This window comes from Papaver somniferum, chromosome 10 (assembly GCF_003573695.1).
Source record: "Papaver somniferum cultivar HN1 chromosome 10, ASM357369v1, whole genome shotgun sequence".
Taxonomy (NCBI): domain Eukaryota; kingdom Viridiplantae; phylum Streptophyta; class Magnoliopsida; order Ranunculales; family Papaveraceae; genus Papaver; species Papaver somniferum.
Window position 1 is genome coordinate 64,262,426 of NC_039367.1, and position 71,548 is coordinate 64,333,973.

General features: G+C 36.6%; 5 protein-coding genes across 7 annotated transcripts; 3 read left to right on the top strand and 2 right to left on the bottom strand.

Moving 5' to 3' along the window:
• Nucleotides 1–8,753: 8,753 nt before the first annotated feature.
• Nucleotides 8,754–15,736, bottom strand: LOC113317211 (probable pre-mRNA-splicing factor ATP-dependent RNA helicase DEAH9). The gene is made up of 22 exons (XM_026565351.1): nt 15,601–15,736; nt 15,305–15,509; nt 15,108–15,197; nt 14,826–14,905; nt 14,631–14,700; nt 14,464–14,549; nt 14,279–14,348; nt 14,093–14,188; nt 13,538–13,634; nt 13,003–13,049; nt 12,822–12,905; nt 12,675–12,728; nt 12,485–12,585; nt 12,166–12,256; nt 11,847–12,011; nt 11,548–11,637; nt 10,871–10,942; nt 10,462–10,560; nt 10,262–10,348; nt 9,744–9,797; nt 9,402–9,469; nt 8,754–9,069 (listed from the first exon to the last, which is right to left on the bottom strand). The coding sequence occupies exons 1-22, from the start codon at nt 15,693–15,695 to the stop codon at nt 8,922–8,924; spliced, it is 2,049 nt and encodes a 682-aa protein (XP_026421136.1). The 5' UTR covers nt 15,696–15,736; the 3' UTR covers nt 8,754–8,921.
• Nucleotides 15,737–16,002: 266 nt separating this feature from the next.
• LOC113317212 lies at nt 16,003–21,154 on the top strand. Its single transcript, XM_026565352.1, has 9 exons — nt 16,003–16,594; nt 16,858–16,971; nt 17,563–17,711; nt 18,332–18,759; nt 18,852–19,027; nt 19,475–19,560; nt 20,182–20,315; nt 20,439–20,741; nt 20,965–21,154. Exons 1-9 carry the CDS (start codon nt 16,166–16,168, stop codon nt 21,138–21,140), a joined length of 1,995 nt encoding a protein of 664 aa, XP_026421137.1. The 5' UTR covers nt 16,003–16,165; the 3' UTR covers nt 21,141–21,154.
• Nucleotides 21,155–21,380: 226 nt separating this feature from the next.
• On the top strand, nt 21,381–23,008 carry LOC113317214 (D-aminoacyl-tRNA deacylase 1-like). Of its 3 annotated transcripts, none has more exons than XM_026565356.1 (7): nt 21,383–21,585; nt 21,668–21,904; nt 22,004–22,034; nt 22,178–22,318; nt 22,527–22,552; nt 22,633–22,691; nt 22,777–23,008. In XM_026565356.1, the coding sequence occupies exons 2-7, from the start codon at nt 21,857–21,859 to the stop codon at nt 22,802–22,804; spliced, it is 333 nt and encodes a 110-aa protein (XP_026421141.1). In that variant the 5' UTR covers nt 21,383–21,585; nt 21,668–21,856; the 3' UTR covers nt 22,805–23,008. The 3 variants fall into 3 exon arrangements, with proteins under 3 accessions (XP_026421140.1, XP_026421141.1, XP_026421142.1); XM_026565357.1 differs by having other exon boundaries at nt 21,838–21,904; XM_026565355.1 differs by lacking the exon at nt 21,668–21,904 and having other exon boundaries at nt 21,381–21,585.
• A 571-nt stretch (nt 23,009–23,579) lies between these two features.
• Nucleotides 23,580–28,031, bottom strand: LOC113317213 (negative regulator of systemic acquired resistance SNI1-like). The gene is made up of 15 exons (XM_026565354.1): nt 27,782–28,031; nt 27,611–27,677; nt 27,422–27,515; nt 27,223–27,273; nt 27,041–27,130; nt 26,814–26,882; nt 26,447–26,528; nt 26,298–26,347; nt 25,856–26,062; nt 25,699–25,769; nt 25,541–25,610; nt 24,686–24,751; nt 24,199–24,351; nt 24,007–24,098; nt 23,580–23,896 (listed from the first exon to the last, which is right to left on the bottom strand). The coding sequence occupies exons 1-15, from the start codon at nt 27,891–27,893 to the stop codon at nt 23,827–23,829; spliced, it is 1,344 nt and encodes a 447-aa protein (XP_026421139.1). The 5' UTR covers nt 27,894–28,031; the 3' UTR covers nt 23,580–23,826.
• A 17,289-nt stretch (nt 28,032–45,320) lies between these two features.
• On the top strand, nt 45,321–47,782 carry LOC113319313. Its single transcript, XM_026567574.1, has 2 exons — nt 45,321–45,891; nt 45,957–47,782. The coding sequence occupies exons 1-2, from the start codon at nt 45,818–45,820 to the stop codon at nt 46,555–46,557; spliced, it is 675 nt and encodes a 224-aa protein (XP_026423359.1). The 5' UTR covers nt 45,321–45,817; the 3' UTR covers nt 46,558–47,782.
• The last annotated feature ends 23,766 nt before the right edge of the window (nt 47,783–71,548 follow it).

Here is a 71,548-nt window from a genome sequence, read left to right on the forward strand (position 1 = left end):
CTGTCTTGTCTAATTCTATTAAAGATAAAGATTTTTCAATCTCGAATATAGACGAACCACGTGTTCCAACAAGACAGATAGACTCCGACATGTGTTATCACGATTACCCTTCAAAAAAGCGTTTTTCTCTAAATGAACGGGAAATAGCTAAAGAGAGTGAACTGATGATAAGTTTTGTTAAAGTTCAAGCTGATCAGTTGAAACAACATGTCGAAATTCTTCTTGGGGAAATAAGAGACTACAACTCCAAAAACTCTGAAGCTCTGCTTTTTCTTAAGGCTTGTCTTGAAAGAGATATATTGGAAATCAAACATCGCTTGAACAAGCTCTCAATTCAAGGATGTTTCAGAAAGTTCTCTAGACCTTCGTCATCAACTACTGCTGTGACTAAGGGTGATCCAGAAGAAAAATAAGTATCATCTTCTTGTGTAAAATACGTGCCTATACCCTCTTATCAAAAATGGTGCACATCACATGAAAACAGAAAATCCTCACAGAGTGTTAAAATAGTACTTTCTAACGTTCAGAAAGTATGTCCTTGTTGTATTTCAAGAGGACCGGTCAGACAAATGAGAAACTCTTGGTTGAGTAACAATTCCCTTGTTCTTCTTCAACCCACCTTTGACGTAATATTCAAAGGAATAACTGACTTTCATATGTCTAAACCAATTGGTTTCAGTACTCAACCTGTGTATCCTACCAGGAAAGTCAGTTCTATGAGTTCCCTAAATGCTCTAACTCAGAACAAATGTCTTAACAATCTAAGAGAAGATCAGAATCTTTCCATATTAAAAAGGGGAGTCAATGATACTTTTGATGTGAACAAGATATCAGGAAAATTCCAATATCCTTCAGGTAAGAATCAATTCTCTAAGTCATATTTCTGTAAGAATGAATTTTATGATTATCATTCACATCATAACGGTTTTCCTCCAACAGTTCGTAAGAAAAAGGATAACCAAGAGCAATGTTCTTTTAATGAGCTCAGATCTCATACTTGTGCTAATTAATCACAAAGGTCAAGAACTTGCTCATGAAAATCCTGTTTATCAAGTTGTGTGAAAATCAGGTATACTATGGCAATTTGGTGTTCTGCTTAGTTGAGCTATCCTCTTATCGTTTATAGCTAAACTAGTGTTTGCAGACAATATTGCCTAAGAAGTATTGTTTTGTCTTGTATCATTTCTCTCTTTTTGAGATTCTTTTGCAACTTTGTGGTCTGCTACACTTGTGCTCTAAATTCTCCTTTGGTAAGGAATTTATTGAGCCATTTATGAATTCTCATGTAGCAAAAGTTCTTTTGTTGTTTTATTTTTTATGGGACATGTTGTATTCGTATGTGTACACTTGTTACCATCACGAGTCAACCGTTTGGAAACCCTACAGGTCTTCTTCCCTAAGAAAACATATAAATACCAAACCTCTGAGTCATGTTTGCGTGCTCTAGGTTATTTTGGTTTATCAAGAATGTCGTCCTCTTCACAATCGTGTGGTTTTGCTAAAGGCTTTCTTGATAAAGGTATTGGTTTTGAATCCTAAGGGAGGAAGAAAAGAACCCTTGTAGATGAAAATCATCCCAATGCCTCGTGTTACTATGCGTATACTCATGAGAATGTTGAGAAGGATGATATGATTTATGCTGAAGTGGTCCATGACTTTCTTAAGTATTTTGAGGAAGCAAAACTGTAGCTCGTTGATACTCTGAAAAGTCTTGATGTGTTGAAAACTGAGTTGAAAAAGGTTTCATCTGACCTTGGTCTCATAAAATCTGACATCAATGATCTTCACAAAGAGAATCTCTTCTCTGAAGATGTAATGGATGTTGCTAATCACAAGCTCAAAGATACCAAGACTCGTGAGGATCCTGAACCGTCTATTTGACCTTAGTTCGTGTTCGGCCATGGCACTGGAGTCTGTTTTTGTTCCCTAGCTTGTGATTTGTTGTGTCTAGTAAATCTTCTATATTTCGGTTTTTGTTTAGAAGAAAAACTAGAGGTTGGAATAGCCATTATTGTGATTACACATAGCTATGACCAACGTTTTCATCTTCATGTTTTTAGATTTATTGGTTTAAATTCTAAATTGTTTGGAAGATGATTTTTGCAGTATTAATCTTTATGGTTTTATATATTGCAATATTTTTATGGGATGTGTGTGTTTACGTCCGTGAACTTGACCATCCCATATCTTGTCAAAAATAAAGTCTTTCGTATGTCGATGTGCATGTATTGATAAAAGAATGAATGGACTTTTGACAAATACAAAAATTAAGCCTATATTGTCAATTATTGATGGAAGATAGGTTAAAATCTTTTTTTTGCAAGGATTATGTCTATTGTATGTCATTGTGCAAATAGTGATCAAAAATAGAACCAATCCTTGAGTATTCCGTAGTAATTGATCTTCCCTGATCCATATTTTATGTATTACTGTGAGGCTCCGTAAAGTGTCTTATGTTGAGCATTAAACAACCAAGTTGATTATTTTTTATTATCTATGTTGTTGTTCCGTAAGGCACTTTATGTCGAGCATTTTTAACTAAGTTAATCATCTTGTTTGGTTATTTAGTTGTTGTTCCGTAAGTTTTCTTATGTCGAGCATGACCAATTAAATTGATTACTTTTGTGATTAATTTGGTTGTGTATTTCAATTTGATTAATTATGGATTCTCTTGTGATTAATCTAATTATATCTTTTAAGTCTCCATAAGTTCACTTATGTTTGAGAACTTGTCGATTAAATTAATCATGGGTTCTCTTGTGGTTAATTTAATTGAACTTTTTGGATTCAAATTCATACTTGTATGTGATTTGTTATGTCCAAAGAAATCCTTCTTTTCTTTCGAAATTAAGGTCGCTCTTGTTGTTCCCTTGGGGATGACATTTTATGGGGGAGAGTTCTTTTTGAACTTGCGCTTAATTGCCAAATCTTTGTGGGAGTGCAGTTGTGGAATATTATAGGGGTTATCTTGTATCTTTAAACTCCTTGATGAATGCATTTAGATTCGGCTTTATTATTGCATCTAAATAAGATGATGTGTGTTCTTTCTTTTGGTCATGAAATGTCTCTTTCGGAAATTTCATTAGGATCCCGTTCTTGTACCTTTGCCAATTTTATTGACAAAAAGGGGGAGAATTAATATGTAGTTCACACTATAAATACATATGGTTTTCGGATCATTATGTAAGGGGGAGTGGTTTCCATGTGAGATGGAGTATTGACTAAGGGGGAGTGATACATATCACCATAGTATTGTTGTTGAAGTTATGATGAAATTGAACTTTGACGCTGTGTAATGATACTATGACACTGTATAAGAATGATTGAGAACTATTGTTTTCTTGTTGTTATAGATACGGATTTTCAACAACGATGATGCTAAACTTACAACCTTTGGGATCATTGGAGTACTTGGAAGTGACGAAGGTTTCGAGTAATGTTGAAGATTAGGCATGTGGAATAGGAGCTACAAAATTTAATTTATTTATTTTTTGTATTCCATATGTATTAATAGTTTTGCCACTAAAATTGACAAAGGGGGAGATTGTTAGAGCATTGCTCGGTCGAACTCGCATGCGTTGCTATATCTCAAGTATGTTTGTCAATATTAGTGATCAAACCTATAAGTCTTGATTACTAGCCTATTAGAACTAAGGTCTTGGATTAGGATAGAAAGTGTACTTGAGCTCAAGACTCCATGGAAATTAGAGCTGGCAAACCAACCAAAACCCGCGGATAAACCCGGACCGGCCCGTGAAAACCCGCACCCGGCTTGGCTGGTTGTCCAAACAAGCCGGGTTAGGGTTGTAGAAATGTTAGCCCGTAGAAAAACGGGTAAACCCGGACCGGACCGTAAATCCGCGGGTTAAACCCGTATACCCGCAGTTCCACCTCTCCATTCGTCGCGTGTCCTCTCAGGCCCTCACATTTAGTCCAAGTGTCCAACTCCAACAAATAAAATCGAAAAAGAAAAAAAAAACTAGCCCTCACTTTCTTCTTATTCCTCTTTCTTTTTCTTCTTCTCCTCCTTCCATGATCTTCATCTGTTGCGATTCTGTGAACCATGCTATGAAGTGAAATCGTAGATTTGAGATCGAGAGAAACATGAAAAGATTAAGGAGTGGTTAATTATGAATCGAGGAATTAGAGGATGGGTTTAGCCAATTTATTAGTGGTGTTCATACTATTTTCAATTTCTTAAACCACTTCATATTTTTTCCTTGTTTTCTGAATTTTGCTGGTGTATTTTTTTTGTCATCATACTGAAATCAATCAAGTGATTGTTAATCGTGTTGTAGCTGGTGCTTTTGGGTGTACAATCAGCGGGGGAAGATTTACTGTGTTTGCCATGAAACGATGAATTTGATTCAGCAGTGGTCCTTAATTTTGATAGAGTTTCTCCAAGGTTTGTTAGTATTTATCGGTATATGACAAGTCTGAATGATTTTGTAATTGTGATTTGAGTTTCGAAAACTTTTTTTTAGCTAATTGGTATTTCAAAATTTTGATCCTAGGGTTTCATTTACATTCTTTTTGTAGTTCAGGCTTACTGATTTATGGAATTTTTACCTTTGGTATGTTTCTGTCATAAGAAAAGGCCTCTTCAATGGCAATTTACATTTCAACAGGGAGAAGAAGAATTTATGCAGAGATATTAAGGTTTCACTGGTGTTGAATCTGTTGACTGAATTGAATTGAATAAATTAGATGAATGTCAGGTTGCAGCCTTGCAGGGAGGGAGTTTTAGATGGCCTGAATGTGGCCGGAAATAACCCTGAAAACAGAGGAAACTCTGTCAAAATCGATTTCTGGCGAGTTGACTACCAGAAACCAGCTAACCCGTGAACCCACAAGATTTACCCGTTACGGGCGCGGGTTGAAAAAATGACCACCCGTGAAGAATATCAACCTGCATGTTTTGGCCCGTGTTAACCCGAACCCGTGTAAACCGTAATAAGCCAGCCCCGGCCCGCCCGTTTGCCAGCTCTAATGGCAATCATCATACAAGACGAAGGACTACTCAAGGAACTGGTGGATCTTCATCGACTAAAAGGTATGTGGAGACATGAACTTATCTGTCACTCAAAAGTCTATTTACTCTATCTCCTACTCTTGAGACAAAAGTTTTTTTGATATATAGACTTTCATTATACACATTTGCTATTTCGAGCCGAGTTAATCTCGCCTATCTATTTCTCGAAATGTGTGTTGGTAAGCTTTCGCTTTAGCCGAATTCATCTTTACCAAGTGACGAAAGTCATGTTATGTTTCAATCACTTTGAAAATTGCTCTGACGAAAAATGGTCTGTGAATAACGGTTATATAACGTTCTCTGAGAATGTTTCAATGATTGAAATGAGAGTTTAGATTACATAACCATTTGTAGGATATAAGCATTATTATGGAAACACATATATGCATAAGTCCTTATTCCTTGAACCAAAGTTTGAGAACTTTGTTGATCAAGAGAAATGGAAGTGGCGTGAGCCAAGTCCGCGAACTAAGTCCGCGAACTTGCGGAACTTCTCGGCCCGAGAATTTATGCTGGAGTTTGTGTACTCCTTCCATGAGCTTAAGTCCGCGAACCCAGTCCGCGAACTTGAGCAGGTTATATTTAAAGTCGGTTGTTCTTGAACTAATGTTTAAATAAACTAAGGAATGCTTTTGCAAACCGTGGCTATAAAGTTCATGAACCGATTCGAGTGAATCAAACCGATTTTGCTTCAATTGTGTCTTGTGTAGTTACATAAGATTTCCTTGCAATTGAACAACTCTCTAACTAGTTCATTTGAGTCATTTGAACTAGTTATGGTGAAGAATAATAAGGTTGATATGAAAGTGATCATATGGCTAACCTTTTGGTTGACTTGTTGAACCAACAAATGTTAATGTTTGGGTACGGTTCATAAACCCAAAATTGGACATTTCATTTGTGTGTGACAAGCTAAGTTTTCGATCTAACGGTTGAGAAATATTAGCTTGAATCTAATCAGGTTTTCATCTAACGGTGAATATTGAATGCTTTGTTACTAAGCTAACATTAATTGCAAACCATGATTTGAAAGTGTATATAAGGGAGAACTCTAGCAACTGGGAAACCTAATCCCCACACATTCTGTGTGATACTAGTTGTGCTAAGCTAGAGTCGATTCTCCTTTAACCTTTGGTTTCTTCTTCTAAACTAGGATAACGACTTAAAGACTTCATTGGGATTGTGAAGCCAAACCGATACTACTTATATCGTAGTTGTGTGATCTATCTTGTTGTTACTATCGTATGAGTATAATTGTAATAATTGGCTTGAGATTTATATCTCCGATAGGCAAGATAAAAAGTAATCACAACAAACTTTGTCTCATCGTTTGTGATTCCGCAATATCTTTTTCGCTGCGTCGATTAATATTATTGTGAGGTGATTGATAATACTAAGCTGTTCTTCGGGAATATAAGCCTGGTACTATTGATTGGTTCCTGTTCACCTTGATTTATCAAAAAACGGAACAAAACTCGTAGGTATATTCGTGGGAGACGGATTTATCTATTATCGTAAACTTTTCTGTGTGATACAGATTTTTTTATTAAATTCTTCGACTTTGGGTCGTAGCAACTCAGTTGTGGGTGAGATTAGCTAAGGGAATCAAGTGTGTAGTATCCTACTGGGACCAGAGGCGTAGGAGCATAATTGTACCTTGGATCAGTGTGAGATTGATTGGGGTTCAACTACAGTCCAGACCGAAGTTAGTTTGGAGTAGACTAGTGTCTGTAGCGGCTTAATACAGTGTGTGTTCAATCTGGACTAGGTCTCGGGGTTTTTCTGCATTTGCGGTTTCCTCGTTAACAAAATTCGGGTGTCTGTGTTATTTCTATTCCACATTATATTTGTTTATATAATTGAAATAATACAGGTTGTGCGTAGTTCGATCAATTAGAATATCCGACCTTTTGGTTGTTGATTTAAATTGATCGACACTTGGATATTGGTCTTTGGTACCATCCAAGTTATCTCTCTTTGATTAAGACTCGCAGATTTCTATTTGCTTGAGTAAAGATCAAATCGAGAGATTGAGATATAAACTCTTTGATATACTTTTATCTAGATTGAGTCTGACTGTCTAGTTGATTCTCTAGAAAGTATATTAGAGTTTGTCCATACAGATTGCTAAGCGAAATATTGGGTGTGGTTGTTAGACCCCCGCTTTTTCAATAGGGAAGTACCTAATCCCCCTGGTTTCTTTCCTCAGCAGCTTTCATTATGACGGCAATTTTCTCATCAACAGGAATAGGGTTTGAAGCAAAATCAACATATTCTCCTAGGAAAGACCCGTACTGGTTTAGAATACTCGATGCATAAGCCTTTTCAATAGCTAAAACAGGCGGCGAAGAAGGAGGACTTTTAAAAAAGATTGAAGAATGACCACAAGATTCCAAATCTGTAGCAGATTTTGAAGATTCATTAGAAAATTTACTTGAAGATGAAGAAAAGGTGATAATAAATGCTGGCCTGACAGGCTCAACCAAATCATTTTCTGGAGTGAAACTCATCGGATTGATGAGAAGATGAAAGATAGATGAAATTAGAAGGAGCAGAGGAGGATTCGCCTTTACAAAATTTAGTTTTCGAAACAATATCCCCTAAAAGTCCCTCACTCTGAGTCATGAAATCCCAATCTGAGATTTCCTTGTAATCGGGTAAGGGGGAGTCCAAGGATGAAACGGGTGAAAAATCCGAAAAGGGTCTTTTACCCAAAACAGTCAAATGCTCATCAAAGTCCAATATCGGCCCATCAGGTGATGCATTTAGACCGGCTGACTCTCTGTCTGACTCGCTACCTTTTGACTCAGATGAAAGCAAGTCTGGACCATAAATACTATCAAAGAAGGTATCAGAATCAATCAATTCCGTGTCGTGAAGAACAAAATTAGGAAACATGGTAGCAGATACTTTAGCTAAATTTGTAAGTAACTTAAATTCAACTTTAAATTGGGAGACTACCCCCATCCTGTATTCAACATCATCTCAGCTGATCTCCTCAAGGATCATATAAATGGTTCTACTTCTATTGTAATGCAGGCTCCTTTTGAATCTTAGTGGTTTAATCAAATACCTTACTAAAAAAAAAAAGAAAAAATATATATAATTTTATGGTAATGATAATCTCCTTCGGGATGACCTGGAATAGGCTAGAAAAAAATGGGTGCTTGACAGGGTTGATATCTCTATTGAGCAGGTACCAAGAGGATCTTGACTGCGAGCAAGTTTTATGGTGGAATCCATACATCTTCCATCTTCCACGCCACCTCAGCACTTGGAATTGTGGATGGAAGCGCAAGTGTAATGGTGGAATAGTAGAAACGCTATTCTTAATGGAGCTAAAAAAACGCAATTAAAAATGGAGCTAAAAAAACGCTATTAAAAATGGAGCTTTTTTCTCGGCCGTTAGATTTCAACAACTCATTTTAAATCTACAGATAAAAAAAAACGCAATTCTTAATGGCGTTTTTTTAGCGCTATTCTTATTAGCGTTTAGCGCTATTCTTATTGGCGTTTAGATGGATTCCATGAACTCTTCCACGACATCGTGGAACCTTGCTTGGATTTCCTGTGAAAGACCCCAACTTGAAAGCCACTGGACTTGACATTCCATGGTTTTTTCACATTTGGAATAGTTTGGATTCCACCATAAGACTTGCTCTAATATTGACAGCATAAATGATGGTCTTGGTTTTTGATATTCTTAGGAGGCATTGAAGAGTAAGATCAAAAAAATTCACACAAAAGTTTCATTTATAAAATGAATGAAACCCTAGCTTACAGAATTCGTCCACCATTTCAAATCTGTCTTTGCACTTGCATACAGATGTATTATCTACAGTTTTTCAGGATGGTAACAGCTCATTCCATCACCCCGCCAACAAAATGGTCAACGTGCATCAAAATTGGAGCTTTTTTGCTGATAAAGATTGGATGCAGCCTCTGTTAGCCAGGAAGGCTCAATTGTCATGACATTGCGCATGTAGTGCCGATCAGTCAAGACAAGAGAATGATAGACTACCCATTTCGGATTCACTCTGCCAAAGTAAAGAAGAAATTACTTCTCATATAAGTGTCTACGTAATAGAGAAGGATTAAATTACGTTGAACATGAATTAAATTACATGTCTTTAAAGATAAAACGAGATGCATTCCGAAGTGCAAAATTTACAACCAAAAGGATCAGCAGCAATTTTTTTGACACTGAAGTGTTTACCCCTTTTTTGATCTTATGTAGAGTCTTGCTTTACCAGTTGGCAGTGTTGAATTTAATAAATAAAACAGTGCATGATAGAAAAATTAACTTTCATTGAATGACACATGGGGCGTGATGAGACTAAGTGTTATGGGGGTAGCAGAATTTTCTCACCTGAATAGTACCGACGATGGATGGATATGTACTTCTTGTGAATTCCTAACAGTCTTATACACTCCACCCTGAGGACAAAATAGCCCATACATATCAGAAAATTACTAAATAATGTTTGCTTCAACATTCAAAAAGGAAACAACAACTGATAGAGCAATAAAAATTGATGATACTGTGTTTCTCCACCAACTAATTCAAAACACCAAAACGGGGATAGGAGGAAAGAGGCTATCTAGGCAAGAGGCAATCTAGTTAAGAGAGATGCCTTGATTGCATTTGCACATGATGCAAAATTTGTGAAGGTCCATGCAAAATTGTGAAGGCAATCTAATCAATACTTACTTCCAAACGACATGCATTGGTGAAAAACCCAGCAGTAACTGCCTTTCTGAATACCTGCAATAGGTGTAAAACATTTAGATCGCAAATTAAGCACAAAGCTGGAGAAGTTGTGAATCACTCAAGACATAGGGACTGATTCATAGTCAAAGAATATAAAGATAAGCAGATGCAAACTTTTTATCTCGTTGGACAAACGACTAAAACAGCCAGATTCTCTGAGCTTGACTAAGTGGTAGTGGAGTCATCCGTAACACTATCAATATCAATCACATGTAGCTGGACAATGACATTGGTAACGGGTAAATGAACAAAACCCATAAATTTGCAACCCCTTAGTAAATTATCAAAAGGAAATTAGATTTCTTTCATATTTGTTTCTCAGCTTGGTATTCGTAATATTGACACCCAGAATCATTTCTGTTTCTTTAGGGGGTTGTCTTAGTTTACTGATTACAGATCTGGTAGGGTATTGTATAGCAGGGATTCAATCCTTACATTAAAAAAGGTCAATGACAAACCTCTGTATCTCTTTCGCATGACTTTAAGGCTATGCCGAGCCGATGCGCAATTCTAGTCAGTTGTCCCCTAGTTTCAACAACCTTTTTCTGCACACAAGTTCCAGTTATTTGTTAGTACTGATAACACCTGAAAGAACTGAATCAGATTTAGATAATAACACACATACAGTTTTCTAATGCTGTGAAGAAAGGATACCCACCATCGCCTGATAATTAATGAAGTTCTTATGACACCATTGTGGAGATTTACCGGATTGCAGGTATGCTTTATACACGTTCAGGTATGTTACATGATCCCCCTGCATGCCGTGGTAAAAGCGGTGGATTGCATATAAGTAAACAAAAAGCTAAAAATAACCATCAGTTCAACACTAAAAAATTAGGTGGCGAACAGATCTACAGCCTTCCAGCTACGGACATATATGATTGTCTTTTGCGTAGCAAGTTTTTCAAGCGTTTTAATTTTTAATTGGTATCTTAGAAAATCATGTTTCAAAACAAGTGGTGCAGACGCAAGACAATCTGTCCATTACCCCCAACGAATAAATCTAGGTCTTTGTACTCCCACCTAAATCCTGTTACTCTGATAAAGTAGAAAGGATCACAAACCTCTGCCGCAGCGAATCGTAGTTTAGCTTCATCCAACTCTTTTTGTGATCCTCTAACAGAAACCCAAATAGACTGCAAAAAGGCACAAGATTGTTATCTAGACAAGAAGATAGATATACCAAAGGGCCAACTCAATATTGTGATGTGCAAAATGATGAAACTAGTTTGAGAGCACCTACTGAACAAGAATTAGCAAATTCTGGCCTTAATGTACCTAGTTACACTCTACCACTATGCGGTGATTCAGTGTACAGTTGAGCTACATGCCTGCAACTATAGCTACATCTCTATGAGACCGAGAAGATAAGTAGATAGTTCCATCAATGAAGTATATGAAATGCCTTTCTGTACTAACCGTACATATATATGAATGTATTTTGCTAAGTTTGCTGTCTTATATATATGTAATGTATTTTTTAAAGTTTACTATTTAATATATCTATATTAAACTGCCTAAAAATATTGTGCGCACAGTGTCCCCGTATTTTAGTTTTTCAAGTTGGCGTATCATAGAACCGTATTGGACACAAGACATGCAACACAGATATCAACACTACTGCAGTGCAAATAAAGATTTGAGCAGTTTTCTGTGCAATACCAACATCCAGGATTATGTAGTAATATGATTTACACCATTAGTATGACATAGAAAAAGGAAGGTCCAGTAATGAATTCACCTGGATGGAGAGAATTGCTGCTACTGTTATAACCTCCTCAGAACACCCTAAAAGGTGCCCAGATAAGATCATCGTCGATACCGTAGGGTCCTACAACAAATAGGTCACAATTATTCCTGGATAACTACAAACATGTGTGAAGGTATAGATGAACAATTAGATCTACTACAGATTAAGAAGACAACAGTAAACGGTAAGGATGTAACTGCAGGGGTATCATCTCTAACTGAATGTTGTAATATGTAACAGGGTGATAACCCAACAAGGCAACAAGAGACACTAGATGAGAACTGACATACCAGTGGAATCTCAGCAACTTGAAATCCAATCGGTGAAGTAAGTTTTGCATCATCATCGATAACCCCAAGTAAATAAAGAATTTCAAGTGCTCTAACCATTGCCTCTGGTGCTGGAGGTGCTGGCCAATCAAAACCTAAGATATTGTCTATACCCAAGGCCTTTAACTGTAAATTGACATTGCAATCAGCATTGATATTAAAACCGAGGAAGTCAGTTAGTACATGGAAAGCATAAAGAAAATTCCAAGAGTAAGACAGTATATCACAATGTGGCAAAAACAATAAACCGTTAGTAAGAATGCTTTTAAGCTGCACATACTTGAATTATAGACGAAGCGAGGTTTGATCTCTGCATTTCTGGGATCCCATGAGCAGACATTTCCTTATTAAAGAACTCTTCAGTATATAGCCTGGGACCAGGAAATCTGTGTGAGATGATTATGAAATGCGCAATTGAAGGTAAAATGCATGTGGGATTTTTCTTTCTTCTTCTTTGTTTGCTTCACATTAATTAACATTTAGACAAAACGGAAGATAATTATTTAGCACTCTCAAGACAAAGAAAATCAGCACAAAAATATGAGCAAGAAAGGAACCCCTATTTTTATCTGATAATGCCATTCTTGCATTTTAAATACCTGTAACACTTCCCTGGCCGTACTCTTCCAGCTCTCCCAGCTCTTTGTCTAGCAGATGCCTTGGATATTGGTGCCACCACCAAATTTTCTATATCTGAAATCTATACAAAACAGAAAACACGCAAACCTTGAATCAAACAAGTAAATATCACTCCAAAAAATACAAAAGAAAATTGGGAATAAAAGATACCGGATTATAGAAACGCTGTTTCGAGAATCCACTATCCACAACACAGACAACACCCTGCATAATTTGATGCGAATATCAATTAGCAATTACAAGCATTGCATGGAACATATATATACTGTTAATCATGTTTTAAAGAAAATAAGTCACCTCCAAGGTCAATGAAGTTTCTGCAATATTAGTAGATATTATAACTTTCCTCTTGCTTCTAGGTGTAGGAGAAAAGATAAGTTCCTACAGAAAAACCAAATGCGGTGAGATCATGCTACCAGCTTAATATATAGGCACACATTACTACATAAGAACTACAATATACGACGGGCACACACACCTGATCCGCACGTGAAAGCCCCGAGTACAAAGGTAACACCAGTAGACCTGAAAAAGATGTGTAATCACTCAGGATCGATGTGATTGAATAACGGAGAGGGTTATTTGCTCAACACATGATACACGAAGTCTAAATATTTTGTGATCGAAGAACTTCTACATTAAATCAGCACGCACTTCACAGGTTTAAAGGACAATCCATAACAGCTATGAATTTTCTAGCTGAAAAGTTTTTTATGTTTACGTTATTACTGTAGTCCACAAATGGTTGGACAAGTGTCATACACATGCTTGAACTACTAAAAGTTGAAAGTAGTGGCTAGGTGCTCAGTCATTATGGAATGTGAGCGACCTTTTTCTAGATGTTTATCATCATCATTCGGTATATGAAATAGAAAACTGACTTGTACAAAATGGTATCTTGGTATCTAAATTCATTTCTAGATTCGGTTTCCATCACTTTATCAGCAGAGGAACTTGTTTTCATCAGTATAAAAAATAATACAGGGAAATTATAAGTGTCAATTCTATGTTACCAGAAGATCGCCTAGTGTTATCCTCTGTAAGCAGTTGAACAGCTGCATCAATATCATCCTGACCAGCAAGGAACACCAAAACATCGCCTGGAGGTTCCTACAGAACAAATTTAGAGTGAAGAAGCAAATACTGGATGATAAAGAGTCAAAGAAAGATGAATGCAAATATGCAACATCTTTAAGGAGACCCAATCAAGTAATTGTTTTTTTTTATCTAAGCACGCAATATTACAGTATTGAGTAACGGATTTGAGTTTGTAAGTCATAGACAGATGAATGATCATGTTCTAGAAAGTTGCTATAATACATTACTATGCCTGCTGAAATGGAGCATAGTGACATGCTATATATATTCATTACTTCAATAGACAAGTAAGAAGTGAAAGACTTTGGTATGTAACAGATCAATGAAGTGCAGACAAACAACAAATAGATGGATGACATGTTTTCAGGCATATATAAGAGACATTACTCTTCTGGTACTAGAACATAACAGAGAGCTCATGTAAACATAGTCATAACGTTCTAATCTTTGAACCATAAACTGCAGAGTACCTGATCATGAATAGCTAAAATTGTTGAAACAGCAGTTTGCAAATAATCGGATGCAGGTTCCTCGAGATAGTGAGTCTGAACTGTAAATCCTTTACCCTGGTGGTAACACATAAACATAATTAGCCTTCTACTGTAACAGATACTTTAATTAGTTAACACAACAACTGAAGATACCAACTAACATACTTCGACAGACAGTATGGCAGGTTCTTTTGTTGGTCCAAGCTTGTCAGCTCCTTTCTCTTCACGTCTTTTGCTGGTCAACAGAACAAAACGTGTGAATGGAAGTGATATTCTGAAATCCCGAGTTAACAAATTTCCACAAGACAAGACATGTCCAAACTAAACTGCAATTGATTTGGACGAAGTACCTGGGGCGGAAGAAAGCAGACATAGACTTTGCTTCAATTGTAGCGGATGATATTATGAGACGCAACTCAGGTCTCCGACATTGAATCTGGAATGTGTATTACTGAATTAGATGAGGAAAACAAGAGCGACAGTAAACACCAGGATGTAAGACTTGCTCAAGTAACACCTTTTTAAGGAGACCCAATAGGATATCAGTTGAAAGGGAGCGCTCGTGTGCCTCATCCACCATTATAACACTGACAACGATGATGAGAAAGGAAAAGATTACAATCTTTTTTTCAATAACAAATTCTCTATTGCAGACCATGTATATGATGACAGAAAATGCTAGAAGCAGAAGCCTCCAGTAAAATTCGTATACCTATATTTGGTCAAAAGAGGATCTTCCATCATTTCCCTCAGTAGAACGCCATCAGTAAGAAATTTGATTCTGGTTACACCCTGTGATACAACAAACACAAATTTATTTTTTACACAAAACACTTAATCTCAGGCCACCATAAATTTTCACCAATGGAGTACAAATTCAGCATAACCTATCATCTACTTAAACCCCGAGTTCAAGGCAAGCAAATACCTTAACACAAAACTCCAACAGTGTCTCGAAACTAAAAAAAGAAACAAAAAAGAAAAGAGGTCTCACTGGCTTTGTAAGATCTTCAAAACGAATTGTATATCCAACTTCATCTCCAAGAGTTACACCCATCTCTTCAGCTACCCTCGCAGCAACGGACTGACAAATAGAAGAACAAGACCAATCAAAAATAATTATAAAATGTTATTTCAAGACAAATAGTTGAAATACCATATTTTGCATTAGGGTAGTAAAAAAACAAAAACCTCAACGGACAATCGTCTTGGTTGTGTACAAGCAATAACCCGTCCACCTTCAGCCCACCCTGCTTCGTTAAGAAACTGAGGGATTTGAGTAGTTTTACCACTACCAGTTTCACCAACAATGATGCTAGTAGCATGATTCTCAACTAGGTAAAGAATGTGTGTACGGTATTTGTAGACTGGTAGTCTTTGTCTTTGCTTCTCAATACTGTTTGTGGCAAATCAAAATTCAAAAATTGATTAGTAGTTTCACCAATTGAAAACAACTTTATTATTAGATACAAGAGAATCGAAGATACCTATGAGATGGAGTTGATGACACAAAGATGACTCCACCTTCTTCATCGTCTATGAGTTGAGGTCTCTCTGTTCCTGGTTTCCAAAACCTAGACATTTCTTTGCTTTCTTACACTTTGGGAGGGAGCAGGAGCCAAGACCAGCCTTTTATGCGTATACTGATGCGCAAAGAGTTTATAAACTAGTTTTTGCCGAACGAAATCATCAAGTCGTTGTAGTATAGTGGTAAGTATTCCCGCCTGTCACGCGGGTGACCCCGGTTCGATCCCCGGCAGCGGTGTTAATTTTTTTGCACTGATTTTTGTCGAACTATACGGACCCCTTTCAATTCGCGTATAACGTACTTTTTGGTAATAAACAAAACCCTAATAAACCCTTTCTCTGTGTATATACTATACATTTTCCTCCTCTTCCTCTGTCCATCTTTCTCGAATTTCTCTAAAGGGGGATAATTTTTCGCCCAGTTGAATAAATCCTGGGTTGGGTCGATTGATTTTGGGGATAAATTTCTCAGTATAGAACTGGTAGTGTTTGAATGAGATAAGCAAAATCGAAGTTATTATATGTATGGCGGTGCTTAAGGTAATCAAATCTGAAGTTCCTGAAATCCAGATTGAAAAAAGTATGGCGGCGCTTAAGATATGCAAATCGGAATGCAAATCTGAAGTTGTTGAGACCATGGATGAAAAAAGTTTGGTTATTCATGATAATGACGGTAATATCACTACTAATCCCGATCAAAAACCTAATATCACCACTTATTCCGATGAAGAAGATGATACCACTACTGATAAACCAACAAAGAAGGCTGTTAAACCTCGAAAGAATGCTGGTTTACCTAGGAATGTGAGACCGGTGCATATCAGGAGATTAACCCGTATTCTTAAGAAACTCGTACGATTTCATAAATGGATAGAAGCGAGTGGTGTTTTGAGTGTACTTATGCAAGGGACTGAGCATGAGAAGTCTCCCAAGGAGAATAAATTCAAGTATTGGGTAACCATAGTTTCCCTTATTTGTTTAATTCTAACTGATTGAATTTTGAATGTTGTTTTAGATAATAGTCTTCTTCCACATTGTAGTGAATGTAGGGCTGTGTTTATCATGTGATAATCATAATATTGGTATTGAGATATAAAAACAATGTGGCATTATACTTCGATTATTACATTTTTAGCAGCCTTGGTCTATGGTCTCATTTTTTTAGTTGGAGGGAATGTTTAATCAAGACCCTTTTGTGGACATCGTAATGGTTTTAGGCTGCATTGGAGCTTGCACATAAGGGAGATGTTAAATTGAGAGAATTCAGAGTCAAGGGTCTCTATGATGTTTGGACGAAAAAAAACGGGAAAATGAAGCATTGGTCACCAAAGGTATTAGTTTCTGTAGCCACTATTAATCTCTTTTTTTTTCTCTGTCAATTTCATTTTACGTAGTATTTGTAATGTGGCTTGTCTTCCATAATTAGTTGACTTCGGAAATCCCTGTGGCAAATTTACCTAGAGCCCTAGCCCTTGTGTTTTGAGGGTTTTGTTTTTGTTCTGTATTTGGTAGAATTAGTCCCACATCTCTTTGATTCTCTGGTTTTTGAAGTGCAGGCATTGGACATTCCATCTCTTGAACCCAGTTTTCAAGGGAAGTTAGTCCATGGGATTTAACATCTATATTATATCTCACACTATTTCTGTATACTAGGGATAGGGAGTATGTTCTGGTTATCATTTTTCGCATTGTTATAAATGAATTTCTGATTTGAATCGTCGATGCATCGATTGGTAAAAATCTGATGAATCTAGTGAGAAGTTTTAAACTTCTTTTCCTAGAAAAATCTTTTAGTGGTCAAAGCTTTCTCCTTAGCTTGTCACCAAAAGCTCTAGAAATGGGACCTTACTCTTTGAAGTTAGAGTAGATGTTGTCTGTGGGTTTACTAGAATCACTGATCTTATATTGTGTTCTCCATGCAGGAGAAATGCTTGTTCCAAATGCAATACTTCCTTTACCGTCTTACGGTTCTTGCGCATGGACACAGAGAGATGGAGACAAAGAAGGATATCAAAGATGAGAAGGGAAAAAAGAAGGATATCTTAGGAGAGGCAGAGCTGACTATCACACAGTACGGTTCTTATTCTTGTTATGTTATCAATTTTGCGTAACTTTAAGAATAATTTACCATGCCTAGTGTCTGGTAGTAAATATCTTCTCGTGCTTCTATTGAGGCATATCCTTGTTTCTGTGGCCTTTCTGTATGCACCTTGAAACACCTTTAATAGATAGATCACTATTAGACGCTATTCAAGCTAGCTGCGGACCTTTTTTTTTTACTATCTAGGCAATTAAGAAACTTTCTGTAGCAATGTGTAATGCCGTCTTTTAGGGTGATACTGTTTGTTAATGCAGCAAAAATAGCCTTATGTGTGTAATTTCTTGTATCTCAACGATCATGGATCCTTAGGTGTAAATATTTCAAAACTCTTTATAGTTTCAGAAGCTTTAAATTATATATCGGCAATTTGAGAAATAGCTAGCAGTAATATGCATGCTTGTCTGGCTGGATGTTGGGTGTTTCACTTTCACCTGAGGTTCTATAGTCTAGATGTTGTGTATGATAATTAGGTGAGAGGCTTAGAAATTTCTTTTAATTAACCTATACTTAATGGTATCTTTGAGGAATGGGTGGGAGAGCACAATTTACAGGAATGTGTCGTCTTAACCAACCTGATGTGCACTCTGCAGCCTCGTGAATGATAAGGATTTTGAGAGTGAACCAATCGCAAACATTGTGGTTGGCCTGATATATTACGAGCTTTGGTATATGTCCTCTACCCTGAAAGAGATGAAGCTGAGAAAGTTTGACACGTATGAGAGATCTGCAGTATCAGAAATATCTGGAATAAATTCCTACAACGAATTTGAAGATTTAGATGGTCAAAATTCTGTTAATGTTGGGAATGCAGAATCTACGGTTCAGCGGGATTCAGACACCTCTATCGTGGACAAGAAGAAACATCATATGGACATTGATGTTATTCTGCTGAGAGAAGAAACCAAAAAATTGTCACAAGAACAAGGTCTCCACGACGAGGAATCTTCTGGAGTAATTTGCAGCAAAGAAATGCCTTATCAGCATCCAGGAGGGAACACTTCCATTTTCTATTCACGCGGTGAGCTCTGCGTTTGCATTACTGTTGACGAATTTGATCCCTTTCGTTGATCTGGGTGCTCGCATTAACTGTGTACCATCTTTCCCCAAAAGGTTTGCAGACGAGTTTGTTGCCTTTGCGGTTGCCAAGCCCGAGTGAGAACGTGGAGGAGGACATCGATTCTCACAGAGGGAGGGTTAACGAAAATTATGGTAAAGCAGTGAATCATTTGAGTCGTGCACTTTATTCTACTTCACCTGTATGGGCATCCCTACTTCCTTTGGTGCAGGTAATCTGGATTCTGTTTTCCCAGAATCCTTATATACTGATATATATGCCTTGTGATCAGGTTTATATTTTGCATGTTACTTTGTTTAGGAATCCTGTTGGCTTTGTGTTGTTTTCCCAGCATCCTTAAATACGGATATGTATGCCTTGTGATCAGGATTATATTTTGCATAATTACTTTGTTTAGGAATCCTGTTGGCTTTGTATTGTTTTGTAGTTTGATGTTCTTTGCCCAGAAACTTTATTCTCCTTTAGATTTTTAACAACAAGGTAAGTTTTCACTTACAGAGGTATATATATACGTATTAGCTATTTCACCCCGAACTGTGTGATACTCTTGGTCATAGATATGTTGACGGTAGCTATTTGTGATGTTTTCAAAAAAAAAATTATAATTCTTTCTTACAGACTTGTTTTTTATTCCTTATTTTTACTTGTTCCTTGTCAGTTGTTGCTGCTTGGGGATCAAGTTGAGGCGGCACTAGAGGAGCTTGAGAACATATCCCAACGCTCAAATGCAGAACTCCCCTTTAGGTAAGTCGATATTCGTTGCCAACATTATCCATGTTATATGTTTACTTCGAGGTAATAGATTTGGAGATGGTCAGCCATCCACTTCTGAGCAAGCCAGTTATTTTTGTTAGCTGACAATCTGTGCTACCATTTTTCGCCTATTGAGAATATCACAACGGCATCATGTACAAGCATAGCCATAAAAAATTCCACTTGTTAGAAAATAAACACTCTGCAAGATCACGAAATAGGAACATGAGATGAGATGGTATATCTAGAACTGATTCAACTTAAACATGTCCCCAGACCAGAAAACTGGAGGAAAAAAACATAAATCAGAATGCCAAAAGGAAATGGTGAGTTGAGTTTGAAACATCATGGGCGACTCTCTTTAGCATTATATGATGTGATAGGCAGATTTATCAGAAACTACTCTTCTAATCCTGCTCATGACAACATAAGATTAATACGATATTCTATTGAATATGAAACGAAATTACTTTATCTTCTGTCAGTCACATTTTATTCTTTTAGTGCTTTGTCAACACGTTAGTGTTGACAAAGCATTTGTTTGTTTTGCAGATTAAAGGCCAATCTTATACGAAGCTTATGGTATATCTTCACAATTCATTTGTTTTGCAGATTAAAGGCCAATCTTTTAGAAGGTTTTAATGGTACGAATGCACTAGTGCTTTCGACTTGTTATGAGGATATACTGAAATGGGACTCTACTTCTATCAGTGCAGTAACTAACCTTATCACCTTGTATAAGAATGGTTCGTTTCGATCCCTTACAATGAGGTTGTTTCATTTGATGAATATGTTGGTCTATGTGATTACATTTTGAGTAGTAAATTTGTCGTGCTTCTGAAGACTTCTCTTAGAATTCTACTTAGCAGGTGATTACAGTCTTGAACGTTTAGTGGAGATGATATCTTTACATCTTGATAATACCTCCGGATCTTGCAATGTATGGGAAGAACTTGCTTCATGCTTTCTTAAAGCATCTCAGATTGAAGATGTTCTTGAGTCAACTAACAGTAATTCAGAAGGAAGTCGTACAAGGAATCTGGGTATTTCCAGTACAGTTGGCAAATTCATTACTGTTGGAACGTCGCGTTCGGTATGGAAGCTCCGTCGCAATTGGTGGGCTGACCGCCACTTCGTTGTTATTACGGACTTTCCATTAGAGATGCAAGCAGGTATGTTAGAATGTAGGAATCAGAAAGCCTAAACTAGATTTCAAAGTATTGAATATCACTGCTGCATATATATGTTTTCTCCATAAACCAATTTTTTTTTTCCTCTTTTTCGTTGACCATCACTTCTTTAAACTCGTCCGTATCAATTTAGTCATTAAATCTAACAAATTCCATGATTTATTATTTGGATTTACTCAGATATTGTTTTCCTCATCTTCAACAGGTGATTGGAACCTGTTAGCATTCAAGGCCGCGTGTGCATCCCACTTGTATGGTCCCGAGTTTGATTATGTTAAAAATGTTTGTAATTATTTAGAAAGAGAAAAGAATGCAGATTTGTTATTGTTGTTACAAAGACACAGAAATAATTCAATCATGCTCTTTAAGCATATGAAATGAGTAATATTACTAAATTGATCATTGTCCTCTCTCTCTCTTTCCATTCACTGTCAGCTTCTGAAGTATGCATTGCAAGAGATATTTGTTTGGCTCAAGCCAAGCCAATTAATATTGGATCAAGTAGATTAGGTTAAGTATTTCTATTGTCGTAAAAAATGAGGTGAAAAATTAAGTAAGAAATGTAAGTTGCAACATTAGTACCACACAACAACCTCTAGTTGTGGCAAGTACAAATGAGACTGAGAGGTACCGGAAAGAATAGAGTTTTGAAAAAACAAAAACTCTTTGAATGGGGGGCATGTTTCTTCCTCCCCCCTCTTGTCTAACAACCCTAGCACAACGCATAAAAACCAAACATTCTGGTCCATCAATTAGCAGGAGGAGGAATTGGCAAATAAGAAGTATGAGGGCAGTTGTTCAAAGAGTTGCCTCTGCAAGTGTTGAGGTTAATATTATTGTTTTTATCCTCGAGAAATTTCAATTCATCTGTTTGCAGTGATTTTGTTCTTATTGTTCATTGGAATTAGGTTGAAGGGAAAATCGTTCAGAGATAGGACCAGGTTTACTTGTTCTTGTTGGGGTTCATGAATCGGATCTTCAATCTGATGCTGATTACATGCAACTCTTAACTACTACTTCCTTTTAAAAAAAAAAAAAAAAACTTTTGTTTTGTTTAGTGATATTCTTCTGGTTGTAGATGTAGAAAGGTACTTAACATGAGATTATTCACAAATGACAAAACTGGAAAAGCTTGGGATCAGAATGTAACAACTCTTAAACCCTAATCTAAATTCTTACGGCTCTCTCATGTATACATATCTTTGTGGGTTTTTCATCAATTTGTATGAATTTTGATTTTTCAGGTTATGCAAAAAAACTATGGAGTTTTATTGGGTAAATTTCAAAACAAACACATTTTCACCTTGAACCCTTCTTTCATTTTTCTCTTTGGTACTGGATGATTGTATAAATGAACAATGCAATATTCAGTTATATTCGTTTGAGTTGAATTGAGTTGGTGCTTCTGGTTATGGCAGTGAGTCAATTCACATTGTATGGAATGCTCAAGGGTAACAAACCAGATTTTCATGTCACCATGCCACCTCTTAGTGCAAAACCTTTCTATGCTTCGCTGGTAGATAAATTCCGCAGTTCTTACAACCCAGATTCAGTTAAAGGTAACAAGGAATACAAAAATGTGATTCTTACTGCAGTCTAAACATTCATTGAGTTTGATGGTTGTGTTCTTCGATTTCTGCTGTACTTCAGAACATGTATAACCAGATCTTGGTTTTTCGTTTTTTTTCTGTGATGATTCTTCTCCTATTTGGTGGAGTGTTTTGCACATTACTAATGTAATTCTGTTTCATTGCTTCATTCTACTAGATGGTGTTTTTGGGGCTATGATGAAGGTAAGAATACTGCAGCCGGAGTATAATTTTCAATCTATCTGACACAAACGTAACACTTTGTTGGTGCAATTTTTGTAAAGGTCAACTTGGTTAACGATGGTCCAGTCACAATGCAGCTTGATTCTCCACAAACATCCAAGTGAGTATAAATTAATTGCAAACAGATTAGGCTCCACATTTTGCTTAGTAGTTCCTTACTAACGGTTGAATTGCAATGTTTTCAGGAGCACAAGTGAGACAACAGAAGGATAATCCATATAGGTTGATTCATTTTTAGAAGCTAAATGAGACCGCAGAAGAGAACTCACACGTTTTGATTTATTTTAGTAGAATCTGTTTATTTATCATTTAGTAGGATTAACACTTTGTAGTCTTATGACTCTTATCATAAACTAGAATTTGTTACGTTTCCAACAGAGAAAATTGAGTTACGGTAAAATTGAGTTTATCTATTTTTCACTCCAATGGATTAAGATGCGTGTCTAGATATGTTCAATGCTTTCATCGAATGAAAATATGAAGTTGGAATTGCTGGTCCATGTTCACCTTCCTTAAAAAACACGGATTACATATTAGAATTAATCTTTGTTTCAGTTTGTGGAGTGATGACCTACATTGAACACGGAGGGAGGTACTTTGGAGAACACAGTGGAGCTGAGGCCATATTTTTGAGGATTTTTCAAGCTCGGAATTTTGATGGGTCATGGCGTATTGATGCATCGCTCCAAACACATTTTCTAATTATGAGATTATCTTATTCCTGGTAGTATTGGTAGGGAAGTCTTAAGCGTTTGCACACTCAAATCCGTCCATTTCATAATGCGAGTAACTAGACATGTTTTCAGTGTCATTTGCAAATGGATGGTCATTTGCACACCCTTTACAGTGTCAGATAAAATGGCAAGGCAAGAAAAATCACCTTTTTTTAGGTGGTCCAGACCTCTAGTCTTACTTCATCGGTTGTTATTTTAAGATAAACCGATTTTTCCTAGATCAACTGTGTACACTATTAACAAGCCTATAAATACAGATAGTTTAAAAAAAAAAAAAAAGGAAGTATGTAGCCAATGTCTGGCAGAATCACGGACTGATAAGTTCATTTAACATGTAAACATTGCAACAAACAGAAGGCACCCCTTGTAGACATAATAACGGTTGACATAAAACTGGCAAACAAAAACCAATTACAAAAAACAATTTCCAGCATTACGAGTGAAAATGAAAACCAAAGATGACTTTTCTGTTGCTGACAAATTTTGCTCAACGGACAAGCATCATTTTGTTGACAGGATTGTTGCTGCAGTAAATAGTGCCTCTTCTGCAATTTGCAGCATCTCCATATCCCTAGAAGTATGTACCAATTTACTGTAAGCTATAGTTCGTAACATAGTTTATGTAGCAGGACATTTACTGTAAACAAGACACAATTTATCACAAAAGTAATGGAAACTCACTCATCTATTTTTCTGAGGTTCTGAAAAGCAGCACTTATATCCTTGCATACTTGTACGAGAGAGCTGTCGTCAGCTTTTTCACATATGTATGCCTTAAGAAGAAAACAAGAAAAGATATTAGTGAAAGGATTGTTGGAGGTCAATATTAATATAATACACACCCATGTACAGGAATTCCCAAAAGAAAAAAACCTGAAAAGCATGTGCCAGAAGCAATTGAGCTACTTCAACATTGATTTTCTTGACAATGCTGCGCGTGCTCGCCACATTCGAAAAGCACTTCAGAACAACATCTAATTTTGAAACCTCTGGTGTATTATTTGACCTCCTGGTTTGCAGTGAAGTCTGCCATTGCAGAATAAAAAACAAAACATTGAAGGTTAGGCAAATGCCTCAAGTCAAACAACATTACAAATTTTTGAGACACAATTTAGTGTTAATTTTCGACAAGGTTTGGTTTTCATACGAAACATCATGGATACTAACTTTAACAAATCGAGGACAAACATAGTTTTCTACATGATGATCAGACACAACAGGTTCATACCAGGAAGATAACTAATATTGTCTATTAAAATGGAAATGGAACTTCGACACGCTCAAGGTGGATAAGGTATGAAACTCAGAGTTTCCTCCCAGAATATCATGATAATTTTTAGCAGGATGCCTCTAAACTTACTTTTGGTACGTATTTCTCAAAGTACTGCAAAGTTATGTCTAGTTTCCATTGAGATTCGGAAAAGACCTGCACAACAAACAATCCTCAGTCATGTAATAAAAATGCATTCAAAATAGCATGTAGGAAGTATAACAAAAAGATCCTTCTATATGTGTTCAGCAAGATGGAGTTAAACTGTTGCCAATAAAGTGATGACACCCTACCTTTAAGACTATAAGAAAATATTTTGACATACCCAGAGGGTGCCGAGCTTGGTTTTCCCTGTTGTTACCAATGTCCGATGATCCATAATATTAGGAAAGGGTTTGCAGAGTTAAAATATTTTTTTGCAAGATTGTTTTGTTCATAATTAGTAGTTCCATGAAACCAGTCATAATTAATATATGTTCAGCAAGTACAAAGTCTCTGAAAAAACCGCAGAGAATGTCCTCTATGTAAATCAACTTTCTCCGAAGGGAGGGAGATTGCATGATGCAAATGTTGAAAAAAAAAATGCCCCATTTGTTTGGGATTTGATTCTAGTTTGCATGGATCCATTAAGCGTAAAGCAAAATAGGGTGTGAAGTACTCAACACTTTTAGAGTTGGAAAGATTATCTATTCTTTTGCGTCTCTATTGGTGTTCAAGTTTCAAATTACAGACGAAGTTTGATATAGCTTCTCTTATATAGCTTTAGACAAAATTAAGACATCATTTTTTAACTCGCCCGAATTTCCCGGATACCAAGCAAGCCCTAAAGGGATAAAGAGGAAACCTTATGTATAAACCACATAGGTCTCAACAATTCTTTGAAATCAGGGAAAGCGAATATGAATGTAGCATATCAAAGGGGTGATCATAAGGCTCAGAAAATACCTGGAGAAATGGGGAAATAAGATCTTTGTTGTATGTAAGTTCATCAACAATAATATCCAGAAGAGGGACTCTGCATGAGAACACTCGTTACAGTGAATTCACTCAACAAGTAAATGCCCAAAATATAGGCATCCCAAATAGTTAACAGAGCAATTTACCTCACACCATCAGCTCTTGACGTCTCCCCTTTCATATCTGCTTGCTTCTTTGAGACTTCAAGCTCCAGTATCTAACCGAGAAAGAACAGTTATCATCAAGTACAGTGGTGGCCGTGGTGTTGCATTAGAATACTCAAAACACAATCAACTATCTTACCGATGTCAAAAGATTTTGCACTGCAACAACAGTTCCCTTTCCTAACTCAGACAAAATAGTCGGCCCAACCACACCACCTGATGCTTGTGTGGAAAATTTAGCTGCAGATTCTCCATCAGGAATATCAAAAAATCCAGCATGAGATCCTTTACATAGAATAGACAGGCAGTCTTTGAATAAGCTCCTATAGTTTATCCTTCTGGACCCCTGCAAAACATCTACTTTAATGCATTGTCCATCTAGCGACTACTTAACAGTTAGCAAAACGAAATGCTTCAAAGAAAGCATAGAAACAAATAGAAGTGTAGTATCAGATAAAGGGAAATGATACACCAGTCACATATGCAGTTATGCACAGAAGTTCAGCAAGAAGTGACTTGTCAACCATACAAGAAAAATATCCCCTGTAGGTAATGCATAATAACAGAGATCAAGAATATACCAGTAGAGTGTTTAATAAAGACTCCCTGAGAAGAGACCATTCCGAGCTTTCTGGAATGTAATATTGCGAATTGTCTTAATAAGGGAGCAATTAAATTAATTGACTTAAAAAAGTAAATGCACCATAAGACATACATCAGACTGTATTACCTTTATATACAGAGTTGCGAGGTAAGAAATCTCTTTCAAGAACCTTGATAAGATACTGAAACAAAAACATGTCCGCCAGAGGCTGATACAAAGAGAACATTGTAAGATGATGGTTGTGCCATCTAGTGACCCCGTAAAACGTTCAGCTCCAGTATACCAATAAACCACTAAAACAAACAGATAAATATGTCCTTGCAAAATAGATTCTTCACATACAGTGCACTGACCTTACCAATACAAAATATTGGAAACCAAGAAAGTACGACAACTGGATTGAAAAGTGCTATAAAAAGAGAGGTAATGCTCAATGCATATGACCAAACATAAAATCCAGAAAACAAAAGTTGACTAATAGTTACTCATTTACCTTGATCCCTGACAACTTAAAACCTGTATCAGCAGCTTGTGCGATGCTCTGGGTAAGAAGAGAAAATCCCTGCAAATAGCAACATCCGAATCTAATGGATCGATTCTCTTTTGTAACTTCCATCTACCATGGCTTGCTTGTATCAATTTCTTTATTTCTATCGACTTCTTTGCAATTAGTCATATTCAGTCCAAATTTAATGCAGGATGAATCATGAGTAAACTCACATTGGGGTTCAGTGGCTCGTCCAAGTCTCCATTGGTAGAATTCCTATCACTATAAGCACCCTCCGAACCAAAAGAGAAAGGTGACCACGCCTACATAAGCAAAAGAAGGTTCACTAGTATCAGACATAAGATATCCAATACATGAATTATAGAAGAAAATACATAAAGGGCAATAAAGTTACCTCTTTATCTACAACCAGTTCGGAGTTGGATAAGTACACCCGCGGATACCGCTGCAGTAGGTGGCAAAACACACACACAGATAAACATCAAATAACAACTTAGAATCATAAACTTATTTAGGGATTTGAAAACTAAGAAAAAATAAAATAAATAAGACAATTTGATAAAAAATAAAACAAAATAGGAAAATTTAATTACCTTCTCTAACTCAATCAATAACTGGTAACTTGTGATAATCAGTTCAAGAGTTGTTCCAAATCTCAGAATTTGGAAAATCGCCTCGAACATTTTGCTTTTTTTTTTTTTTTTTTTGCACACAAATCAATCAGTAATATGCTCACGGAAATACAAACAAGGGCACTTCCAAAGGAAAATTTAAGGATATACCTGCTTGGAACAGTTCCATTTTCAGGAACAATAGAAGTAACGCGAACAGCTTCAAGGAAAGAAAGCCCTAAAATATCCCACAGATAAATAAATGAACTTCAATAACAAAAATAAAAAAGACCCTAGATTACAGGATAATAGTAGAAAAGACAAGATTGATAGAGATTATACTGTCATCTTCTATATCACGAGCATCTTTAACTCCAAAGGAATCTATAATCGCCAATGTATTCTCTTCGATGCCTCTGTTACTGTTCATTTTGCTAGTTCTAATGGTACACATAGTTTCCTCCACCTTAGTTCTTGTTTTGATAGAGAACTAGAAGTTGAAACCCTAAATTGGTATTAGGTTTGTTCGAAGTCTAAGAGGCTTGTTCTATTTTCCCGCCAATTTGTGCGCTCCGCGTAATCTTGAAGACGTCGGATGTTCCCTTTCGAGGGACACTACACGGCTAATTTATATATATATATACCGAATTTGATCGTTTGTTATGCCAGGTGGATGGACAAACTCACTTTTGTGCAGTGGGACAACTGGTTATCGAGCAACCATTGCAAATTGATACGGTCATACCAAATTGAGCCAAGTGTCGCCTCAACCTGATTCGACCGTACCAAGTTGATGCGGCAACAATTATTTTGCAACAGCTAAATAACGACCATATTTTCCCTCTCTATAAACTCAACACTTTCAATTTCCTCTACTCACAACAACTTCATTTTTCTTTACATATTTTCAAAATAAATTCAATCTTCTCTACATACTTTTCAAACCAATTCAACACTCATTTCAAATCAATTCAACACTCTTTAAACTATAACGTCTTAATCTCAAGATATTAATCGAAAAAAATAGAAAACCACCTAGAAATAAACATATTCAAGCTATATCGAGGATCCAAGAAGATTCGGATGGAGAGAACAATGCCACTCTATTTTCCGATCAAAAATTAGCATCAAGTTAAGGTCATCAATCTACAGCAATAGAGCGAGATAGTTCTCATCAAAAACCAAGAGGTGGTTGGTACGAAATAAGCAAAGTTGATGAAAAACTTTCTTATGGTGCTAAAACTATCGTCGATCGATTTCCTTGGATTACTTTGTATTATATACGAGCACATAAAAATACGCCCAAATTTGTGGGTGTATTGATGGAACGTTGGTGGTATACTATAAACACGTTTCATTTCCAGACTTCAAAATAGGTATGTCATATATTTTGATTTATCATTTTCTATGCAATCAATAAGAGTATTTACAAATTAAATTAACAATTTAAGTTTTTACAGTCATAAGACCATTAGATTTGTATTTCCTACTTGGGATACCTTCTGAGGTGGGAGACGATGTTCCATTTAACCAAGAAGGTTGGCTGGCAGAAGACCGATGCAAAGATGCACTTCTGTTGTACTTTAAGGTAACAACACAACAAAATCATAGGATAATAAGTGGTGGAATTGCTAATTGCGGAAATTTATATTCAACGATCCTGACTCGGCAAAGTATGACCCTGCTAAGGATACATAAAATTGCTAAGGTATTTATTTTATGGATACTTGATTCATGTTTTTTCCCCCAATTCAAGCGCAAGTACTCAAGTGGGGTGGCTAGAGGCATTGCAAAATATGGAAAAGGTTGTCGATTATGATTAGGGATCCGCTATATTAGCCGAATTGTACATTTGTCTCGATATCGCATGCATAGGTTCGCCAAACATCAAAGGTCTATGGGCCTCGTTGAGGTAAATACGATAATAAATTCCTTTGGATTTAATTCAGTTTACAAATATTTAGCAAGTTAGACTAAATGTTGTTTACTTTCCTCTGTATGTGTTTTACTTCAACTTTGGTGGTATACATATTTCAACATTGGTATACCAAGATTTTATGACTACACGAAGAAATATTTCCAATCATAGTAAGGTATGAAGGAGATAATTGGTATTAAAAAAAGTGAGCGAGATAACATTCATTTGTGGAGATACCAGTGTAATGTTATTTGGATGTCGTATGTGGATTTTGAGGACTTCAATACTGATAGAGCCCAAAGGATCTAAGAATTTTCACTGTAGCGCATGGTGTTGTACGGTTCCGTCATTGAAATTGGTGTTCATTTTATGAGGAAGAGATGTGTTAGACAGTTAGTTGGTCAAGTTGGAGAGCCACATAACCCTCCACGTTTAGCTACCGTGTATGACTCGAAATACGTAGAACTGGAGAGAAAAGGTTGGATAAGGTATACGACTAAATTCACCCGTTGTGACGAAGATCAATATGATCAATAGAGCTAGAGACTTATAATCTTTCCGGAGAGAGTCAAACGGTTCCCATTGTCTCACAATGTCTCGACCGTCCTAATTCTTATACATGCACATCGGCAAGTCAAGAATAATTGATTAAACAATTGAATAAAATGGAGTTAATAGATATTGAAACTAGACGTATATACCTACATCAAATGCGGCAAATGGGGGGATACCTTGAACTTCATTCCATATTTTTCTCACCATTCAGCAACTCTACATTCCCAAGAAGTAGTGTGTGACTCATAAGTACTTGTTAGGCCACAATATCCATATCTTCCATTTGTTTCAGTGCAACAACAGACACAATAATCTTCATATCGTCAATCCAGTCAACAATCTCCTCAAGCTTAATAAGATTATACAAGATCATTAAACTTTGATGGCTCTCTAGCTGAAGGTACATGTCCATGACTGGAGATCAAAGTGGAGGACTTCCTACTGGTGAAGGGTCTCAACCTGCAAGATCATATCAAAGATTTAGGAGTTTGATGCAGGGGGGCAAGTATGACAGAAGCTGAAGTGTGATCAAGTAGTTATAATTATGTTTTATTTAAATATTTGTAACTGAAACTGAGATTAAGACTATATGTATATTTAGAACTAACTAATAAAATGAAAGGAAATCAATATGAAATTCTAATTCACATTCAATTAAAATTTATAACAAGTTAACAACGTCTCTAGTAGCCTGTTTTAATATCCCGTACGTGTTATCAAAAATTATTTAAGATTGCGTAATGATCTTCATAAGGAAAATTTATTCTTTTCCATCTTCGTCGTTCCTTTCAAGCTTGCAATCCAACATCAGAATTTGTCTTACCCCTAAGTTGATAATGTTTAACAAGTCTAACCAAAGATATAAATTCTCAAACTTCTTATTTATATCATGAAATTGACAAAACAACCCATCCGCATTGCGGTTATTGGGGTTACTGGTATCATTGCAGAAGTTTTCATATTTTCTATGGATATAACTCATACTCATTAATCCATTTTGGTGTCATTCTGTACCCCTAGCTGGAGCTACTTAGTTTCGACAAAACGACAAATCTTTATCTATCGTAAACTCCGTCGGATTAATATACGGTTGATCTATTACTCGGAAAATTTATGGGGGTAGAAGGTGTAATTTTGGAGTTGAAATCGGTTCTATTTACAAGGAGATGAATTATAACTGTTGGATGAGAGTAGCCGTTGGCGGCTCAAACAAGGACAGTCCTCTCAGTGTGAGACGAGCCTCGTCTCTGTGTAAGTCGTTCCTCGGCTTTGTTAAGGCCAGTTGTCCCAGTTTGCTGTGCTCGACTCATATTGAGTCGGCCATCTCAAACTGAGACTCGATGGACAAGCCCTCCTGTATAAATGTTTGTCACTCCATTTTACTTGTTTGTCAATCCCACCGTGGGTGTAAAATGGGCAAATATTTTTGTTTTCCCATCCTATTGGAGTGGCTCTTACCGATACTTCTTTAAACCCGAAGCAAAAAGACACAACTGCTATAGGGTTATCAAATTTCACGGGATTATCAATCCAGTGCGAAGATTGTTTATTTCATATGGACTAGCTTATAAGCGGAGAATGAAAGGAATTCTAAGTTTTTTCACAAAAATGCTGCATATAACCAGAAATAGAATGCTATCAATTCTCTTTTGGTGAACGGTGTTATATGTCATGATAGGAACATTATAAATGAGGAAGCTAAGAATTTCTATATCAAATTGTTTCATGAGAGAATGTGCAAAGTAGACCTACTTTTGGTGGGCTTGATTTACCTAGCATTAGTATACAACAAAGTATTATGATGGAAAAGTCGTTTGATAAAGATGAAGTAAAAAGAATTATTTGGAGTTTTGGTAGAAATAAATCCCCCGGTCCGGACGGATACACTATGAAATTTTTCAAGGCCGTTTGGGACATCATTAAGACAGATTTGATGGCAGTTGTGAAGGAATTTGAATGAAATGATAATTGATTGGAGGCTGAATAGTACAAATATCATTCTTATTTCGAAGTGCGAAGGGGAAGTTTCAATGCATAGATTCAGACATGCAAGTTTGATTGGTCGTATTTATAATATTATTTTTAGAATGCTTGTTGACCCCTTCAAGACAGTACTTTCTTCTATCATTTTGGAATCCAGGGCATTTTTGTGGATAGTAGACAAATTAAAGACGATATTTTGATTGCTTCATAATTAATCGATTATAGAGAGAGATAGGCTGAATGGTTTGGTGGTGAAAGTGGATTTACAGGAAGATTTTAACATTGTGAGTCAGAGCTATCTGGACTACACATTGTCTAGATTTTCTTTTGGGATAGTTTGGAGAGGTTGGATTAGGTGGTGTTTGTCTAGCACAAGGTTTTCAATGGTGATAAATGGATCAAGTTCAACATTATTCAGAGTACTAAGGGGATAAATCAAGGGGACTCGGTGTCTCCATTTATCTTTATTTTGATCATTGAGGTGTTATTTATTATGATTAAAAATGAGGCTCATTTACATTTGATTGCAGGTTTGAAGCTGGCTCCTGATGCACCCCCAAATCAATTAATTATCTGCAGTTTGCAAATGATCTCATTGTGTTTCTCGATGATGATGAAGTATGGGTAACATTAAAAATGTTTTATTGGCCTTTGAGATAATTTCTGATATCAAGGTTAGCTTTCAGAAAAGTGCAATAGTGGTTGTGGGGAATTCTATGACCGTGGATGAAATATTTTTGATTGTATGATGACTTCATTTCCTATGAAATATTTAGGAATCTCATTGCGCAGCACAGGGCCGACCATGTAGTTAAAGCGAGCAAAGCTTCGCTTAAGGCCACAAAATTAAAGGGGCCACAAATTTTGAAAGTTCTCTTACCCCCAATCTAATGGTACCATGTATAAAAGATACATATGCGTGAAAAACGTCTGATATGTGTCATGCCCATGTTCGAGACGTCATATGATCCCTCGTTACATACACATTTGGCGTGATAGTATATGCTCCATACATACTTCATTCCATCTTTCAAAATGAAAATGCTCCATACTACCTCTTTAGGCCACGCACTATGGTGACCCTTTTCCCTTAGCTATAGCTTATTTAAATCTAAGAAAATGCGTCTGAATCCAACCTCACTATGGAGATCTCGCATCCCTTAGCCATACTACACAAAAACTAAATAGCTTTAAATGAATACTGAGTATCCGTGTAGTAAAAAAAAAGTAAAAGTAAATAAAAAAAGTGAAAAAGATAAATATTAGCCTAAAATAAGGAAAACCATAAAGGATACTGAGTATCCATTGAATATTACACGGAAACCGAGTTAACGTAAAGTAAAAAGCAAACGGATACTCAGTATCCGTGTGATTTCTCTATGCTACAAAGCTTATCAAATATGATCGACTTTGTAGAGTAGCTAAGGGATATTCCTTCTCTAAAGAGATACGGGAAACTGATAGACGCATTTGTGTGTCTAATTTGTCTCAATTTTATATATTGTCGGTGCTCAAATTTGTACTTATTTTGTGTATTTGTAGGTGTTTTGGGGAAATAAAGCTCAATGGACCAAAATGTGGAATTCCGCTCGTAAAATTGAGGAAATGAAGTGATTTATAGTTTAATGGGTTAGTCCCAAAAGGAAGAAGATGGAGAATTATTTCATTTGTCCAATTATATGGATATGGGAGTGTGGAGCCCATTATGTCGACATCATTTACAAGATATTAAAAAGATATATAGAGATATTTATTTTTAATGAAGAAAATAAAAGTGTTAAGTAAGAAATCTACACGGACTAATTGATGGGAATTAAATATATAAAGAGTATGGAAATAATATTATTCTTTACGGTTGGAGTTAATACAGAATAAATAATTCCCAAATAAGGAAAATTGTAAATGCATGATAATTATATTATTTGACGCGTGGCACATTCTAATTGGAGGATTTTTCATTGTCTTGACATGTGGTGTATTCTCATTCGGTGATGATGTGGTAGTGGTGAATAGAAAAGGAAAGTGGATTCTTTTGAAAGCTATAAATACGTTATGGATACAAGAAAAAGAGGAGGTCCGGAGTCTGAGCGAAACATGAGAGTTTTTATTTCTTTTAATTTCTCTTTTGTAATAATGGAGTAAATTCTCCGCTAGGGTGGAGGAAGAAACTATTTTCGATGGGTAATATTTAATGTTTTATTTATTAGACAATAATTACTCAATTATTTGTGCTATTCATGACTAATAATTTTTCTTCTATAAATGCTTCATTTTAATTGTTTTGGGTAGTTTCTACCGATCTTTTATAAGCGAAGGAAGTTATATTTTTGTGTAACGACGAGAGTCGCATAATTAAGTTTCATCTTCCAAAACCTGAGATTGGGTTCGATATGGTTTTGAGTATTTTATGAGTAATTGTTTGAGATAGTAAATTGTTAATTTTACAAGCATCAGAAGTAGTGGAATCCAAAACCCTAGATTCATCTCTCCTTGGTAACGGAAATCAAAATTTATTAGTTTTTTTCTTTTATTTGTCTTAAACCAAACCTTCAAAATAGTCTGAGTATCGAATCCCCTTCTTACCACTTGTAAAACTACATCAAAAACTATAACCCTTTGATTTCGCTACAATTAGGGGATAGCATAGCGAGATCCCTCACCATATTGTTTGGCCTTAATCTTTCTTCTTTTGTCCACATACATTTAAATGGTATGGTATTTGCATATTCCCACTAGATACTGCCTTTAATATATATATACACTCTCTTACATGTTATACATATGAAAAATATCATCTCATCCATCAGAATGGATATATTATTACACTTTTGGATAGAAGCTAATGAAGCAAATATAAAAGACAAGAGTTTATCAGCGTACATTCAATCTAAACTGTAAATAAAAATCTCACATTTGACTATTAAAAAAAATCAAAAGAGAAACCTGATCTTATGCGTTTATTAAAATCTCACACTTCCTTTCACATTATCACGGATTCCCTACTAGTTGTTTATTAAAAATCTACAAGAAAAACCTAATCTTAGTGTAGTAATCATGATTTTCTTTCCTGGTGAGGTGTGCTAAATTTTTTCTCCCGTTACATTAAAAAAATTGATTTAAGGGCTACAAATTATTTTCTTGATTGAGGCAACCAAAAAGTTAGAATCGGGCCTGGCGCAACAAGTCCAAATTTCTGGGTGTGTGGGATGTAACACTTCAAAAATTTCAGCAGAAGCTAAGTGTTTGGAAAAGAAGATACTTGACAAAAGGTGGTCGTTTGATATTGATAAAAAATGTGCTTTCAAGTTTGTTGATATATTATTTATCTGTTTTCCTAATTCCTGCATCCGTGGATAAACAAATGGAGACAATTATGAGAATGTTTTGGTGGGGTTAAAAAATGGTAAAGCTAAGAAAGGATGGATCCAGTGGAAAAAGGTTAGTTTTCCCAAGGAAGGTGTTGGTGTAGGAATCAAAAAATTAACGATTATGAATAGGACACTGCATGCTAAATGGATTTGGAGATACAACAATGAGGAGAGGACTTTATGGAGAAGGATTGTCAATTACAAGTTTGGCGGAAACAACAAAGCTTTCTATCATGATTTTTCTAACAAACCTATTGGTAAGAGTATATGGGCAGGTATTCTAGAATGCATATAAGAAATTCTTCAAAATACTACTTTGTGGATAAATGCGGATGATGGAGTTCTGTTACGACCCTTGGTGGAGTGGACAATGTTTAAATTCTCTTTTCCCAGGTATTTATAGAACATCCAGAATGCAACATGCCACTATTGGGGATTTATTGGATCTTAACAATGGTAATAATTGGAACCTAGCTTTTTGCAGGAATTTGAAAGAGGAGGAAATTGAAGATGTTGCTCGTCTTCTTAATCTGATCTCAAATTTTCAGCTATGGACAAGGGAATCAAGACCAAAGGTGCTGGCAACAAGGTACAAAACTATTCTCTGTAGCTGAAAGCTATAAAGCTTTAGAGACTGATGGACTGATTTTGTGTCCGTATAAAAGCTTATAGAATCCAAAATTCCCACAAAAGGTAACTTTTTTTGTTTGGAATCTTTTCTATAATGCAACACCTACTATGGATTCTTACAAGAACTCGTTTATGGTCAGTGGATGCTTATTATGTAAAAAAGCAACAAAATCTAATCAGCGAATCTTTCTACATTGTGAAAAACTAGGAAAATTTGGTATTTTCGTAACAAAATTGTCTGGTTTTGATCTTCAAAACCTTTTTTTTTTGCTTTTAATCAGTCCACTGTCGGCACAGTAAGTTGATTTTCGAGCATGCCGGTACTGCTACCGGCATGGTATGATGCTTAAATTTCTATGCTGGCACATGATGTAAAGTATACAGAAACTTGTTTTTTTTCACTTGAATACCGGAATTGATAGATTTCTATCGAGCATGCCGGCATCAAGTTACGGCGTTGAATGTTAGTTCCCAAGCATGTCGGCATCATTTTCCGGCATGGTCTTCATCACTTCCAGCGATGTAAAAAAAAATATTTCCGGCATGGTATTCATCACTACCGGCATGGTTTTCATCACTTCCGGCATGATCTTCATCTATACCGGCATGTTCCGACATGGTTTTCATCACTTCCGGCATGGTCTTCATCACTTCCGGCATGGTATTCATCACTTCCGGCATGGTCTTCGTCAATTCCGGCATGGTCTTCATCACTCCTGAATGTTAAAAAAAATATCGTTTTCAAAGTGAGGAGTCGGCAGAGAATGAGAAGAGAATTTGAAAGGGAGTGGGGAAAATCTAGAATTTGAAAGGGAGTGGGGAATATTTAGGTTTCAAAACCCTAACCTTAAAAGAGATTAATAAGAGGTAAAGAAGGAAATGGGGATATGTTTTTGTTTTTTGATTTTAAATTTTTTAATTTTTATTTTGAGGGAAGGGTGTTTTAGTATTTTCGCCCCAAAAAGCACCCCTTAGCAGACACCTTTGGTTGGGGGAAGTAATTCATATCCCCCAATTAGTTTTGATATCCCCCAATCGCGCGTTCCAAAAAAGGTAAGTAAAGATATTCCATTTTTTTCTTTAAATATTGATATTTGGTAGATTTTTATTTTATTTCTTGTTACATAGTTAATTTAGGATTCTTTTTATTTTTTGGTAAATATTTTATTTTTTATTTACAAAGAAAAAAAAAAGAATAGACGTGCACACACCAATTGCATCTTCCGGCACCGATTTTAGGAAAACTCGTGGTTTAGTACGGTGAACCCTCTGGGCGTTATCATCCGAAACACCACAAGCCTTAGCCTCGTACAATTGACCATTCTTTGACTGTAGGTATATATTACTAAAGGTAACCCAAGCTTACCTAAATTAGTGAACCCTGCATTTGCATGTGCACAAATTATGTCGAACTGGTATTATGAAGACCAATACAATGAATATCGACCTGAATTTCAAATTGGACAATATCCGTACTATGTCATAGTGTGGATAGTACTTGGGACCACAACCGACCTTCTGAAGGTTATGGTTCATACCATGGTGATCCCAATTTCTATTCGCAAGTCCACCAATCATGCGAATGGGAGATTGAGCAATATTATAATGAAAAAATGAGAGTTCTACATCTTTAGAGGATTTAATCAAACAAATGCCACCAGTTCCTGATGAATGTAAAACTCATTCCATATAAAATGCACTCAAACTGTTTCAATTGACAAGTCTTTCTTTACAGGAATCACTTAACAAGTTCAATAAATCTATATGTGAATCTGAAATAATCATGGATAAACTGTGTGAGAATCTTAATAAGCAGGAGGACCAAAATGCACCTAAGACTACTGCTCATAATGAACTTGAATTCCAAAATAGTGTTTCCAGTCTTACCCATGATAATACATATAATTATTCACCTAATTTAGAGGATGAGGGTATAACTGAAAACACTGCATGTTTAGACAAGGTTCAACCATTTCAACCATCTTTGTATTGTTATGATGATGAGGATAATGTTGATGAAGAATATGAAATATATAGTCATAGTGACGAGGAAATTGTTACACCAATTGAGCCTTATGATTATAATGTTGTTTATAGTTCAAATCCTAATAATGTTGATAATTATTCACCTATTCAAAAGGATGAGGATTTCACTAGCGATACCATTGTTTTAGATGGTGTAGTATATCATTGTGATTATGAAGCCGAGGATGGCTTAGAGGAAAGAGTTTATCCTGAGACTAGGGTTTTAGAGTCTAGTGATTCGGAAACAATAGTCCCTTCTGAGGATTATAGAAATGTAGAACCACACGATTACAACCTAGAAGAAATAAAAGACCATTTTTCTAAATATGATAATTTAGAAACTAAGGAAATTGTGACTAGTATATCCAAGGATATTGACAATTCTAATTTTGGGAGTGAATATCATTCTCCCTGTGGTTTACCTTTGACTCTTACAAAGGTCCCTAATTTGGGACTTGACATATGTGCCTCGACCATCTTAAGAGACTATCTTCATGCACGTTTTCCTGAACCTAGTTATGTCCAGAAAGAAACTCAGTTGATAGAAACCCATCCTCCGGTTGATGTGGTTAATCCGGTCCATGATACCATAATTGACCTTGTTGTCCCACAAAAATTTTACTTTCCAACTGTGGGAGTATCTCAATTTGAAACGTTTCATTATAAAGTTTCTAGAACTAAACCTAATTATTTTGGGAAATTAAAATTGCCGACACATTTTCTTAAGAATGACCACCACTTTCATTATGGAAAACTATGTAAGTCAAATTTAATTGACTTCAAGGATCCACAATTATTCAGGTTATTATTACGTGCTTCTAAGTTCTTATGAGTTTTTCCAGGCTCTGCAACCTGATCCGCTGGATCCTACCAATGAGGAAACCTGGCCCATGAAAATATTTTATTCAGACCCTTTCATAGAACCTGAGCTCGAACCACAACTAGATGTAATTGTCTTAAAAAGGAAACTAGATAAGGGTGTGCATTATTTGTTCATTTTCTTGGCATTCCTTTTATTTGTGTTACCTTTATTCAGTTTTGATGACCCACATAGGTTCCGACTATTGCTATATCATTTTATGCGGTGACCAATTCTATCAACGTATGGCTGAAGACACTAAACTTAGCGCTTTATGGGAGGCAATCCATACATGGTGAAATTAAGGTCTGTATGGGCTGTCATATGCTCAACAAACTAATAAATATATTTCCCTCTAATTAACTGGTAATATAGCGGTATTAAGAGATCGTTCCCACATAAAGTTGTGTAATTGATAGGTTATTTGATCAGCAAGATAAAGTAAATAACAAAGGGGGGGGGGGTTGGTTTAAAGAATATAAATTAAAAAACAATAAATAAAAGAGATGATCAAGGAATCCTTCGTCGTTACCAAGCGGTAACTGGATTAATATACTTATCTATTGTTCGTAAGAACCATTATCACCAACCGTGGAATAACAGCTAGCTCAGTGTTATCTCCAAAACTCTTTGTACCACGGATACGGAAGCTCTCCAATATCAGATTCTATTCAACTGAACCACCAAGTAGTATCTAACTCAAGGTGTAATCCAATGAATGCTTTAAGCTTTGTGAATTAGGTTAATACCAGTAGTTAAACTCTTAGCTCAAAGTTTACTTGTTGGTGTTGTTTTCACACACGATTCCTCCACAAAATCTCTCTGTAAGGTCTTGTGATTTATACTTGTGTAGAAATTTATTCGACGATTACTTATCTCCTAACTTCCACTAGCAATAGAACAATTAATATATCAATCTAGCGTGCACTCCAAATCAATCCAATAATCACTCATAAACCCTAGATATGGTACAAACAAACGATGATGATAAAAACTCTCAATAGGTTTGTATTATTAATAAATCTTCACGCTTAGAACATTGAATTCATCCTTAATCAACAAAGGATTTAGCTACTCATATTACAAAGAAGATGAAGAATGGTGGTTCCCCCTAAAGGGGTAAACCCTAGGTTTTGATGTAGAACTTGTGATATGAGATTCGATTGATTGATTTAGTTTTACATAACCTAATACCTTTTTATAGGTTTACATTGCTTGGCCATCAAGTATTTAGTTCGGTTCAAGAACCCGACCCGAAAATACGAAATAACGAATCCAAACGTGCCCTTAGGCTTTCCAAGGTGTAAATACACGTTTCCTGCTACCTAAGTTTGCGAATCCAGTCCGCAAACTTCAAATTCCAGCAGATATTTTTGGAATTAAAGTGTGAAAACCCGTCCGCGAACTTTACTTTTTTCGATATTCAATAAAAGCTTATTTTGGCCACAACTTCTTCATCCGAACTCGGAATGAACTCATTCTTTTTGCATTCTTTTTATCTTTCAATTCTATTCAAGATTATGATGAGAAATCCTTAATTTGAATGAGTTAAGATCGGTATTTGTCCTTTCTCTTGATATTGAGCGTTTTGCTCCTTTTCGTCGCTTTTCTTCCACTTCTGTTGGACTTGGGCACTTGGATACTTGGAATACTTCTCTTCATATATATTTGCAGCACTTTGTAGCTCCTTTTTGGATGATTAACCTATTGGAGACACATATGAGAAAACAATAGTAATAATACGAATACATGCAAGAATAATAGCTAAAACAAGTATGTAATGGACACTAAGATCATATGAATTATGCACTTATCAAATTACCCCACACTTAGCTTTTGCTAGTCCTCGATCAAACTAAATAAAACTAATCCTAAATACAAGAACTCCATGTCGTGAGGATACGGTTACTCTTAGCATGAATAACATGCCTTTAAACCCCTAGGTGTCCCTAGTGGACGAGTTATAGTCTCGTGAGGGCTTACAAGAGGTATACCCACAAAACCTACTCCAATTTCTCGCCTTGGATGAACCACTAAGGATAGACACAAAGTAGCCAAATAATTCGCTTGCATAAGTTCTTTAGCTGCAAACATCCCACATACATTCCAATCATCACACACAAGCAATTACTTACGTATGACATTCAACCTGATTGCAGAACTCTACTAAGATAGTCATCGTACTTGTTGCAATGTTTATCACAACACTGATAGGTGTTGTAAAACGCCTAAATTTATACTAATTGTTTATGCTTTCTTTGCGAGTTTTCATGTAAATTATGTATCTTATGTGTGCTTTTGAGTTATTTAGGTACTTTGGGGTCATTGTGAGCAAAAGAATGAGAAAGAGTTCATTTGGAGCGAAAATGAGCAAAATGATCAATTCACATGCGAGGAATGAGTCGTCAGTTCCTTGCAACCGGCAGTTGAGCAAGGAAGAGAATAGGCAGTCAGTTTGCTGAAACTGACAGGCCAAATATCACTGTGTGGCCCTTATCCTAATGTGTGGGGTGTCTATATCAATTCCTACTCCTACACATAACCTAAAAATCAGAGAAATCATTAGTTTTTATTTCTCTTCCCTTTGTCTGAAACCGAGAAGTGAAGGCGGCCATTGATTCAGAAAAGAGAGATCGAGATTGAAGAGTGATAGAGGAGATGTAGCTGTTGTTTATCGAATATTCAGCTTACTTTCATGTCCTTATGCTGGTTTGATCCAGGAATTATGAAGTTAGGGTTTGCTGCAAAATCAAATAGTTGCAGAATGAAGTTGGTAGTGAGATGGTTTTTTTCTGTCGATTTGGTGAAGAAATTGATGGAGTTAGGGTTTGTAACGAAGAAGTTAAAGAGGGGTTTTAAATTGATGATGTATTCTCGAAGAATTTGTGGTGGAATTGAGAAGAAGATGAAGATGATTTCTGGGTTCGAGAGGTTAATGAAGCTGTTATTTCTGTGAGATGTGGGTCTGTGTTGATTAATCTGAGTATTGAAGAAATGAATCTGAGATTTGGTGGTTTGAGCTTTACTGTCGATTGATGGTGGTGAATGGCTTGAACTGAGCTTGTGATGGTGGTAGTAGGAATCTGAAATGTTGTTGGTGGTTATGAATCTGTGTTGATGCAGCTGATACAAAGCTCAAATGGAGATGACTGAAGCTACAGGAAGTACAGCTGATGTTGGAATTGAGATGATGTTTGAACTGAATCCCTGTGCAATGGACTGTGTGTGTTGTAATTGGAGGTGCAGGTTGAGCTGAAATGGAAACCTGCAGGTTGAGTTATGGCCTGAGCTGGTAAGTAGTGAATGCCTTAACCAGTTTGGAATTTCCCAGAAACTGTGCGAAAACGCAGGGAGAATGGTCAGCTGGTGGTACTAGTTCCTATTGATGGATTTGTGAACCAAAAGTGGGGATCGTAAAGATTCAATGAATCATGAAGGGGGTACGAGTCGGATGCACGAGTCGACGGTGGAATATATGAGTTTGGAGCCACGCTTTTGGGCATGTTTTCGCAAGAACAAGGAATTGGCTGAGTTAGCTATTGATAGTTGCAGGAATAGAACTGGTGGAATGAAAACTCAACCGTGACAGAGTTGGTGGTGCTGTTATGCTACTGCAATGGACTGACAAGTACATGCAGTTACAGATGGTGTATGAGATTTGAATTGCAGTTGAAGAAATGGGTTTGATGTATGGTGTTGAGTGAGCTGCAGGTGCTATGTGTTTCTCATGAGATGGAGATGCTAGTATAGCAACTGGAAGAGGAGTTTGTGTGATGCAGAATGAACTTGGATGGAAGTTTGTATGTTGTTAAAACTGCGGCTGAGCTGAAGCTAGAATTGAGATTGCAGTTCAAATGGAATTGGTGGTATTCTTCCTGGTGGACGTGATATTGCAGAGGTGGTGGCAGACTAATGTTGGTTCTGATATGTTGGAGTTATGTATGATTGAGGTGCAGGGAATCTGGTGGTACTGATGTTGTTGAATAGCTGATGCTAATGTTGCAGTTAAGGACTGGTACAAAAGGAATGGGTGATGTTGCAGATGAATGAGAAGCTGCAGTTTCAAGGATGTAGGGGAGAGTTTGTGTTTTAGCTGAAAGTGCAAGCATGAATTACATTAGTTGTTGCAGTTTAAACTGAGCCGAGTATGGAATGAAGGGTGAAGCGCAATCATGGGCCTAACTTGGTTATGGCCTGGGCAAGATGGCTTGATGCGCAGGAAGCAGCCATTATGGCTGGATGTGTAATGCTGCTGCACAATGATTATGCAACATAGCTTAGGCCAGTGCAATGGCCTTGGCCTGAGTTGGTTGACTCTGCTGATTCAGATCTGAGTAGACTTACCGAGCCGAGTTGACTCGGTTCTGACTTTTTGGTTGACCTGAGTTGAATCGTTTGACCGGTGACCGGGTGGACTTTGCCGATCACCTGAGATATATTTCCCGACCAACTTCCGGCACTGCACCAGTTTTCCGGCGACATATTTTTTGGCAAGATTTTTACATGGGTTTCTCACGCACATGAGCTTGTTGGACCACTTGGACTTTGGGCTTTGAAGACCTAGTTTTGGGAAGAAGAAAAGCTACAAAAGGAAAGTTTTCTACTTGTTTGTGGAGGACGTATTTTTCTACCTGGAATTTTGGAGGAGAGCGGCGATTATACTAGGGTTTGCTTTCGTATATTTTTCATTTCTTTATTTTATGAAAATGATTATGATGAACGCCAATAACTAAACACAATTATTGGTTATGGGATAAAAGTTGATTTCTTAAGCATGATATTTAAATCAATGGATTAGTTTTGTCTCAACTTTATTGTTTATGATTCATTGTTAATATTGTTGCATGATTTGAGTGCTAGTTTGATTGAGTCCGGACTTTAGATTGGTCTTCATATGTATTGCTAGATTAGGTTTTATTATACGAAAAAGTGATAAATTCTTGATTATAAATAGCATAAATGTGAATAGTGCTTGTAGTGATATATCTTACTAGTCACATATGAATCATAGCCTTAGTTAAATCGAATTAGTGCTTTTACACGTTCGATTGCTTTGATTAGTCTTATTCCATAAAACTTATTGCTCTTAGGGAGTTAAACTTAATTGTGCTTTTACACTTTAGGTTGCTTTCTAGGTAGAATTCACATATGCATCTTTTAATGTGGTTGTGATGAAATCGGGGAATTAGCGGGGTATACTTGCGATCAAGGTATCCTAGGACTTTTAGTAAATGAGAGATTAAAATACCAATTCTAGTCATTGATGAAAATAAATGTTTGTGAATGATACCATCCTGTGACCAGTATCTTCCTCTTATTGATCATTCCAATTATTTACTTTGCTTTCAATTATTTTTATTGCATTGATAAACAAAAATTCCCCCTTGATTACTTAAGAATCTGAAAATTGCATAACAACAATTGCCTTTCCGTGGAAACGAACTCTTTCTTATCACATACTTCATTTATTTTAGTTAAGTAAGAAAGTGAAATTATTTTTGACGCATACGACTGCGATCAAATTTTGGCGCCGCTGCCGGGGAGGCATACGGCTTGTTATTAAGTTTTTAGTTTCTTATCATCATTTCTCACTTGTTTGCGAGAATTGTTTTCAGGTACCTAATCCCTGGCTTCTAAAGATTGAAACTATCCAAGGTGCGGGATAGCTACTCGAAGATGCACAATATTCCAACCAAGTCAAGACACAACGGAAGAACAAGAGTTAGAAGTGGAAGAAGAGTTACAACTAGAAGAAAAACAAGAGGTTCCATTCGTAGAAGAACCACTAGTTGAAGAAGAACCACTAATTGAAGAAGAAGAAGCAATGGGTGATCGTACCCTCAAGGACTTAGCTTCTCATAGGCTTGATACACAACGATGGTGTATCCAAACAAATTTAACCTTCGAGATCAAGCTGGGGTTGATTAGAGAGCTACCGAAGTTTCGTGGCATGGCGAATGAGGATCCAAACAAGCATCTCATGGATTTCCATATTATAGTCACGACCATGCTACCACCAGAGACTAATGCCGATGGTGCCATGTTGAAAGCTTTTCCATTCTCTTTGGCGGACAATGCTAAGGAATGGTTGTAGTATTTACCATCCGGAAGTGTCACTACATGGAACGGATTGAAGAAACTCATTCTAGAGAGGTATTTTCCTGCGTCAAAGGCTACTCAAATTCGCAAAGACATTTGTGGGATAAAGCAACACGTAGGAGAATCTTTGTATGAATGTTGGGAGCGATACAAGAGATTGGTGGCAAGCTGTCCACACCACCAATTCAATGACGCTATGATAATCCAATACTTTTATGAAGGCCTCCAAACAAGTAATAGATATCTTCTTGATGCAGCGGGTGGTGGAGCTCTAGTGAACAAGACGGTGGCCCAAGCTACCGAGTTGATTGAAAGCATGGCTGCAAACTCGCAACAATTCTACACAAGAGGTGAACCAATGGTTAGGCGAGTGCATGAAGTTACAGATTCATGATCACACCGTGATCAAAGGATGGATAACATGGAGCAAATGATGTAAAAGATGGCTGCAATTATTTTACCTTCATATGGTGAAGAGTTGGAGCAAGCTAGTGCGGTCTTTCCAAATCAGCAAAGACGGTATGATCCCTATTCCAACACTTACAAACCGGGATGGTGAGATCATCCAAATTTCAGCTATGCCAACAAGCAAGGTGCAGTCCAACAACCTACTTTCAACCGTCCGAGTGGATTTCCACCGCAACAACAACAATTTCAACAACCACAACCACAACAATCAATGTAAAATCAAGGTTCCAATGTCGACGCAAAGCTTCAAACAATGATGCAAGGAACTTCTATCATGTTTAGTGAAAGTCGGCAGGAAACTAAGAGTGCTATCAAGGAGTTGCAGACACAAATGAGCTCCATGACTATTGAATTAAACAAATTGAAGGCACAAAGTAGTGGGAAACTCCCTTCTCAATCTCTTAACCCAAGAGAGAATGTTAGTGCTATTACATTGAGAAGCGGTACACAACTTGTGCAAACTGAAATTGTTGATGTGGGTGATACGGAGGCCCAAAAGGAACCTGTTTTGGAGGAAAAGAATGATGATTTTCCCCAAACTTCTGAGGTACCTATTTCTAGCTCTAAAACTCATGTTTCTACTTATGTTCCTCATTTACTTTTCCCTCGCAGGTTTGCTAACTCTAAGAAGGCGGAACTAGAAAAGGAGATTTTAGACATCTTTAAGAAGCTTCATGTAAACATTCCACTCATTGATGTTATCAAGCAATTTCCCAAGTATGCGAAGGTTTTGAAGAAATTGTGTACCAAAAAGAAAAAGCTAACCAGTAGTGAGGTTATGAGTGTGGGGGAAAACGCTTCGGCAATCTTGCAAAAGAAACTCCCACCCAAATGCAAGGATCCAGGTAGTTTCACTATACCCGTAGAGATTGGTAATAAAAGAATTGGAAAGGCTATGCTTGACTTAAGAGCATCCGTGAATATCATGTCGACATCTATTTATGAGTCTTTAAAGTTGGGTCCATTAAAACCAACTAATATTGTGCTTGAACTTGCGGATCGTACTAATGTCTACCCTAGGGGTATTATTGAGGATTTTCTTGTGCAGGTGAACCAACTAGTTTTTCCAGCTGATTTTTGTGTTCTAGAAATGGATGATGGCTCGGATGCATCCATACCCCTGCTGCTTGGGAGACCTTTCATGAAGACGGCTAAAACCGTCATTGATGTGGACGAGGGAATACTGATAGACACATTTTTGTGTCTAATTTGATCTCAATACTATATATTGTTGGCACTCGATTTTGTACTAATTTTGGTATTTCATGTGTTTGTAGGCATTTTTGGGAAATAAACATTCTTGGAAAAATCGGCTCGAAAAGTTGCTCGGGGCACCCCAGAGGACATTTGCTATTTGGACTCTCGGATTGGATAAGGGGCACTCACTTACTAAGGGGCACACTAGCCGCTATTTGCACCCAAAGACACCCCAGTTGCTAAAGGGACCCCTAGTCTGGTTATAGGGGCACCCTTCTTCTTCACGTTTAAAGAATTTTTTGGCGGGAAAATGAATTATCAACGGCGGAATTTTTTGGGAGAGAATTGGATGTGTTCTTCGCATTTTTCTCGGAGATTTTAATTGAGTTGACCCTGTTTCACCTAAACAGGGATTGTATGGAGTCTTGTTTCGAAAAAATAGCAAAGTCCACGTAGTTTTGATAATTCAAGGAAACTGCATTCAAGGGGGAGATTATCACGGATATTTGGATGATTCGGGAGAAGATTTTCTTCTTCAGTCAACATGTTTGATCTGTGAAGCCAATATAATCAATAAAGCCATCTCAGTACACTCGGGTGAGAAGAAAAGGGAAGTTACGTGGAGTTGAAGAACAGGGCACGTACATGGGTTATTCTCGAGATTTTCAGAGTTATTTTTGGAGATTCTGCGTGTGGATGGAGGGACTTGAAGTCGTGTTGATTGTTTACTGAGTATGTTGGAGTATTTCAAAACCATGTAGATGCGTGATGGAGCTAAAGAAGGAAGATTATTCTCATAACAGACCGGGGAAAATAAACACAATTATTACGGGATTATTCGCATTCAGTGAGGAATATCTCGGTGTTGTTGGGTATAAATAAGTCAGCAGGGTTGAAGAGAAGGGGGTGGAGAGTTGGGGGAGAGGAATAGAGCACCACATAGTCGAAAAATCAAGCTGCAGAAACCTCCATTGATGCTGCTACACGAAGAACATTGACCCACAGGCACTGTCGTTCATGCTACAGTGATAGCGACACAAGGAGGACAGACTTATTTACTACAGAGTTTGCGACCATAGCCGTGGGTCTTAGAGCAACAATAACAGTGACACATCCTCTGTATCGTTCTCTGGTTTGTAACAAATATAATTGTTACAAACCCGATTTTGAATTATTTCTCCATTTTCTCCTTGTAAACACCTTTTTGAGCAATGAAAAATTTCTTTGAGTGTGTTTTCACCATGTGGAGCTAAACCCCATCACTGGGACAACGGAGGAAGCAACTTTTCATGATTGTGGTAAATGAATTAATTCTTTTATTGACTTTTTGCATAGATTTAATTGCTTTATGATTTCTATTAATTATTTGTTATTTTGTTAGATGCCGCATGCTTAGTTCTAAATACTTTAGATGCGTCATGATTTTAACTTACAAATAATATTTTACGAAATCTATTTTTGGCAAAGAACTAGAGTCACAACTTCTTTTGTTTGAGCTATATTGTCTAGAGTTAATGACTGAACCATAAAAATATGAAAAATAGTGGAATCCCGCGTCTCAGCGTCTCTTCATCTTGTAACAACTTGTGTATATATATTTTTTCCTTATTTTCTTTATTAAGTCTTAAAACAAATTCTCAACAAATCTGAGTGAACGAATCATCTTACTACAACATCATTGAAAATCCCATCAAATATTCATTATGAATTTTGATGATGAGATAATTCGCTTCAACATGTTTAAAGTCATGCGGTATCCAAGTGATGTTCATTCGGGTGTCCATAACGTATGTGACCCTAGCTAAGGCTTAGCAAGCAAGGAGATAGTCGGGCTGACGACTTTAAACCAAGCGCTAAATGGGAGGCAACCCATAGGATGAGTATTTCTTGTCTTATTTTTTTTTTCTTGTCTTGTTTTGTTTTTATTTTTTTCTGATTTCCTGTCACATGTCATGTTAGAATTTCCCACCCTGACTTACTTTGGATGACTCAATTCACATTGAGGACAATGTAAAGTTTAAGTGTGGGGGAGTGGTTAAGCATTTGCATTGTAAAATTTTCATGATTTTTCAACTTTTTTGTAAATTAGTGAATAAAAAAAACTCCAACTTGTGGTTAGTTTAGAGTCACATAGTATACATGTCGCTAAGATTACATCGAGATTCTCATAAGAGTGACTGAACTTAGAGATGACAGAAAACATGATCGGGTTTCTTACTTGTATGAGAGTTAAAGTTGGATTTAACCATTCCAGTGGCAAATGAGGTGCAGACTGAATTTGTTATTAGAGTAGTGGTCCCCTATAGTGGAGACTACCCATGTTGCATCATGAGAGGCACCGACCTTCACTTCTTTGTACTTGTCTAAATATGTGCTTTTAGAGTGTGTGTCACCGTACGTAAACTCCGGGTAGAATGGTGATCTACCCAACCTCCCACCAATAGAAGCACTATTTTGATCTCTTGAGTGTTATTTTATCAATCATGATGGTGACATCGAATTGCTAACTTACATACCACTTGTAATCTTGTTCGCAGTTAGCACCATCCACTTTATCTCTCTCTACACCAACAGATCCATAAAAACACCATCATCATCAACAAAAGGAGCATCACAAATTCGAAGGAAAGTTGAAGACGTTCAAGGTTTACAAGCAACGGTACAGAAATGAGCAGATTTCAGATTCAAGTATAGCAACAAGACAAGGAGCAGAATTTTTACAAGTTGAAGACTATTGTACAAGAGCGAATATTATCAAGATGAGAATTCAAGAAGTTTATGATATCGAGACATACAAGTTGTGAAGAATCAAGCGGTAAAGTACTTACACCATGTCCTTTGTACTTGCATTTTTATTTTATCTTTATTTTATATTTGTATTATTTTCTCTTGTCTCAAAAGAAAAAGAAAAAAAAAAGAAAAAAAAAACTTGGGATATGGTCATCATTATGCTAGGTCCCTTGTTAAAAAAAAGAAGAAAAAGACAATTTTATTAGGTTCATCATTAGTTTTAATATTTTGTTTGTTTTCATTTTGTATTTACTTTATTTATCTTGCATCTTATGAAAAAAATATATTTATTGCATCATATTTTGGTTTGTTTAGTTATTTTTTGGTTTTGTATTCATTCAATAAAGCCAATGGAAGAAGAAATATCCATAATGAGGTTTCAAGCAACAAGGAATTAGAGGAAAGAGTTACATTGTCAAGATTCTACGAAGTTCAAGATTTCATCATCAAGAGTTGAAGACCGAAGACGAAGATGAAGACAAGGATTGAAGACCGAAGACGTTTCTATGGATATTGTGAGAGTGGTGCTAACTGCACGCCGAACGGATAACAAGGTAAGTAAGCATATTCCCACCTTCGTTAAGTGGTTGTTTTCCTTTCTTAGAGATCTTCAGAAAAAAAAAGGGTTTTCAAAATGATTAAAAGATGTGGATTTTCAAAACAATTCGGAGGTTTTTTTTTTTTGCCTTCCTACCATTCAAGGTGTCACAGGATTCTCTCTTCAATCCTACCTGGAAACATGTGTGACCCATAAAATGTTGTTTATTATTGAGAGCAATATCATAAAACCCTTTCTTGTGTGGCAGAGTCGAGATTTTTTATCTCTCCGAACCCGAATTTCTTTCGATAAGGGATGGTTATTTCTCTCTCAACTTTTAAAGATGAGGTTATGTTCATATATGTGTCTAACTTCTTATGACTAGTGTGCAGAATCTCTATGTATTCTTAGCGCGTTGGATGCTATCATTACGGAGAACTGGTAAGTTGGAAAAGTAGGTTTTGTGGGTATATTTCTAGTGAATCCTCACGAGATGGAGTTGTATGTATCCCTTAGAATAAGTTTTGTTTGATTTGCTCGAGGACTAGCAAAGTCTAAGTGTGGGGGAATTTGATAGGTGTAGTAAAACGCCTAGATTTATACTAATTGTTTATGCTTTCTTTGCGAGTTTTCATGTAAATTATGTATCTTATGTGTGCTTTTGAGTTATTTAGGTACTTTGGGGTGATTGTGAGCAAAATAAGGGGAAAGCGTTCATGCGGAACGAAAAATGAGCAAAAGGATCAATTCACATGCGAGGAATGAGTCGTCAGTTCCTTGCAACCGGCAGTTGAGCAGGGAAGAGAATAGGCAGTCAGTTTGCTGAAACTGACATGCCAAATATCACTGTGTGGCCCTTATCCTAATGTGTCGGGTGTCTATATCAATTCCTACTCCTACACATAACCTAAAAATCAGAGAAATCATTAGTTTTTATTTCTCTTCCCTTTGTCTGAAACCGAGAAGTGAAGGCGGCCATTGATTCAGAAAAGAGAGATCAAGATTGAAGAGTGATAGAGGAGATGTAGCTGCTGTTTATCGAAGATTCAGCTTACTTTCATGTCCTTATGCAGGTTTGATCCAGGAATTATGAAGTTAGGGTTTGCTGCAAAATCAAATAGTTGCAGAATGAAGTTGGTAGTGAGATGGTTTCTTTCTGTCGATTTGGTGAAGAAATTAATGGAGTTAGGGTTTGTAACGAAGAAGTTAAAGAGGGGTTTTAAATTGATGATGTATTCTCGAAGAATTTGTGGTGGAATTGAGAAGAAGATGAAGATGATTTCTGGGTTCGAGAGGTTAATGAAGCTGTTATTTCTGTGAGATGTGGGTCTGTGTTGATTAATCTGAGTATTGAAGAAATGAATCTGAGATTTGGTGGTTTGAGCTTTACTGTCGATTGATGGTGGTGAATGGATTTAACTGAGCTTGTGATGGTTGTAGTAGGAATCTGAAATGTTGTTGGTGGTTATGAATCTGTGTTGATGCAGCTGATACAAAGCTCAAATGGAGATGACTGAAGCTACAGGAAGTACAACTGATGTTGGAATTGAGATGATGTTTGAACTGAATCCACGTGCAATGGACTGTGTGTGTTGTAATTGGAGGTGCAGGTTGAGCTGAAATGGAAACCTGCAGGTTGAGTTATGGCCTGAGCTGGTAAGTAGTGAATGCCTTAACCAGTTTGGAATTTCCCAGAAACTGTGCGAAAACACGGGGAGAATGGTCAGCTGGTGGTACTAGTTCCTATTGATGGATTTGTGAACCAAAAGTGGGGGTCGTAAATATTTTTCGAATCATGAAGGGGGTACGAGTCGGATGCACGAGTCGACGGCGGCATATATGAGTTTGGAGCCACGCTTTTGTGCATGTTTTCGCAAGAACAATGAATTGGCTGAGTTAGCTATTGGTAGCTGCAGGAATAGAACTGGTGGAATAAAAACGCAACCGTGACAGAGTTGGTGGTGCTGTTATGCTACTGCAATGGACTGACAAGTATATGCAGTTACAGATGGTGTATGAGATTTGAATTGCAGTTGAAGAAATGGGTTTGATGTATGGTGTTGAGTGATCTGCAGGTGCCGTGTGTTGCTCATGAGATAGAGATGCTAGTATAGCAACTGGAAGAGGAGTTTGTGTGCTGCAGAATGAACTTGGATGGAAGTTTGTATGTTGTTAAAGCTGCGGCTGAGCTGAAGCTAGAATTGAGATTGCAGTTCAAATGGAATTGGTGGTATTTTTCCTGGTGGACGTGATATTGCAGAGGTGGTGGCAGACTGATGTTGGTTCTGATATGTTGGAGTTATGTATGATTGAGGTGCAGGGAATCTGTTGGTACTGATGTTGTTGAATAGCTGATGCCAATGTTGCAGTTAAGGACTGGTGCAAAAGGAATGGGTGACGTTGCAGATGAATGAGAAGCTGCAGTTTCAAGGATGTAGGGGAGAGTTTGTGTTTTAGCTGAAAGTGCAAGCATGAATTACATTAGTTGTTGTAGTTGAAACTGAGCGGAGTATGGAATGAAGGGTGAAGCGCAATCATGGGCCTAACTTGGTTATGGCCTGGGCAAGATGGCTTGATATGCATGAAGCAACCATTATGGCTGGATGTGTAATGCCGATGCACAATGATTTTGGGGGAAATTAGGCTCAGGCCCAACCCATGGATAACCCATAATATGAGGCCCTTAATTAAAAAAAGTTTAAATCTAGGCCCCGAGTTTTTAAAAGACCTTGATACCCTTATGCATATTGTCAAGCCCATAATTAAATAAAATTTAAATCTAGGCCCAAAATTATTAAATCTAAGCCCGAAATTATTAAAATACAGTGCGAAGGTGTAAACAGAAGTTACACATGCATATGGCATGTGTAACCAGAAGTTACACATCCTTATGATATGTGTAATGCAAAGTTACACTTGTATATATATGCAAATAAATAGACATCAAAAAAAAACACAAAAAAAAAAGTTATTACTTTAATATTCATTTACAATAATTTCTTAGCATGTGTAACTAGAAGTTACACACGCATCTGTTTAGTGTAATTGAGAGTTACATATGTGTCTATCTAGTGTAACTGAGAGTTACACATGCATCTGACTTGTGTATTCAGCGTCAACTCCAGTTCCAGCGAGACCATTACCACGTTTAAGCAATTAGCTTTTATGAAGTTATCTAAAACCTAAAATATAACAACAAGCAATCAGTATTTATACGATTAAAATGAACAGTACATAAAACAATGTATATTTCAGTTTCACAAGCATCTGACTAGTGTAGCTAGCGGTTACACATGCATCTGAATTGTGTAACTGAGAGTTACACATGCATATAACATGTGTAACTAGGAGATACACATTCATCTGGCTAGTGCAGCTAGCAGTTACACATGCATATGACTAGTGTAACTAGGAGTTACACATACATATTGATATGTGTACCCAAAATCAGTATGTGTAAGTAAAAGTTACATATGCATATCCCATCAAATTAGCATGTGTAACTATAAGTTACATATGCATATCCCATCAAATTAGCATGTGTAACTATAAGTTACACATCTAATTTGCATGTGTAACTAGTAGATACACATTTATGTGGCTTGTGTACTTAGAAGTTACATATTTAATTAGCATGTGTAACTACTAGTTACACATCCATAGTCTGCCAATGCTAGTTAAACGTGCAAATTGTCATGCATATGGCTTGTGTGATGTGCAGTTAAACAGATGTATGAGTTAAGTGAAACCATTCCAGACCTATATCCATATACTACCTTTCAAGAAAAAGAAGTAGCTAGTCGTAAGTAATCAAGAAGCTAGAACACTTCTCAGGTACGTATAAATACAACTTCCGTATAAATACAACAATGTATATTCAGTTTCACAAACATCTGACTAGTGTAGCTAGCAGTTACACATGCATATAACATGTGTAATTAGGAGTTACACATTCATATTAGTATCTGTACCCAAAATCAGTATTGTAAGTAAAAGTTACACATCTAATTAGCATGTGTAGCTCGAAATCCCACATCTAATTAGCATGTGTAACTAGAAATTACACATCTATTTAGCTGGGTAACTAGAAGTTACACATCCACTTAGTTTGTGTACCTAGAAGGTAAGCAACAATTATCCTATCTATGTAGCTTGTGTAACTAGAAGTTACACATCCACTTAGTTTCTTATGATATCCCTTTTCATAAGAACCTTCAATATATAGAACATAAACTTTATATCCCAGGATGTGTAACTGCTAGTTACACATCCTGCTAGTTACTGTTAGATCATCTCCAAACTGAATGATGGCCCTTTACTGAGAACAAGCTGGCCATAAAGAAACTTCCAACCAATGTTATCTAGTAATTCCAATATGATTGATATACCTTTTCATAAGAACCTGCAAATATAGAACATAAACTTTATATCCTAGGATGTGTAACTAGAAATTACACATCTATTTAGCTTGTGTAACTAGAATTTATGCATCCACTTAGTTTGTGTACCTAGAAGGTAAGCAACAATTATCTTATCTATATAGCTTGTGTAACTAGAAGTTACGCATCCACTTAGTTTCTTATGATATCCCTTTTCATAAGAACCTTCAATATATAGAACATAAACTTTATATCCCAGGATGTGTAACTGCTAGTTACACATCCTGCTAGTTACTGCTAGATCATCATCCAAACTGAATGATGGCCCTTTACTAAGAACAAGATGGCCATAAAGCAACTTACAACCAATGTTATCTAGTCATTCCAATATTCATGATATACCTTTTCATAAGAACCTGCAAATATAGAACATAAACTTTATATCCTAGGATGTGTAACTAGCAGTTACACATCCTGCTAGTTACAGGTTTCAGATAACTAGCAGTTAGACATCCATATGCCAACATATATGGATACCTAGAAATGTGAAAATCACAATCAAATTTTATGAGTCATGTTTACCTGAAGCTCACTCGACAACACCATCCTCATCTGCTTAACCACTTTTGTGGTATCAATATCAACTCCACCACTCCCTGCAATCCATACATACACGTAAAAAATGTATAGAGTCATTAAGAACCTTATTTTTCTGAAACTTCATTTGGTCAAACAAAAAATTCACAACAATTCACAAAAAACAAAAAACAACAGAAAAATACAAATTCCATGCTAAAAATACAACATGATACATATGTTCCACATACTGTATAACAAAAAACAGCATGTCTACATCATCAATTTGAAGTTGTTCTTCTGCAACAACATTGTTTCTTCATCCTCTTCTCAGTATCAAACAAAAACTCACAAGAAATTCACAAAAAACAAAAACAACAAAAAGATATATATACAAATTCCATGCTAAATATACAACATGATATACATGTGTAACCTTATGTTACACATACTTTAAAAAAAACAGCATGTCTACATCATCAATTTGAAGTTGTTCTTCTGAAACAACATTGTTTCTTCATCCTCTTCTCAGTATCAAATAAAAAACTCACAACAAATTCACAAAAAACAACAGAAAAATACAAATTTCATGCTAAAAATACAACAAGATACATATGTGTAACCTCAAGTTACACATACTGTAACAAAAAACAGCATGTCTACATCAATTTGAAGTTGTCCTTCTGAAACAAAATTGTTTCTTCATCCTCCTCTCAGTATCAACAAAATATAAACAACAAATTCACAAAAAATTCTCGGATCGGACATGCAAGAACAACAAATAATCGAAAAAAAAATGAAAAAAGTTTTGAAATCAAGCCAAATAAAATTCGTACCTAGATTTGTTGTTTTCCTTCTTCTGAAACAATATTATTTCTCTTCTTGTTCTCAGTATCAACCAAATCAAAAAATATAAAAACAAAATAAGAAAGATCCAAATCATAAAAATCGAAATCAATGGAATTCAAGACTAGATCGAAAACACACTATGTTGATTTCTCTATTCCAACCTGTTTTCTTCCTCTTCTCAGACTCAGCAAAATCCAAGCAAAAAAAACGATAATCAGTAGAAAATCGAAATTAAAAATAGATCAGAAAAAACTAGTGAATCAAACCTATTTTATACAAACAGAAAATAAAAATTGATACAAACCTATTTGTTGTTCTTCAATGCAGCGTCTTCCTCTCGTCAGATCTGAAAACAACTGAATCAATTCAACGATTTTCTGGGAAATATGTGTTGTTCTTCCTCTCGTCTTCAATACAGCGAATCAAAAATCAACGCACTTGTTTGTTGTTCTTCAATGCAACGATTTTGTGAAGAAACAATTCGAATTCGGAAGATTTAATATCATGAAGAGAAAATCTAGTGAAAGGAAGATGCAGATACAATTTTGCCGAGAGATCTTTTGCCGAGAGAGAGAAAGTGAAACAGGAAATGAATCTGGAAATGAAACTCATAGCCTATTTTATTAGGTATATATAGTCAAGGGTATTTTTGGTATTACTAATTTCTTCCAAACCCTAAACTTTATTACCAAGCCCTGAAATCTAAAGTTCTGGGCCTAGAAATATCAAAAAGTTTAATTATGAAGTTTATAGTAATGAATCCATTTGGTGGGGCTTGAAAATATAGAACCCATTTAGTTGGGTGATTCTAGTATTTTTCACTTTTGCAACAGAGCTTAGGCCAGTGAAATGGCCTTGGCCTGAGTTGGATGACTCTGCTGATTCAGATCTGAGTAGACTTACTGAGCCGAGTTGAATCGGTTCTGACTTTTTAGTTGACCTGAGTTGAATCGTTTGACCGGTGACCGGGTGGACTTTGCCGGTCACCTGAGATATATTTCCCGACCAACTTCCGGCACTGCACCAGTTTTCCGGCGACATATTTTTTGGCAAGATTTTCACATGGGTTTCTCACGCACATGGGCTTGTTGGACCACTTAGACTTTGGGCTTTGAAGACCTAGTTTTGGAAAGAAGAAAAGCTACAAAAGGAAAGTTTTCTACTTCTTTGTGGAGGACGTATTTTTCTACTGGAAGTTTTGGAGGAGAGCGGAAATTCTACTAGGGTTTGCTTTCGTATATTTTTCATTTCTTTATTTTATGAAAATGATTATGATGAACGCCATTACTATGAGTCACCAAACACAATTATTGGTTATGGGATAAAAGTTGATTTCTCAAGCATGATATTTAAATCAATGGATTAGTTTTGTCTCAACTTTATTGTTTATGATTCATTGTTAATATTGTTGCATGATTTGAGTGCTAGTTTGATTGAGTCCGGAATCAATTAGATTGGTCTTCATATGTATTGCTAGATTAGGTTTTATTATACGAAAAAGTGATAAATTCCTGATTATAAGTAGCATAAATGTGAATAGTACTTGTAGTGATATATCTTACTAGTCACATATGAATCATAGCCTTAGTTAAATCGAATTAGTGCTTTTACACGTTCGGTTGCTTTGATTAGTCTTATTCCATAAAACTTATTGCTCTTAGGGAGTTAAACTTAATTGTGCTTTTACACTTTAGGTTGCTTTCTAGGTATAATTCACATATGCATCTTTTAATATGGTTGTGATGAAATCAGGGAATTAACGGGGTATACTTGCGATCAAGGTATCCTATGACTTTTAGTAAATGAGAGATTAAAATACCAATCCTAGTCATTGATGAAAATACATGTTTGTGAATGATACTATCCCGTGACCAATATCTTCCTCTTATTGATTATTCCAATTATTTACTTTGCTTTCAATTATTTTTATTGCATTGATAAACAAAAATCCCCCTTGGTTACTTAAGAATCTGAAAACTGCATAACAACAATTGCCTCTATGTGGAAACGAACTTTTTCTTATCACATACTTCATTTATTTTAGTTAAGTAAGAAAGTGAAATTTTTTTGACGCATACGACTGCGATCAAACACTCGCATACTGAAATCACATGGATAGATAAGAGAATGGAAATAGAAAAGTGAAGTATGCAAATGTTGACTGAAGTGAAAGATGTTACCCACAATACTTGTATGAATGTCGTCAAAGGATATATATATATAGCGCAATAGTTGAGAGGAGCACCCATTTAACTCGACCACATGATTAGATACTCTAAGCGCATGTTCCTTTTCAAGAAGTACATGATAGGTTTTTCTTTTTCTTTTCTATTCTTTTCTTTTTCTTATTTTTTTTTCGGCTCACTCTTTATGAGTGTAAGACAATTGTCTATGGGGCTTTTAAATAAACTCAACTAATGATTACCTTGCTACAACATCCATGGCAGTATCAGGATCCCACCAAATCACTTTAGAGAAACATAAAACTGCAAAAATAAACAGAAAGTGATTCAGTAATGATTAATTGCGAGGATGAATCTTTCAAATGACTACTATAGATTAGGTTCGCATTCAATTATGAACGTATATATTTAAGGATTTTAGAACGATAGAGTGGAACTCAATCTATAGCCTTAAGAATTGTTTCAACCTATAAAGGTTTAGTGCGTAGTTCATAATTAACTCCAAAATATGAAGTCTCAAGAATGCAAGAAATCAAAAAGTATTATTATTTTATTTTTATTTTTATTTTTATTATTATTATTTATTTATTTTATATATGCAAACCAAACATGTTTAACTACTCCCCCACACTTAAACTCAATATTGTCCTCAATATTCAAAACCGAAAATTCTGATTTCTGACATAACAACCCTGAAAAACTCAAAAACTGTACAAATGGGTAGGGAACTAGGAAAAACATCCTAAACCAAAGTTGTTCGCCTACGTCTTTTATATAATATGTCAAAATTTCACAGTGTTTCGGTAAAAGGTCTGACTTTTATGGCCTCCGGACTGACAGACATGCAATCTGAAAAAGTTCTGGAAAAATACCGAAACTCAAATGTTCAGGACAATCGGTCCAACTTAACGGACTCCGAATTCAGATTTTCTTTTTTAAAAAGAAAGGTATGTCTGTCCTCTTTAAAATTTTTGGTCAACCACTCAAATGGGACTCCGTACGAAGTCTCGAGAGCTGTTTTTGTTACAACTGCGCAGTCAGAATTTTCTGACGAGATTTCGTCAAAACTTTCATTATAGATATAGAACTTGTAAAATCTAAGATGGGAATGAAAGATATGATATGAAAAACTAAAAAAACTAAAAACAAAAGGATAAAGATACAAAATCGATGGGTTTCCTCCCATTTAGCGCTTGGTTTAATGTCGTCAGCCCGACGTTATTGTTATCGTCCGTACACCAATAATCTGAAAATTTGGTAATCCTTCCAAATAACAATCTGCAATTCAAATAATAGCTTCACAAAAACATTAACACAAAATATAAATATTGAAGCTATCACTTTGTTGAAGTTTCTCCCACACTTAGTCCTTTCTACACTCGAAAGTGGATAAAATAACATAGAATTCAGGAACTTCAAAAGGTTCCTCAGCTTGTTGAACCTGCACAATACTCAAATCAAACACATCAAGTGGTGGATACTTATAAGCAAAATAATCCGTTAAAACTTTAGAAGCACACAACTCCAATCCTAATTGAGGTATTTTCTTAAAAGTTGGGTTAACAACTCTTTGAGAAGCTACTGCAATTGGATGGAAAGGATCAATAGATATAGAATTATGCAAAGGATTAGACAAAACTTTTTTCGGATCCTCATTCGTAATAATCTCTAGTGAATTATTTACCTCAAGTATATTGTGGTCCTCTATTGAACTATTATTATCTAGCTCAATTGGGTCTTCCACGACTTTAATCAATTTGGTTTCATTCTCAATCTCAATCTCTTCGACACTTTCATCATCCGAATCAAATTCTGCTCGCAAGAACTCTTCTTGAGTATAGATTTTGGGGTATTCTGTATGAGTCTCCGTTGAGGGAATAATCAGGTCTACTTCTTGCAAATCAACCGGCCAAGGCTCCTCCTTTTGAATAGGTGAATGATCATTATTACAATCTGGAGTTGGAATAACTTCATCACTGTTACAAAGGCTTTCCAAAGGTTTCTCATCTTTCTCCATTTCCTCCTTAAGTTGATTTATGCCTCTCCTTAAGTTGTTAATAACCTCTTGAAGTTCATGGAGTGATTTATCAACACTTTGTTGACGTTGATCAATACTTTGTAGACGTTGATCAATACTTTGTTGATGTTTCTCTAATCCTTCATAATAATTTTCTATTTGCACATGAAGATATTCCATCATGGTACACATTTGTTCTGCAACACTTGAATAAATAGGATTAGAAGCATAACTATCCTTCCATCCTTGTGATTGTTCACTTACATGCCTGTCATAAGGTTGTTGACATGTATGAGAATATCCATAAGGTTTCGTGGGATATTGATCATAGCCAAAATATTGGTTTTGATTATACCCATAGGATGGTTGGTAGTTGTCATATGAATGAGATTGAAAACCATAATGATTGCCACAATTATATGTCTGATCTTGTGCTCTGTACATGTTATTTCCGTAAGGAAACATGACGACCCACAAGAACGAGAAAATAAAACAAGCTAAACAAATAACAAATCAATTAGTGATTGCTCCCCGGCAGCGGCGCCAAAATTTGTATGGGCTGTCGTAGGCTCAACAAATTAATAAATATATTTCCCACTAATTAACTGGTAATATAACGGTACTAAGAGATCGTTCCCACAGAGAGCTGTGTAATTGATAGGTTATTTGATCAGCAAGATAAAGTAAATAACAAAGGGAGGGTTTGGTTTAAAGAGTATAAATTAAAAGACAAAAAAGAAAAGAGATGATCAAGGAATCCTTCGCTGTTACCAAGCGATAACTGGATTAATATACTTATCTATTGTTCGTAAGAACCATTCATCACCAACCGTGGAATAACAGCTAGCTCAGTGTTATCCCCAAAACTCCTTGTACCACGGATACAGAAGCTCTCCAATATCAGATTCTATTCAACTGAACCACCAAGTAGTAGCTCACTCAAGGTGTAATCCAGTGAACGCTTTAAGCTTTGTGAATCAGGTTAATCCCAGTAGTTAAACTCTTAGATCAAGGTTTACTTGCTGGTGTTGTTTTCACACACGATTCTTCCACTGAATATCTCTGTAAGGTCTCGTGATTTCTACTTTTGTAGAGAGTTATTCGACGATTACTTATCTCCTAGCTTCCACTAGTAATAGAACAATTAATAGATCAATCTAGCGTGCACTCCAAATCAATCCAATAATCACTCATAAACCCTAGATATGGTAAAATCAAACGATGATGATAAAAACTCTCAATAGGTTTGTATTATTAATAAAGCTTCACGCTTAGAACATTGAATTCATCCTTAATCAACAAAGGATTTAGCTAGGGGTAAACCCTAGGTTTTGATGTAGAACTTGTGATATGAGATTCGATTGATTGATTTAGTTTTACATAACCTAATACCTTTTTATAGGTTTACATTGCTTGGCCATCAAGTATTTAGTTCGGTTCAAGAACCCGACCCGAAAATACGAAATAACGAATCCAAACGTCCCTTAGGCTTTCCAAGGTGCAAATACACGTTCCCTACTACCTAAGTTTGCGAACCCTGTCCGAAAACTTCAAATTCCAGTAGATATTTTCGGAATTAAAGTGTGAAAACCCGTCCGCGAACTTTACCGTCTTCCGTATTCAGTCTTTGGTATTCAATAAAAACTTGTTTTGGCCACAACTTCTTCATCCGAACTCGGAATGACCTCATTATTTTTGAATTATTTTTATCTTTCAATTCTCTTCAAGATGATGATGATAATCCTTAATTTTAATGAGTTAAGATCGGTCTTTGGTCCTTCTCTTGATTTTGAGCGTTTTGCTCCTTTTCGTCGCTTTTCTTCCACTTCTCTTGGATTTGGGCACTTGGATACTTGAAATACTTATCTTCCTAACTATTTTCAGAACTTTGTAGCTCCTTTTTGGATGGTTCACCTATTGGAGACACATAAGAGAAAACAATAGTAATAATACGAATACATGCAAGAATATTAGCTAAAACAAGTATGGAATGGACACTAAGATCATATGAATTATGCACTTATCAAGGTCCCTCTGGAGGACCCTACTGTTGTTGTACATTAGTTTTGTTTGTGCTTTTATTTTTGTCTTATTCCCCATTGAAGGATTGCTACGCTTCATCCAGGTACTATCTTTCTGACTTCTCTCTTTATCGTTTCCTCTTGTTACTTATATTTTGGGTACTGCACTTTCATTTTGAAACATTGAGGACAATGTTAGATTTAAGTTTGGGGGTGAGGGAAAAACTTTGAGTTAGTTTTTAATAATAAATATATATATTAAAAAAAATTAAACAAATTTAAAAAGTTAAACTCCAGAGCCTAGAAATTTATGCCTATTAAGAATGGCACTAACCAATCTAAGTGGATGGAAGCATCTTGGTTGTAGGAGTTGAGGAACCAATCTGAATAGATGGAAACATCTATATAGAGTCTATTCATAAAAGCACAAAGCTCAGGTGTTAGAAATAACATGATAGTTTCACCGTATCTCGGAATCATCTTATTACTTCTGTTTTTATTTTTTGCACAACTTTTATGTTGATGTCTGTTGGGTTGAATTAGGATGATTGAGTTTCTAAAGTTGAAAAAAAAATGGAAAAAAAAATGAAAGAAAAAAATCTGGAAAAAAAAGTTGAAAAAAAAAAGAGAAAAGAAAAGAAAAGAAAATTGAGACCGGACCATCAGACCAACCAGAATAAATTCAATAAAATCGACCACTGGTTCCCTTGTATATGCCAGCTGAGTTGATCTAGAATTAGGATTATCGACCACTGGTTCCCTTGTATATGCCAGATGTGTTGATATTAGTCCATACCAGTATCTCAATCCATTAGGTCGTAGGATTCATCTTGGCATTGACGTCCATTTGCAACCATCTATTTCTATTTCCATCTTCTTAATCTATTCATGTGATTTGTTTGATTCCGGATATTGATGTCCATTGTGCAACTATCTGAGTAGATGGTGGCTCTCTAAAAGAGTCACAGAAATGATACCTGCAAGTGCACAGGGTCTGTTGTAGTGAGTGTGCAAGGCAGGGTCGAACCACAGAGACTTGGGTGTGAATTGAAGTAATGAAGCAAGTGACAGTTAACAAGAAAAATCAGTGGCAGTGAACAAGAACAGTGAAACAAAGACAAACAAACCAAGGATGTTAGCCAAGGGCAGTGATAAAGAAACAAAGGCAGGTCCTCCAGCTATGTTCTTGTCCCTTGTTAGTTATCAGTCAGCTTCTAGGCTTTCTGAATAACTAGATGACAGTTGCGGTTCAAAGCCGGCTGTTCATCTAAGGGTTGGTCTAGAAAGGAGGCTAAAGGAACTAAGATGAATTCTAAACCTTGTGATAGTTGGGGCTCTCACACTGCAACTACCCGCAGAGAAGCTTGCTTAGTGTTTTAACAACCTATAAGGATATTCAATCCTAGACAATTCAAGCACAACAAGATCAAAGCATGGATAGGATAAAAACAATTGAAATGCACAACATAATTTAAAATAAAAACTAACCCTTGAGGCACTGGCTATTCCAGTCCTCTTGGGTGAAGCACTGGCTAGTCCAGGCATAACCACAACACATACCCACACTTTCTATTTATACAACAATCCAAAATTAGGGTTAACACCCTTTTCCCCAAAACAGTGAAATTATGGTTTGGTGAAAATCAAAATTAAATCAAAATAATCCTACCTAATGTCACTGAATCTACTCAATAACACTCACCCAGGCCTCTATTTCTAGTTGTAATCATCAATTCCTAAGAATCCCCAATTTGTAAAATTAGGGTTTCCTGTTGAGAAATAGGAATCGAAATTACTCACCTAACAGCTCTGATTTCTTCCCAATAGTCTCGACCCATGCTTCCTTATCGTCTTCTGCTCCTTCCCATGCTTCAATTACATCCATCTCATCAACTTATTTCACCAACTCTACAGCTAGGGATTAGAGGTGTGAAAATGGGTGAAATTAGTCGTTGAGAGGGATATAGGACGTGATATAGGGGATGGGTTTAGTTGGTAGGATCCATGATGGCTTTGGTGGTGGATGTGGTGGTGGCAGACGGAGCAGGTGGTGGTGATGGCGACAACGTCGCTGTGCAGAGAAGGGAGGAGAAGAAGATGGGTTCGATATTTTTGGAGTAGGGGGTGTTTGGTTGGGTTAATAGATTTGGGTTCTTGGGTGTTGAGAAGGCTCATCAAGTCTTGATGTTTGGATGGTGAAAGGCGTAGGATGGAAAGATGAAAGAATGATCCAACAGCTCGATGGAAATGGATATGAAGCGACCTTTGGATCTGGGATACATCAAAACTGACGGTCTGAGATGGAGTTAGGTGCTATAGTGTTAGACAGGAACATCAAAACTCGATGCACTCTGATGGAGCGACCGTTGGATGATGGAATGGATTCAATCTGACGGTGAAGGAGAGAAACGGGTTTGGGTATTGATTTTAGGCTTAGAAAATGGGTTTGGGCTTAAACAATCTTGAACCCACTTCTTCTTTAAGAACAATTTCTTCCTTTGTGAGCCCATTTTCATCCTTGAGTCTTCCATACCGCATTCTGCACTTCTTTTCCTCTAGAGTTTCCGCCGGCTTTCTCCGTGTCTTTGCACTTTTCGCTCCGCAACTCATCTAGTCTTTATTTATTACCTAAAAATGCAAAACTAATTAATAAAAATATTTATTCTTGAAAACAAAGAAAATACAGAATATGGGATAAAATGTAGAATTAATGCACAAAAGATGAGTTAAATGCCAAGAAAAATATATAGAAATATGCACTTTTTAGCACTCATCAAATACCCCCAAACCTGAATTTTACTTGTCCTCAAGTAAAACAAAACTAAGGAAATCCTACCTATACCACTGTCGCTGGTCTCTCGAATGCATTTAGCATATGCACTAAGCCTTTTAAACCACTAAGTGTCCCTAGTGGACGAGTGAAGTCTCGTGAAGGTTTGCTTAGAACGTACCTACAAAGTTCTAGGACAAAATATAAGCTCGTATTCCATCAAATGTGACATGTGCAAGTTAGTTTAAGCTCACAGCAAAATGGAGATGTCAATCTAGCTATCAAAGGCACAATCCTAGCACTGATAACAAATAAAGACATGTGATAAGAGTGTAAAGTGTATCTACACATGTGTAAAGAAAGATCGGATGTTATGACTACTAATCACCAAGAGATAGTTTCTCAGGCTAAGAACCGAGGTCGAAATCTAGCTAGTTGTCCGGACTTTACGAGAATTGTGAATGAGTTGGAGGTATTTCACAATTACTCGCGTTGTACATCAATGGCATACACCCTTCCTTGCTTATAACACAAAAACACAAAAGATGACTCTTTACATGACTCTTATTTACATTGACTACTCTCTTTTATTTTTGGAACAAGAGAGGATGAAATTGATAAATACTTGATTTTTTATTTTTTTTTTGACTTTTTTTTTTTTGATTTTTTTTTCTGAATATATACATCATTTTTTTTTAACAAGCAATACTTTTGATACATATATAAAAGAAAACAAAAAAATTACATGACACTTTGCAAGAGGTAGCCCTTTTGGATGCACCCAGTTAAATTCGATGGTTGTCTTTCTTAATGTAACCTCCACCTTCTATCCCAACCAACCAAAGAACAAGCTAGTCAAGTTTCGTTCAGTATTCTAAAGTGATTGGCAATCGTGACTTCCGATAGAACACCTCAAGGATGAGGCTATACATGTATTGGTAGATCGTGCGCGTGCAAGTTTCTTATCACTATGTGAATTGTGCTAGAATCAGGGGTGCCTAAATATCTAGACTAAGAATCCTTATGTTTATATACATGCACAAGAGTCAACATTTCAAGGTAAATGAGCTCCATTTTTAGTTTTTTTTTCAATTTTTTAATTTTTTATTTTGATTTTTTCATTTTTTTTTTTAACAAAAAGAAAGAGTTCAGTTTTCAATTATAGCATGTGATCGTGGTATCTATACCATACCCCCAAACCTAAACTAAACATTGTCCTCAATGTTCCAAAATATGAAAAGAATTATAACATACAAAGAGGATTATGCTGAGTAGAGAGAAAGGAAAGAGAATACCCGATTTGACGGCGAAAGCAAAATTAGAACTCCGTTATTCAAGACAAAAATCCAACATATTTCAGTTAAGAGTCACATTGGATTAGCAAAATATGTACAAAAGAAACAAAAAATTTAACTAAGAAACTATCTACTAGATTCTATACAAGAAAATTTGGTTTTTAATGGGATTGGACTTTTTGGGAAAAATTTGGTTTTGTCGGGAGACATTTGGTTTTTAATGGGTTTTGAAAAGAAAATTTTGGTTTTAAAATCGGGAGCAAGGCCTTTTGGTTTTAATGGGTTGCTGGAATAAAATTTGGTTTTTTAGGGAAAAAGAAAAATTTTGGTTTTTAATGGGATAAGGAGACCAAGCCCACTATTGGGTTTTGCGAAGCCCAGCTACGTTTTTGAAAAAAAACAGGCCCACTGCTGGTGAATAAAGCTCACTGTTGGTTTTTGGAATTTTGGCCCACTCGAAGTTTGGTTCAGGCCCACAGTTCAGAAACAAGCCTAGGTAGAAATTTGAAATTTGGGCTCTTAAATAGCCAAAGGTGAGGCCCAACTGGGCTTTGAAAACGTTTTCTGTTTTTGGGTCAAGCCCACAGTGCAAATGTTTAGTTTTCAAATGGATGTTAAGCCCACAGTCCCAGAAATTCAGTTGGGCTTTGGCTAGCTACTAACTAAAATATGAGGCCCAACTTCAAAAGTTCAGTTTTTTTTTTTAATTAAAACAACAGGCCCAAATCAATCTAAAACCACAAGCCCACAAGAAATTAAACAAACAAGCCCACAAGAAATTAATTACAAACCCAACAGAAAATATAAGCCCAAATGTTGGGTTTAATATTACAAGCCCACAAGAAAAATGGAAGCCCACAGTTTGGGTTCTTTTAATGGGTTTAGGCTTACCTGTGAAGCACAACCCAGCTGTTCAGTTTGGTTGCAAAAGCCCAGTTGGGCTTTTGATCATCCTAAGATCTTGTTGAAGCCCAGTTGGGCTTTGGTCTTTCTTCTTTGGCTTGTATTACAGACCAGTTTGGCTTGGGTTCTAGCTGCAGCTTTGGTTCAGCAAGTTTCAGCCTTAGCAGCACAGCAACAGGTGCAGAAGGAAGCAGCAGTTAGCAGCAACAGGCAGCAACAGGGGAAAGTAACAGCCTCAGTTCCACCAGTTCACCAGCAACAGCAGAGGTAGTGCAAGCAGCAGCAACACCAGGAGGGGCAACAACTTCAGCAACAGCAGGGAGAAGAAGAAAGTAGCAGCACAGCTGCAGCAACAACATCAAGAGCACCAGAGGCTCAGCACCAATTAGTAGCACCAATTAGTAGCAACAACAGCAAGAGCACCAGAGGCTCAGCACCAATTAGTAGCAGCACCAGCAGCAGCACAGGTTCAGCAGTACCTGTCACTCAACCAAGTTCTTAGTTCCAGAAGTTTCAATAACTTGAGAGCAAGATATGCAACTGCTACAAGATAAACATGGCCAGAGATGCTTGCACTACACAACAGGTTACAGAGCTACTAAGATGCAAGAAAACAGATGATGCAGGATGAATATACAAATGCAAGATGAAAATGCTCCCAAGTTATGCAAATTATGCAATGATATGCAAGTATGACATGACAGTATGCAATGCAGCTAAGTTACACTAAGTTACACTACACAGCAGCTAAGTTACACAAAAAAAAAACAAAACATCAAAGTAAGATAAAAAGAACAACAACCACACAACGCCAAGTCCCCGGCAACGGCGCCAAAAACTTAGTGGCTCTCTAAAAGAGTCACAGAAATGATACCTGCAAGTGCACATGGTCTGTTGTAGTGAGTGTGCAAGGCAGGGTCGAACCACAGAGACTTGGGTGTGAATTGAAGTAATGAAGCAAGTGACAGTTAACAAGAAAAATCAGTGGAAGTGAACAAGAACAGTGAAACAAAGACAAACAAACCAAGGCTGTTAGCCAAGGGCAGTGATAAAGAAACAAAGGCAGGTCCTCCAGCTATGTTCTTGTCCCTTGTTAGTTATCAGTCAGCTTCTAGGCTTTCTGAATAACTAATTGACAGTTGCGGTTCAAAGCTGGCTGTTCATCTAAGGGTTGGTCTAGAAAGGAGGCTAAAGGCACTAAGATGAATTCTAAACCTTGTGATAGTTGGGGCTATCACACTGCAACTACCCGCAGAGAAGCTTACTTAGTGTTTTAACAACCTATAAGTATATTCAATCCTAGACAATTCAAGCACAACAAGATCAAAGCATGGATAGGATAAAAACAATTGAAATGCACAACATCATTTAAAATAAAAACTAACCCTTGAGGCACTGGCTATTCCAGTCCTCTTGGGTGAAGCACTGGCTAGTCCAGGCATAACCACAACACATACCCACACCTTCTATTTATACAACAATCCAAAATTAGGGTTAACACCCTTTTCCCCAAAACAGTGAAATTAGGGTTTGGTGAAAATCAAAATTAAATCAAAATAATCCTACCTAATGTCACTGAATCTACTCAATAACACTCACCCAGGCCTCTATTTCTAGTTGTAATCATCAATTCCTAAGAATCCCCAATTTGTAAAATTAGGGTTTCCTGTTGAGAAATAGGAATCGAAATTACTAACCTAACAGCTCTGATTTCTTCCCAATAGTCTCGACCCATGCTTCCTTATCGTCTTCTGCTCCTTCCCATGCTTCAATTACATCCATCTCATCAACTTATTTCACCAACTCCACAGCTAGGGATTAGAGGTGTGAAAATGGGTGAAATTAGTCGTTGAGAGGGATATAGGACGTGATATAGGGGATTGGTGGGTTTTTAAGAAATCCTACAACTACACCTGCAAGTATACAGGGTCGAATGTAGCTAGTGATGGGAAGAAAGGGAAAGTCCTCAGGGACTTGGAGGGTGCAAATGTTGTTTCTACTTTTCTAGTGACAGTGGGAATGAATTTTGTGTTGTGTTGAAACACAACTGAGCTGTTTTGGTATGTGACTGAAATAGTGACAGAAAGTAAAGGTAACAGTGGCAGGGTACTAAGGCTTCAAATCCACCATTTTACCTATGCTAAGGCAACCTCAGTTCAATACTGCTCTTGTCCCTTGTTAGTTATCAGTCAGCTTCTAGGCTTTCTGACTAACTAGATGGTAGTGGAGGTTCTATGCCTGCTGCTCATCAAAGGGTTGGGTTAGAAAGGAGGCTAAAGGCACTAAGATAATTCTAAACCTTGTGATAGTTGGGGCTCTCACACTGCAACTACCCGCAGAGAAGCCACTTAGGTGTTTTTACAACCTAAAGGATGTTCTTTGATTAAGACTATCCTAAACATTTCAGCACAACAAGCACAATATCTAGCTTGGATTGAATTAGCAGAAGCATCATGATTTCATCTCCCCCTTAGCAATTAAACTAGAACATGATGAATTGAACAACTGAAATTTAAAATGAACTGATATTGAAAACAAAATTAACAGTTGAGGTCCTGGCTATTCCAGGTCTCTTGGTGGTGCTCTGGCTAGTCCAGGCATACCTTCTACAACACCCACACATCCCTATTTATATCCAATTAATCGATTTAGGGTTTACAAACAAAATCCCCAAATTCCCAAAAAAAACAGTAAAATTAGGGTTTACCAAATCTTACCTAATTCGATGAAATAATTGTTCCATCACGTCGACCCATCCTTCTATTTCTCTTCCCGCTCCATGTCCTGCTCCAATTACTTCTAGCTCATCAACCTATTTCACCAACTTCACACCTAGGGTTCAGTGGCGTGAAAATAGATGAAATTAGTTGTTGAGGAAGATGTAGGACGTGGTAGTGATGATGGGTTGTGGTTGTTAGAAGCCATGATGGCTTTTGGTGGGAGTTGTGGTGGTTGAGAAGGGGCAGTGGAGGTGATGGTGGTGGCAGAGTTTTCTCTGCAGACGGAATGAAGAAGACGGAGTCGATGGTTTTGGGAAGAAGGGTGCGTTTGTTTTGCGGGTATAGGTGTTAGGTGTTTGGGTGTTGAGCGGATGCATCAAGTCTCGATGATTCGCAAAGCTGAGCCGTGGGATGCGGAAATGATAGATTGATCTAACGGCTACAAGTGAAGAGGATGGTATCGACCGTCGGATGCCTGATACAACGAAACTGACGGCTCAAGATGGAGTTAGGTGCTGTAGTGTTAGACAGGAGCTTCAGACTTTGATGTACTGGCGATGCTGCGACCATAGGATGCTGAGATGATCCAATCTGACGGCTAGAAAGGGAAACGGGTATGGATATAGGAAATGGATTTGGGTGAGGGTTTTGGGCCTTGGGTATGCCAAGCCCATATCTTCTTTAAGGACAATTCTTCCTCTTCAAGCCCAGTTATAGCCTTTTGGTCTTGCGCACAACATTCTTCGCGGCTTCCTTGTGTAATTCCTCCCGGCTTTTCATTACTTTTCTGCTCTTTTCGCTCCGCAATTCATCCAAACTTTATTTACAACCTAAAAATGCAAAATTAATTAATAAAAACATTTATTATTGAAAACAATGAAAATACAGAATATGGGATAAAATGTAGAATTAATGCACAAAAGATGAGTTAAATGCCAAGAAAAATATATAGAAATATGCACTTTTTAGCACTCATCAAATACCTCCAAACCTGAATTTTACTTGTCCTCAAGTAAAACAAAACTAAGGAAATCATACCTATACCACTGTCGCTGGTCTCTCGAATGCATTTAGCGTATGCACTAAGCCTTTTAAACCACTAAGTGTCCCTAGTGGACGAGTGAAGTCTCGTGAAGGTTTGCTTAGAACGTACCTACAAAGTTCTAGGACAAAATATAAGCTCAGATTCCATCAAATGTGACATGTGCAAGTCAGTTTAAGCTCACAGCAAAATGGAGATGTCAATCTAGCTATCAAAGGCACAATCCTAGCACTGATAACAAATAAAGACATGTGATAAGAGTGTAAAGTGTATCTACACATGTGTAAAGAAAGATCGGATGTTATGACTACTAATCACCAAGAGATAGTTTCTCAGGCTAAGAACCAAGGTCGAAATCTAGCTAGCTGTCCGGACTTTACGAGAATTGTGAATGAGTTGGAGGTATTTCACAATTACTCGCGTTGTACATCAATGGCATACACCCTCCTTGCTTATTACAATGAAACAACAAAATGACTCTTTACATGACTCATATTTACATTGACTACTCTCTTTTATTTTTGGAACAAGAGAGGATGGAATTGATAAATACTTGATTTTTTTTTTTTTTGATTTTTTTTTGATTTTTTTCTGAATATATACATCGTTTTTTTTTTTTTTTTAACACTTGCTAACACTTTTGATACATAACAAAAAGAAACAAAAAATTACATGACACTTTGCAAGAGGTAGCCCTTTTGGATGCACCCAGTTAAATTCGATGGTTGTCTTTCTTAACGTATCCTCCACTTCTATCCCAGCCAACCAAAGAACAAGCTAGTCAAGTCTCATTAAGTATTCTAAAGTGATTGGCAATCTAACTTCCTATCAAACACCTTGAAGATCGAGGCTATACATGTATTGGTAGATTGTGCGTGTGCAAGTTTCTTATCACATGTGAATTGTGCTAGAATCAGGGTGCCT

Excerpts from the sequence above, each read along its gene's own strand:
- LOC113317211 (XM_026565351.1), bottom strand. The coding sequence starts at position 15,695 with ATGTCTAGGTTTTGGAAACCAGGAACAGAGAGACCTCAACTCATAGAC. Across the intron at positions 14,701-14,825 it reads CCTCTTTTGACCAAATATAG|TGTTATAATGGTGGATGAGG; the intron begins GTATACGAATTT and ends CATCGTTGTCAG. Across the intron at positions 9,070-9,401 it reads CCATCGTCGGTACTATTCAG|AGTGAATCCGAAATGGGTAG; the intron begins GTGAGAAAATTC and ends TTACTTTGGCAG.
- LOC113317212 (XM_026565352.1), top strand. The coding sequence starts at position 16,166 with ATGGCGGTGCTTAAGGTAATCAAATCTGAAGTTCCTGAAATCCAGATT. Across the intron at positions 19,028-19,474 it reads CCCTACTTCCTTTGGTGCAG|TTGTTGCTGCTTGGGGATCA; the intron begins GTAATCTGGATT and ends GTTCCTTGTCAG. Across the intron at positions 20,742-20,964 it reads TCCATTAGAGATGCAAGCAG|GTGATTGGAACCTGTTAGCA; the intron begins GTATGTTAGAAT and ends CATCTTCAACAG.
- LOC113317214 (XM_026565355.1), top strand. The coding sequence starts at position 21,430 with ATGGGGGGCATGTTTCTTCCTCCCCCCTCTTGTCTAACAACCCTAGCA. Across the intron at positions 21,586-22,003 it reads TTGCCTCTGCAAGTGTTGAG|GTTATGCAAAAAAACTATGG; the intron begins GTTAATATTATT and ends TTGATTTTTCAG. Across the intron at positions 22,035-22,177 it reads AAACTATGGAGTTTTATTGG|TGAGTCAATTCACATTGTAT; the intron begins GTAAATTTCAAA and ends TGGTTATGGCAG.
- LOC113317213 (XM_026565354.1), bottom strand. The coding sequence starts at position 27,893 with ATGTGTACCATTAGAACTAGCAAAATGAACAGTAACAGAGGCATCGAA. Across the intron at positions 27,516-27,610 it reads AATGGAACTGTTCCAAGCAG|CAAAATGTTCGAGGCGATTT; the intron begins GTATATCCTTAA and ends AAAAAAAAAAAG. Across the intron at positions 26,883-27,040 it reads ACGAGCCACTGAACCCCAAT|GGATTTTCTCTTCTTACCCA; the intron begins GTGAGTTTACTC and ends TGCTATTTGCAG.
- LOC113319313 (XM_026567574.1), top strand. The coding sequence starts at position 45,818 with ATGTGGGTGATACGGAGGCCCAAAAGGAACCTGTTTTGGAGGAAAAGA. Across the intron at positions 45,892-45,956 it reads ATTTTCCCCAAACTTCTGAG|GTTTGCTAACTCTAAGAAGG; the intron begins GTACCTATTTCT and ends TTTCCCTCGCAG.